The sequence below is a fragment of the Mixophyes fleayi genome, chromosome 12 (assembly GCF_038048845.1).
Source record: "Mixophyes fleayi isolate aMixFle1 chromosome 12, aMixFle1.hap1, whole genome shotgun sequence".
Classification (NCBI taxonomy): domain Eukaryota; kingdom Metazoa; phylum Chordata; class Amphibia; order Anura; family Limnodynastidae; genus Mixophyes; species Mixophyes fleayi.
Genome location: NC_134413.1, coordinates 8,765,635 through 8,826,300, shown reverse-complemented (window position 1 = coordinate 8,826,300; position 60,666 = coordinate 8,765,635). Strand labels below are relative to the sequence as shown.

The 60,666-nt window shown below is 41.6% G+C and overlaps 2 protein-coding genes across 4 annotated transcripts in view; one reads left to right on the top strand and one right to left on the bottom strand.

Moving 5' to 3' along the window:
* Positions 1 to 9,350: 9,350 nt before the first annotated feature.
* Positions 9,351 to 36,782, top strand: SLC25A29 (solute carrier family 25 member 29). Of its 3 annotated transcripts, none has more exons than XM_075192751.1 (5): positions 9,661 to 9,704; positions 24,506 to 24,549; positions 26,538 to 26,574; positions 31,644 to 31,727; positions 34,190 to 36,782. In XM_075192751.1, exon 5 carries the CDS (start codon positions 34,223 to 34,225, stop codon positions 34,931 to 34,933), a length of 711 nt encoding a protein of 236 aa, XP_075048852.1. In that variant the 5' UTR covers positions 9,661 to 9,704; positions 24,506 to 24,549; positions 26,538 to 26,574; positions 31,644 to 31,727; positions 34,190 to 34,222; the 3' UTR covers positions 34,934 to 36,782. The 3 variants fall into 3 exon arrangements, with proteins under 3 accessions (XP_075048851.1, XP_075048852.1, XP_075048853.1); XM_075192752.1 differs by having other exon boundaries at positions 26,538 to 26,589; XM_075192750.1 differs by lacking the exon at positions 26,538 to 26,574 and having other exon boundaries at positions 9,351 to 9,704.
* Positions 36,783 to 47,788: 11,006 nt separating this feature from the next.
* Positions 47,789 to 60,666, bottom strand: part of YY1 (YY1 transcription factor) — a 17,096-nt gene continuing 4,218 nt past the window's right edge. The window contains exons 2-5 of the mRNA XM_075193547.1: positions 52,961 to 53,123; positions 51,627 to 51,687; positions 50,635 to 50,793; positions 47,789 to 49,589 (exon numbers count right to left, since the gene is read on the bottom strand). Coding sequence (XP_075049648.1) covers positions 49,407 to 49,589; positions 50,635 to 50,793; positions 51,627 to 51,687; positions 52,961 to 53,123 — 566 coding nt within the window. The 3' untranslated portion in view covers positions 47,789 to 49,406. The remainder of the gene's footprint in view (positions 49,590 to 50,634; positions 50,794 to 51,626; positions 51,688 to 52,960; positions 53,124 to 60,666) is intronic.

Genomic DNA, 60,666 nt, shown 5'->3' with positions numbered 1-60,666 from the left:
TGGGATTTTCAGAAATGAATCGTTGATACATTGATCAATGGGTGTATGTGTCTGATCTTTTAGTGAAGCTCCTCCCTCTTAATATGGCAATGTGCTGCAGAGGAGTGTCAGAGAGCATGATGCGACATATTTAAATGAGTATATACCGTCCAAGTATTTCATGTATATTATGACTCAGTTCAGTAATAAATAACCTTTGAAATATAGTTATGTCAAATAGTGATTTTACTTGCTCTTTAAGCGTAACAAGGATGTTAACGTTGGTCTGATGACTAACGCATAAAGTATCTGTGATTAGAAAGTGCTTAACGATCCAAGGAGTAGAGGACTATAGAAGAATATATGTCAAGCATGCATATGAGCATTAATACACAATGGGGTTGTTATTTATTTTTGTTTTAACCATTGTGCCTAACATTCTAAGTAAAGTTATACTATGCTGTAAACTCTGGTTGTACGCTTAAGTAGTAAATAACGCTGAACTTGTTTTCTCACTGACAAAAGAGAAAATCTTTTGAAAACATTCGTATTATTATTATCATTTATTTATATAGCGCCTCTAATTCCGCAGCTCTGTACAGAGAACTCATTGGAGCTTACAGTCTAAATTCCCTAACACACACACACACACACACACACACACACACACACACACACACACACACACACACACACACACACAGACTAGGGTCAATTTGTTAGCAGCCAATTAACCTACAGTATGTTTTTGGAGTATATAGGGGGGTAAATTTATCAAGCTGTGGGTTTGAAAAAGTGGAGATGTTGCCTATAGCAACCAGTCAAATTCTAGCTGCCATTTTTGTAGAATGCACTAAATAAATGATAACTAGAATCTGTTTGGTTGCTATAGGCAACATCTCCACTTTTTCAAAAACGCAGCTTGAAAAATTTTCACCCCTGGGGTGTCCTTTTTCTTCCTGGTCAGCAAATAACTCCACAAACCCCCTGATAGGGGTCAACTCTTGACTTGAATTTTCATTCTGCTCTATCAAATTCCATACACTTAATTCAGGGTTTGACGGTACAGAACTGGGTCAATCACGTTAAAGTGTTGGCCAAATCAGGTCGAAAACTACCAAATTGACCAATAAGATGTGACCACGCAGAGTACAAGATGAATATTTGCCTTGGTGAAAGATTTCTTACATAATTCATTGATGGACAAACAGTATACTCTCCCGGAATGTCCTGGAGACTCCTGAAATTCAGGGAGACCTCCTGACACAAATCGCTACATTGAGAAGTGAAGGCCGGACCGTGATGACGAAAATCACGTTGTCACTTCCCCCACACTTATCCCTTTGGCCGACCCTCCAACATCTCCCGGGGGTAAGGTCCAAATATGGTTAACTGCAGAAATAATATGTGCAAACTAGACTGTAATAAGATTCTGGCCTACACTAGAAACATTATGTAACATGAGAAACACAGACTTTAATGTTTCCCAATACAATCTGAATATTATGGTTGATTTTACACATCAACAAAGTCAGGGGCCAAGTGTCTTATCTCCTGGCACCAACTCTGCCGCTGTGTTTGCAATTGTCACCACCTTCCTTTGCAATAGGTTTGGTGCATCAGTCAGCTTTACATAGTCTACTCTGATCGCCCCCTGGTGGAAAATTACTGTTAAAGCAACTTAATGTATTTACTAATAACGAACTAGATGTAGCAGTAAATAGTGATATGAAAGTAATGTAACAAAAATATATTAAGGTAAATATCTGTTACAACCCATGTTTAATGCAATAACTCTGCATCTGCAACAGTAAACAATTATTTACAAGTATTACTAGAAAACAGACATTTTTGTACCACATTAAAAACAAATGTAACATATATCTTGTAACGTTCCCATCTTCCCAATGGTGCATTAGGGGAAGATACAGTCTTCTATTTACCCTAAGGACATCTATGAAAGCAGATGTATAAGTTTTGCAGAATTACTGGCTTTAGCAGAAAACTTGATGCTAGAAAGGATTTCAATGGCTGCAAGCTGGAATAGCAGCAGAGGGATCTTGAGTTTGGAAGTCAATAGTGTGGTCAGGTCGGCCATTTGAGACATAGACAGCAGCAATTAGGCAAGGGCAATAAATCCCAGTGTTAGGACTCTATGGGGGGTATTCAATTGTCAGCGTTAACGCTGCAAAACGAACGCTCGAAAAATATTACCGTTTATACGGTAATTACTCGCTCAATTTCAGCTCGCAGCTCCCTGAGCAGCTGACAATTGAATACGCCCCTATAACTATTTGGTATCAGGCCCACAGTACCCCTATGTCACCAGAGGTGATGCTGTTATGACTTTGCATATATTCACCTTACCTGCAGGAATTAATCTCCTTCTCCTGTTGGTTCACCTGCACCCTGACTATTTATTCCTGCCTCTCCCCATGCACCTGGCTGGTCATTGTTGTTTTCCATATCCTGTGCCTTGAACATTTTATTACCAGTGTTTGTTTCTCTGTATTTTTGGCTCCACCTACTACCACCATTCTGGACTCACAGTTTACCTGCATTCTTCCAGCATCTTGATTGAAGCATTTGCCTGTTTCTAGTAATCATCTGCATTGTAATTATCCTTCTATTCCTCCATTTACCTGCTGCTTAGTAGACATTTGTACCTCCCCAACCACACCCGTATTCTGTTTTGTTTAAATTCTGCAATACCTGGACTGTGTTTTGATTACACCATGCTATTCCTGGATTGTATTTTGTTTATTCATGCTCCGTCTTCAACCTCAAGGCTCCATTATTTTTTGCAACTGAGCTTTTGTGCTTCCATAAAATAGATATATCCTTCACCTACTCCTGACTCCTTTACTATCATTGCCAGCACCCATTTAATCCTAACACCCAGAGGCCAGCTCCCATGAACATTTATTCCACTTAGTCAGGTATTGCTAGGTGCCTTTGTGGATCCTGGCATGAAGAATCATTTTCATGACATATTCCAGGTGCCCTCTAACTTTTATAGGTGGGCATTAGGGCCATGGTGGCCCACTGGGTACTATGGTGGGTGCTATTGCCTGAGGGTCCCGCCTTCTACCCTAGCTCTGTTTCGGTCATTTAATAGACAGAGTTGCGGCGTCAGTACTTACTCTACACTTGTAAGGTGCCATAGCCGCAGTACCATGATGCAGAGGCAAGTTTGGGACGCCATATATCATCAACCAATATAGTTCATTGAGACTTGGTCCACATGGGGCTTTCTTACATTCTGACCAATCAGAGCGAAGCCTCTCTGTATTGGTTATTGATTGGCCTCTTGGCCTGTCAATCGTGATGGGTCTCCGGGCTATGAGGCGGTCTAAATGGTGAAATTATCATCATCAGCGCAAATCTTTGTTCCAGGGGTAGAGCGCTCGCAACATATACACTTCCTGCCAGGCTTATCTGTAGCTTGCCGCCCCCTTACTGTCCCTGTTCTGTCTTTACAATCACAAAGAGGTGCAAGTACGGGCTACACCAAAAGCACAATATGATGCAGCAGCAGTAATATGCATTTCTTGTGCGCATGCGCAGTACAAAACATTGTATTTTCTGCTAAAAAACAGAGCTTGTGCTCTCACTGACCCCAAATTATGTTCTTGTTTCCTTTAGCATTGTCAGTGTTGAACAGTTTCTGAAAACGCGTAGGACTTTGTATTAAAACAGAGACGAAATATGATTGTGTCTAGAGTACGATTGAAACAAAATTAAAATTGCCTTCACAATGCAGTGTTGCTGCCCTCTAGCTTTGTGTTATTGTACTCTTAAGTTGTGTCATTTATTGAGGGGAGTGATTGAGTATAAAAACTGATCTCAACAGGAATACTTGAAAATCTCTGGGCTCTTAGTTAAGGTTCTTAATGAAAAGTGGATTTGTTTGGGTTCTTGCCCCGGTTGTTGACTTCCTGTTTGACAACATATAACACTAAGTAAAAACTCTTAGGGGTATACTTATTAAACTGCGGGTTTGAAAAAGTGGAGATGTTGCCTGTAGCAACCAATCAGATTCTAGTTATCATTTATTTAGTACATTCTACAAAATGACAAGCTAGAATCTGATTGGCTGCTATAGGCACCATCTCCACTTTTTCAAACCCGCAGTTTAGTAAATATACCCCTTACTCTTACAACATTTTTCTTTTTATACTACATATGCGTAGCTTTTTCTGTTTTCCGATTGTATGATTCCATGTTTTCTTAACACCAGATGACGTGTATTCTCCAGGGTCACAGGTAGAGCTTAAATGATTTATTTCTAAATTGTAAATAAAAAGATTATGTGTTTGTTGTCAAATGCGATTGTGACTGTAAAATGTCACGCATGGATATGGTTAATGGCTGAGAAAGCACAAATTTCGGGGGTGCTCAAAGTTGTAAGGTTTATTAGCTCACAAGTTCTAGTTATCATCAGAAACTTTTGCACAAATAGAGTTGTAGATTTTACAAGCAAAGAAATACAACTAACTGCACCGCGAGGAAAATAGTGTCACAAGGCTGCACACAGTTTGGTAAAGGTTACTATAAGTCAAGGTGTGTTAAGAAGGGAGGTGTGAGGGAGGGTGTGAGGGAGGTGTGCCCGGATCCCGCTGACATTTGCAGGTTGGCATTCTGTTGTGATGACGTCACCAATGCAGGACAGGACAATCTTTAAGCTGGCACCGGCTTTCAAGAGTGCAATATAGTTATGTTGACATTTAATAAATAATATGAATGATTTCATGTGTGTTTATTTGCTTAATATCTGTATACTGTCGAGTATTCATATATGGAAGAGTACTTACATTTTTCACTACACTCAGTCAAAGATTTGGTCAGTATACCTTGTGCCCCGTCACTACTCAAACCGTTACCGACATCTTTGGTTCTCTACTGGCTGGATATTTTTCATGTGAACAGGATACCTTAGACACCGAGGGCCCGATGCCTCAAGGTGCGTATCTGCAGATTTTGTGCGCATTGCAGGTAAAATCACTCTGTGCGTGCGCGGAAACGGGACACAACGAGCGCTGCATCTACATCACAAGAGACACTTACTGCAGCCTGCGAAATCTAGGAGTGAATGGGGCCGGTCACAGTAGTCAGTTTAATCAGGACCAGACTGTCACCTGCTCCCAACAGTGATTACTGCAGTACAACCCATGTTATTACCCACTATTTGTTAAATCTGTGGATAACAAGGTAAATACCCAGTAAATTGGCACAATAATTGTCTCCACCAATCTGCCAGCTTTGCCCCATATCCAGTCATGCTTCAATTTACCAAGGCAATGTCCACAAATTGGCAAGTCCAGCCTCTCGTGGTAAAACCATGATCGTCGTGTGAAAATGGGGACTTTTGCATAAATCCCTACATTAGACACACACTTAAAAGTGATCCAGTGAAAGCCCCAAATGATTAAACGGCTCCTCTTCCTGGACTATCTGGAACTGTGCTGCATAGAAAGGACTGCTGAGCGTATGACGTATGTATCAAGGTACATCTATAAATGATTAACAAGGCTTCATAAGAAAATAGAGGATGACGATAAGATCGAGAGATCAACGATAATGTACGCGAGGAAAGAGGAGCCTGTAATATGGAACCATCTACAGGGCCAATCCCTGAATCCCAGGAAATATATCATGAAAAGCGAGACCTACTTATAGGATACAATGTATACGATTAATGGGTCCTCGATACCCTTCACAATAACATTCGCTTCTGTCCTCTCTCTCTCTCTGGAATTATCTCCTAATCCTGTCTGTCACTGGTGACTGCACTCAGCAATTCCCTTCCTCGTCCCCTTCCCCAAAATGTGGCATCTTGTGATGCTCTCTTCCCCAGCTCTCCCCCCACTGTTACTCCTTTATCCGTATAGGTGTTTGTGTTACACACCCAGACCCTCCCCTGTGCTGAGTATGACTATGTGGGACATACAGACCCCCCCCCCACACACACACAGCATGTACACAGTAACCACTTGTCTAAGCCATTCACAGCTATGATCTATTTCCACTGCACTGACGCACTGTCCTGTCACGTCATATCTCTCCTCAGTGTAATCTCGTGCTCAGCCCTCGTCCATGTCACAATCTCCACTAGTCCTAGTTGTTATTGACTTAAATCCATTAAACTAAATTTGACTCTAGTAATGAAAGTATGTATGTATGTATGTATGTATGAATACCTTTATACATAACGGCATGTTCGGAAAATTTTCATGGGACCAAGATATAATCAAACACTGACAGGTGATACAACATGACTTCAGTAATGGAGACAGACATGTAAAAGGACACTTCAGTCTCCTAGAGATTCATTAGCTGCTTTTTCTTTAAGGCATAGTTGCCGACTCTCCCAGAATGTCCGGGAGACTCCCGCATTTCTCGGAGACCTCCGGTTCTCGCCCCTGCAATAGATAAGTGGGGGGGGGGGGGCTTAATGACGCAAATATTGTGTCATCCTTAGCCCAGCTTCTTGCTGTAATTGGCCAAAATTGTGACAATTGTTTGAGGGGTGGGGCCAAAATGATGCGATTCATCAAGCCCCGCCCCCACACACCCACCTCCCTGCATCTCCCTAAAGTATGCGTTACCTAAATTTACCATAATCCTGCGAATACGGCATGGGCACCAACTGACATGGTTGCTGCACAAGTCATTTCTTCCTCTTTTGTGAAATCATGCTCTGATTTTGTTCTGTTGTTTGTGTTTTTTTTTAATATATGCATATATTACTAGGGGGGCAGAAATATAGAAAAGAAATACAGACTACCACCGGGAAGCTGGCATTGAGTGTAAAGATTTTTTGCTATTTTTTGGTCCTACGGTACACAGTCTGATTTCTCTGCACATACACTTGTACTTATTAACTACCAATGAATACAATTTAGGCCTATTTTTTATGATTATTTTATAGTATTATAATAATTCGTTAACAGTGTATTTTTCCAATTGATCTACGCTTCATGTCCTCCAGCTGCTCCCATTAACCCTTGTAGAGTTCTACATAGCTAATACTAGCTCAATAACTTTATCCTTACTAAGCAGTCATCTTATAGTCACATTAAAGACTACTTGGTTTTATATTTTAGAGCGGGAGACAGTTGGAGAGAGAGAGAGAGAGAGAGAGGGGAAAGAGAGAAAGAGAGAGTTAGAAGGAGAGGGAGAGAGAGAGAGAAGATAGATGGAGAGCAGAGGGGGAGAGAGAGAGAGAGAGAGAGAGGGAGGGTGAAAGCGGAAAAGAGAGGGAGAGCCATAGGTAGAGAGAGGAGAGAGGGGGGGAGAGAGAGAGAGGGGACACGGAGAGAGAGGGGAAAGAGAGAGAGGGGGTCTATGCATCAAGTAATGTGGCACTTAAAAGATGTGAAACGCTATTTCCACATCTTTTAGTTTAGTTGCTGAGCATTACATGTCTAACGGAGGAGATATGGCAGAAATCTCCTCCGTTTAGGCAAATACCGTGCAGCATCGCAGGCCCCATAGATTAATATGCGATGTTCTGCAATGCATGAAGGCTTTGCATTGCACAGACAGGTATCACCATCTCAGGATGGCGATACCTGTCGTTTCCTATGGGATTCCGCTGAAGCCTTTCTGGCTTTACGGAATCTGTTACAGTGTTTGTACTGTGCACATGCGCACAGTACTCCCTCCTTTCACCGGGGGCACTAGGCTGCCGGTAAAAAGCACAAAATAATTGCGCCCGACATGGTGCATCGCAGCGATACTTAATTATGCATTGTTGCAATTTGCAGCGATGTATATTTGCTGGTACCGCACATTATTAATGCATAGACCCCAGAGAGAGGAGGAGAGGCAGAGAGAGAAAGAGAGGGAGGGCTAGAGAGAGAGAGAGAGAGAGGAGAAGAGAGAGGAAAGAGAGGTAGGGCGAGAGAGCGTAAGAGAGATGGAGAGCCATAGAGGGAGAGAGAGAGAGAGGGAGGGAGAGAGCGGAAGAGAGAGGGGGAGGACGAGAGTGGAAGAAAGATGGAGAGCCATAGGGGGGAAGAGAGAGAGAGGGAGGGAGAGAGAGCGAGAGGGTGAGTGCGGAAGAGAGGGAGAGCCATAGGGGGAGAGAGAGAGAGAGATGGAGGGGGAGAGAGAGAGGGGGCGAGAGCGGAAGAGAGAGGGGGAGGGCGAGAGTGGAAGAAAGATGGAGAGCCATAGGGGGGGGAGAAAGAGAGAGATGGAGGGGGGGAGAGAGAGAGAGAGAGGGAGGGCAAGAGCGGAGAGAGAGGGGGAGGGCGAGAGTGGAAGAAAGATGGAGAGCCATAGGGGGAGAGAGAGAGAGAGAGAGAGATGGAGGGGGAGAGAGAGAGAGAGAGGGCGAGAGCGGAAGAGAGAGGGGGAGGCGAGAGTGGAAGAAAGATGGAGAGCCATAGGGGGGGAGAAAGAGAGAGAGAGAAGGAGGGAGAGAGAGAGGGTGAGTGCAGAAGAGAGGGAGAGCCATAGGAGGAGAGAGAGAGAGATGGAGGAGAGAGAGATGGAGGGGGAGAGAGAGAGATGGAGGGGGAGAGAGAGGGTGGAAGAGAGGTGGAGAGAGAAGGGGGAGGCGGAGAGAGATAACAGCGGAGAGAATTGGACAGAGAGAGAGAGGGGGGGGGCAGAGAAAGAGGGAGGACGAGGGCGGAAGAAAGAGGGAGAGCCATTGGGGGAGAGAGAGGGAGGGGGAAAGAGAGAGGGACAGAGCGAGAGCGGAAGAGCCATAGGGAAGAGAGAGTGAGGGAGAGAGAGAAAGAGAGAGAGAGAAGAGGAGGGGCGAGAACGGAGAAGAGAGAGGGATAGCCATAGGGGGGCAGGAGAGAGAGAGAGAGAGACAGGGAGGGGCAGGAGAGAGAGAGATGAGAGAGAGAGAGAGAAAGGAGGAGAGAGATGGACACAGAGAGTAAGAGGGAGGCAGTAGGAGGGAGAGAGAGATGGAGGAAAAGGGGGGGGGGGGGGGGGGTAGAGATAAAGAGAGAGAAGAAGGTCAACCTGGGCAAGTACTTCTCCCCCTAATTTAAAAGATTGAGGCACCATGCTCAGAACTTCTTATTAGTGAATGTCTTCCTTTCCACTGATACAGTAACTATCTGTATGAGGTAGAAGGAGGAGGTGACAGAGGGGTCAGGTTGATGTCACATACAGATCATATGAGGTCGTCTGAGAGACACTGTAGCAGGTTTCAAGGAATAGGGGGGAGGAGGGAGACCTGGGGCAGACAATGACCAGACCTAGGAGGAGACAAGACACAGCCACTAACAAGGGCTACTCGGTTACATTGTCCACACTGCCACATAGACCTGTGTGTTCGGCAGAATCGCATTATAGACGCAGAGCACGCGTCGCCTCTCCCACAATCGCAGATCCGGCCCCTTTCTCTCTCTTTCATGTCGCAGAGGATGCTGTGAGCCGCCCCCGTGTACAGGAGGCCGGTCCTGGGGGTGTTGTCCCGTCCTCCAGCGCTCATTGGACGCGGCGCACCTCCTAAATAAGGACATAGGCACCTTCTTGGGTGGCGTCAGGAATAGAAAAGCTTAGTCTGAGCCGGGTACAGCATCGTGTGCACAGACCTGACCTCCCGAGCGGCCGAGCCCCGTCCTCACTACCTCCGGGGGGAGACTGTGCAGCGCAGGGGAGACGCAGTGAGAGGCGCAGGGGAGACGCAGTGAGAGGCGCAGCGCTGGTATCTCCTGGAATGGCGTTGGATTTCCTGGCTGGATGCGCAGGAGGTGAGATCTGCGCCTGAGTGATGCGCTGTGCAGGCTGCTGTTGTACAATATACAGGATATTGCCTTTATTATCATACTGCCCATCTGTCTATGATTTCTAGATGTGGCCCTGGGGGCTGGCTGGCAAATTGTAGCCTCGTCTCTGCAGCTTATTAGGAACATTTTAAAGGAACAAAAATGCAGGTGGCCCAGTGACTCAGTCCAAGGCAGCCCACTATGGGATGCGACCCCCCCCCCCCCCCCTCCTCCACTCCTCCACTCCCTCCCTAGCCAGCCCCTAGCCTTAGGCTGCAGTACTCCTGTACCTAAATATATATATATATATATATATATATATATATATATATATATATATATCTCTATATATATATCATTTTTAATAATAAACTTTGTTGAAGATTTAGAGTGCAGCAGAATTTATTATGAGGATGCTCCGTTTATATAGAGTGCAGAGTGTGATGTTATAAACCCATCTGCAGCACAGGAGATCCTGCAGGTTTGTGGCTGTCAGAGATGCATTATACAGAGGATGCACCTTCATTATATTAAACCCTGCCTGTGCTCTTAATATTTAGGGAGGACAGCACAAGGCCTCAATATACCTCAATATACAGAGAAGATTCAGCATGGCATCGATATATATACAATAGAAAGTGTGCACCTAATACAGGAGATTGCCTATGCACTCAGTGTACAGGAAATCCTATGTGTACCAGAGTAAAAAGTGTATGACCAATATACATGGATACACTTATGCCCATATACAGGGGACCAGCATCAGTGCCCACAATGTACAGGCTTTGAATCCTCCATACACTGCTTTACTCTGCAGTGGTAGATCTGTGTGTCTACTCTACAGGGGCTGTGCATTGATTTATTCCTCATTGTGTAGGGAAGCCGGTTATTTCTCACTGTGGCTCAGCTTATAGACTCACAATATATGGCGGAGATTCATTGGGTCTGGGGAAAAAATGAATGTGGCTCCTCTGGGTCACAAGATAAGGTGGTCTGCCAGTAATAAATACGTGGGTGGCAGAGCATTATGAATAGATATTGGCACTGTCAATGTGAGTTACCCACAATTCCTCTGGCGGTTAGATTAACTTGTCTTCCTTTTACAAGCTACTACTGTTATAAGTAAATTAAGGGCAGCATTCTAACCATGGTTATGTCAAATGCATAGGTTCAGTGCTTGTACTGTAGGCAATGGAAGCAGAGGACTTTGTACCACCAACAAGTAACTGATAGCAGAGCATTGCTTACACCTTCAGATTCTAGGCTTTGATTTAAGTATTTTGACTGTGTAAGAGGATGGCAGTGTGTCCTCATATCGCCTAAGCAAGGCTACACTGCTGAGAGGCTGCATATTAATGTACGCTGCTAATGGTATGAAACACTGTACTGCTTTCTATGTGAAAATCACCAGGATTTTACTGTATTCTTTGAATTTCATTCACATGTCAGTGTGAAATTTGCATGAAAAAAAATGCCTGAATTGCACCCTGCTTGGAGCACACAGGGTGGGTACACGGTGTTCTCTATGCAGCGACGTTCATTATGTCTACAGATCTGAGTCATACCGAGAGGCTGCGTGTTTTGTGGTATTCAGTGAGAAGAGGGGATCAGCTGTGAACTGTAAATGGGGGTTGTCAGTAAATGAAATAATTTCCAACATCATTTTAAATTGTGAAATAGATATTTTTATTGCATAAGTTCAATATAACCAGGTTATAGCCTCCCCCGGTCAATATAGTTTAACAGAGTTCAGCTTAGCACAGATGGAAGATAGATTTACAGCCAGTGGTGGGATTCAAATAAATTAACAACCGGTTCTCTGCCCTAATGACGGTTTTAAGTATACAAAAAGATATCAATATCAAGAGGCAGTTATCTAGTCAAACCCAGGTGTGCGTGTGTATATAAAATACTTCTTATTTTATGCTGATAATATCAAGATAATAATAGTAATGAGGCATGTTATGCCACACAGTAGTGCCCCCGTTTCAAACTAAGCCACAGTAAGGCCCCCAGTTAATATTATGCCACAGTAATGCCTCTCTTCCTCTCTTCTTCACACTCTGCCATGCTGCCTCTGCTCCCCCTTCACACTCTGCCATGCTGCCTCTGCTCCCCCTTCACACTCTGCCATGCTGCCTCTGCTCCCCCTTCACACTGTGCCATGCTGCCTCTGCTCCCCTTCACACTCTGCCATGCTGCCTCTGCTCCCCCTTCACACTCTGCCATGCTGCCTCTGCTCCCCCTTCACACTGTGCCATGCTGCCTCTGCTCCCCCTTCACACTCTGCCATGCTGCCTCTGCTCCCCCTTCACACTCTGCCATGCTGCCTCTGCTCCCCCTTCACACTGTGCCATGCTGCCTGTGCTCCCCCTTCACACTCTGCCATGCTGCCTCTGCTCCCCCTTCACACTCTGCCATGCTGCCTCTGCTCCCCATCACACTCTGCCATGCTGCCTCTGCTCCCCCTTCACACTCTGCCATGCTGCCTCTGCTCCCCCTTCACACTCTGCCATGCTGCCTCTGCTCCCCCTTCACACTGTGCCATGCTGCCTGTGCTCCCCCTTCACACTGTGCCATGCTGCCTCTGCTCCCCCTTCACACTGTGCCATGCTGCCTGTGCTCCCCCTTCACACTCTGCCATGCTGCCTCTGCTCCCCCTTCACACTCTGCCATGCTGCCTCTGCTCCCCCTTCACACTCTGCCATGCTGCCTCTGCTCCCCCTTCACACTGTGCCATGCTGCCTCTGCTCCCCCTTCACACTGTGCCATGCTGCCTCTGCTCCCCCTTCACACTCTGCCATGCTGCCTCTGCTCCCCCTTCACACTGTGCCATGCTGCCTCTGCTCCCCCTTCACACTCTGCCATGCTGCCTCTGCTCTCCCTTCACACTGTGCCATGCTGCCTCTGCTCCCCCTTCACACTGTGCCATGCTGCCTCTGCTCCCCCCTTCACACTCTGCCATGCTGCCTCTGCTCTCCCTTCACACTGTGCCATGCTGCCTCTGCTCCCCCTTCACACTCTGCCATGCTGCCTCTGCTCCCCCTTCACACTCTGCCATGCTGCCTCTGCTCCCCCTTCACACTGTGCCATGCTGCCTGTGCTCCCCGTTGCTTCCGTTCCTTCGCTTACCTTTTCTATCGGCTTATTTCTTCTCTTGTCTTCTGTCTTGCTTGCCGCCGACTCCTCTCTGCGCCACTCTTCACTGAACGTTGGGGGCGTGATGACGTCACGCCCGACATTCAGTGCGGACGGACTAGGGAGGAGGCGTGCCGACGCCGCGAACAGCTGAGTATTTATTTTATTTATTTTTTAAAGGGCCTGCTCCCCCCACCAAGGAAGAGGGTGGACTCAGCCTGTAGTCACCGCTTCGCCGTACCGAGCCTAAAATTAGGTATCGGTTCTGACGAATCAGTGAAAACCGGCTGAATCCCACCACTGGTTACAGTCCAGGCCAACAATACCTGGAGGGCAAGAACTAAGAAAGTTAATTACAGTGAACCTGTTGCTCACACGCAGGGTCACTGAACAATATTCAGTGTATTATTTCATGATGCCTCATGCCTCAAGGATGCCACTAGTTCCTAGTGAAGTTATAGTCTGTATTCTCATGAATATTGGTTCATTCCTCTGTGTGCATGTTAGGACTAATGATGACCGTCTTTTTAGAACCGGTTAGAAATTCAACCAAATTTGGCTGGTTTGTGGGCCCAAACTTGTTTGCGGTACAATTGGGGGGGCCAAAGTCCAGTATCCTATATCCAGAACTCCTCTTCAATTTCCGGCTTCCCATAATCGGATCTGTTCTGCTTCTCTTTGATATCTCCTTTTGCCAGTGAACTCCCATCCTAGCCGTCAGTCTCGCCTGGTACCCATCCGGAGAACTGCCACCTGCGTGGTGTTAGCAGCAAAGGCCAAATCTCCTTGCCGGGGTTCCTTGAGAAAGCCTTCACCATGTTATACTCCGCGCCTTCGCTGTGGGTGGAGCTAAATCAGGCAGATTGTGAGAATCCGACCTATTCTCTGTGTTCCGTGACACTATGCGGCCAAAAGGAATCCTCTACTATGTATGTAGGACCCGCAACCTGATTTCACCATTTTGGCACCCCACTCAAAAAAGTTGGTCTCTCTCACATCCTGGGTGCAGACAAAGTGCTTAAAGGGAAAATAAATACATTTATTAATAAAACGTTATCTTAAAATTGAATTACGTAGCGCAGCCAAAGTTTAGCTTGAGAGATTTCAGTCTCTATCCATAGTCAGTCAGACTGAAGTTTTTATAGATGAACTTTGCTGCTAAATATCCTGTTTGACTCGTATATTTTCTGTGTTATAGAAAACGGCACTGGGCGTTGTGTAATACACAAGAGCTGATAATACAGTGGTTGCATTCTAAGCTAGGTGATCACACGATTCATGACCGCTCAGATATCGCATTAGTGTGTACGCTAACACGATCGTGGTAATCGTTCCGAGACACATCGCATCTGCTGATTTGGTTTTCTGAACTTCATAAAAATCACGATCAACGATGTCGGGCAAATGTGGCAGTGTGTACGCACTCACGACCAGCAGCGTAGGCAGATATCTGTAGTGTGTACAGAGTAACCATCTTTTCAGCAGATGGTTATGAGAAATGGAGATCACAGATGTGACTGTAAATGGTGTAGGTGTGTGCACATGAATCCGCATGATCATCGGGACTTTCAGTTGTTTCAGAGATTGCATCTGAAGTTAGATTGGGTGTGTACTCAACAAATCCTATTTTTGGGCGTCTTAAGATCTTGCATAAGTAATGCTTGGGGCAATTTCTATGCACTCTTTATGTACCGTCGTCTCCTACCACACACATAAGATAGAGGCAAAACTGGAAGCTACACTATTTATTTGAATGGGAAGAATTTTCAGCAAATATACCAGTGCAATAGGTCTGGACATCCAGTTTGAGTGATTTTATAACTCTGTGCTGGCCGTCAACATTCTATGAGGTCAGTTCGACTAATGACCATGGATTTTTCTGCTGTGTCGATCAATAATTGGTCCATGATCTTCTGATGATGATAAAGATTGCTGTTCAGTTTTGCAGCCAGTTTTGTATAAAATGACCAACCAACTGTATGGAAGGCTTACAGTGAGTCCGTCTTTTTTTTCCCTCTATTATTTCTTTGCCAACTGTCCTTATTTTCAGTGCCTAGAAATGTTGATGTCTGGAATTGTCCCGATTTTTAAAATTTTCCTCAACTGTACAGCAAAATGATTTTTGTTATATACATTGGAAATAATTCTGTAGACCATATATGGTAATATATTTTGAAGCAGAATATTATAAAATGCCAAAAAAGTTACATTATAATTAATTTCTAGAAACCACTTGGGTACGGATTGTACCAGCGTGCCAAGGTCCGGCGAGAACTAACTGGTACAGCGACAATCTGTCGCTGGAATTTTTAAAAACAAATATATATCTGTCAATATTACTAGACAGAGTTGAGATAATTGACGTTGTTTGTGCATTCTGTACGGTTACATGTCAGCTATTGTCCTCCGCTATCTGCCAAGTTTGTCTCCAAGATTCCGCGCTGTGTCCTTCAATAATCTTACAGATAGGAACTGCGCCCCCCCCCCCCCCCCCCATCACTCATTCAGGCCCTTCTGTTAAACATATTTGGTTCTGATACGTTTCCAAAACCTTTAGCTACATCAGTGTGATTGACAGTATCAGCTCTTAAAGCTCTTGTTCCACACAAACATTTGGGACAGCCTTTTTTTTTGACCTGTGTTTTTAAATGGGGGGTGGGTAAGTTTAACCCCTTATCTGCACACTTGTTTTGAATGCTTTTCTGCAAGTCAAACGTCGCTAAATAAAGGAGAATCGCCCCAGCACTGACCTTAACACTTGTCCCCCAAGCCTGGGACACTTAGGATGACAATATTCTGGTTATTCTCATTGATAGTAAATGCTGTTTATCCAAGAGGTCGTAAATGCTGAATTAAACCAGTTTCTGGCAAAATCGAAGATCTAAATCTTCTTTTTTTTTAATTTATCTTGGTCTTCAAAATACTTAATTCTCCAGCCCCCGCACACTGATAAAGTGTTTATATAGCAAGACAAAAGCCATTTAGGCAGCAGTGTATATAGCACTGAAGAAAGGAAATCATGGAATCCAGTCACGTTTAATTGAGCGCCAAAATGTGCCATGTAGGGCCTGGCTCAATAAATTAATCCCTGGCTGAATGCAGTACAACCCCTCCACAATCTGGATGTCTGTGAATGAAGCCAACACAAACTGTATCAAACGATTATCTTGTAAATAAGATTGTCGGAACTGAAAATGTTCTAAATTGAGCAAAAAATGTAAATTTGTAGAAAATTGACAGGATGATTTTTTTTTTTCAATTCGCTCTGTTTGCACGTGGATGGTAAAGGCTTTACACAGCAGAAATAATGCGAATAGATCATGGTGGTCATTACCGTACCATAGCCCAGTCTCCTGCCATGTAACGCTGAAATTCACTGCGTTGCACAGCGGGCCGGGGGCAGAGTCTGATGAAGCGAACTCCGTCATTAAAGGGCCTATTTATCAAAGCTATCCCCCCTGTGAAGTAACAGTTTTCGGGGATTTACCGCTAAATTACTATGTATTACTCTAGCATCGCAGCAGATATCTCAGCTATCTGCTGCTTTTCATCTCTCCCCATAACAGTGTATGGTAAGTGCTCAGTAACGCATTGTACTAATGACCGAAACGAAGTTTTCCATCATGTTAATGTACGCCAGCTCAAGCTGACGTATATCAACATAACAGCGCATGTGTGGAGGGATCATGTGATCCCTGCCTGTCACATGACCCACCTTCTTGCAGTTCAGGATCTCTGTGCGCATACCCGAGGTTTTCGGCCGCCGCATGCGCACAGAGATTACGAGGAGGAAACATCATTGCGGTCGGCATCACATGGGAGGAGAAGAGAAGAGGCAAGTGAAAGGTGAGTGTTGCACTTCACAGGAACAGCAGTTTTTTGGAACTGCTGTTTGTGTGAAGGCTTTTTAATAAATATGAAAGTTAGTTCAATCCTTAGCAATGCGAAGAGGTTTGAAAACTATCATATTTGCCGATGCGTCTTAAATAGGCCCCCTAAGCCCTGTCTGCACCGGGTTCCAGGAGGATGTCTGCTAGCTTGGGAGGACTGAATGAAATTCGGGAGCCTCCCAGACATGCCGTAAGAGTAAACAAGCATGACATTAAGTAATGCCTGTATTTGTCACTATTGTTTTGGGTCTATTAGGGCTGAAGATATGGGAAACCTGGTGTGCCTCCCAACTTTTAGGTGTCCCTCAACAGAACACTAACATTTTATTTAATACAATGTACTACCAAATCAAAGCCCTGATTCCTCTGAAACTACACAATATAAAAGATTAGCAAAATGTAACATTTCTGAAGCGGGATATGGTCACGCCTCCTCCAATTGGTGGGGGGGGGGGGGTCGTGGATGCATCACGTTATCAATGTGTCCACACCACAGCGGTTGTGTCTAGCTGTTTTGGGGGCATATTTAAGAAGTAGTGCTATCAAACGTTCACACACTTACCGTAACTCCATCGCAAGTTGGAGTGTGCCGCATATTTTGGAACGGTGCATCGCAGCAGATATCGTGGATATCTGCTGCTTTGCATTCTGTTTTGTTTTTGGGAGCAGTCACCATTCGAAGAGCAGAGCCGGACAGCGCATGTGTGGAGGGATCACGTGATCCCTCCCTGTCACTCACCGCTCTCTCTCTGCAACTATAGCAGAGATGTTTGTGCACATGCCCAGGTCTTACAACTGCACATGCGCAATTGCAGTATGAAGAGGAACGAAGAAGACAAGGAGGAGATCCGGAGACAGCGCATTACGAAGAGGACGTGGTAAGTATTTTTTTTTAGCACAGAAACAGCAGTTTATCGGTACTGCTCTTTCTGTGTTGCGTTCTTTATAAATTTGAGAAATAGTTCAATCCTTATCAATGCGATAAGGATTGAAAACTATTTTTCACTTTTTAAGAACACTGATAATTGTGCCCCTATAGGCGCTAGGCCTTCCACAACCCCTGGCAAAACACCCTTCAATTGCCAAGTGATTCAGAGGCAGACACCTCGCGGTAACCACTCGCCAAATCTGCCGGCCACAGAACGGTTCTCTTAAATTGTTGCTGTCTTGCCGAAATCGGGACTTTTGGGAAGTATATAAAAGAGAGTTGATGAAGCCATTGCTGCACGAGAATGCAATAAGTGTTTTGGTCATCCCCGTGCAAATCTCATGTCGTATAGAGGTCATAAATATATAATCTATTTTTTTTCTCCTATTCACTGTCTTGATAAAGAGTAGTTATCAGCCACTAGTCATTATTCTATGCACTGAAGAACAGAGGTTTTATTGCCGAGAGCAATCGGTTCACACGTTGTCAAATCAACATTCTAAACTTCCAGAGAATTGCATTTCAACTATGTAAACTTTAAAGGAATCTGCAGATTTCAGGATTCCACTTGCTATTCAGCATTGCCATGGGGCCTTTGAATAGCAACATATATCTACATAAACACTTATAGATTAATATCATACTGCAGAAAGGATCATTTGCATTCTACATAGGTTCCAATGACTTACTGACTCTCGCAGAACCTGTTTGTTTACGCTCTGCTAGGTTTAAGGATTAATGTGGAAGCGTTTCCTGAGGTCTACGTTTCACTCACACCCCCAAAGGGGCCAATCACGACTGCCTTGGTATACGTCATATGATATACGAATAACATGCTCTACATATTTCTGTACATACATAGTTAAGAGTTTTTCTAAGGACAGTGTATACTGCTAGCTCTCTGCCTTTTTTCTTCCTGTCAACGCTCATAACAATGTATATAATTCTCAGGCAGAATTTGATGTCAAATCATACTGAAAACTATAATAGTTTACACTCCGCTAATTGACAAGATTACTTATACTTATAACTCATTTTTACATTTTGTCAAGGTATGAAAACCTTTTACATATGCATTTGTGCACTCTACAAGAGACTTAATTATAGTCTATGAAATGAGGTGTTTTTGGCACATGTTAGGCCGTGAGGAGTATTTGGTGAAATCAGATTAGAACTTTGTATAATCAGCAGAATGTAGAGGATTCCACAACCTCTTGTCTTGCCAGAAAGGAGTTGTCCAACTTTTAATTCAGCACCTGAATTGAAGGCCCCATCTCCTGCCCAATCAGATGTCACATTGGCTCCCTCATTCCCATTGCAGCCAACTTAATTGCATGGTCTTTTAATGCTCTTTGAACCCCCAGGATGCAACCTTATATTTTGGAATGGAAAGTGGCAGCGAGCACCGAGTGGTTCAATCTACAGCTAGATTCCGTTTCCTGTTACCCCATTGGTCAAGTTTCCCAATCAATTTAAAAGTATGGATTCATTTTAATTTGGAGTATTTAACGTTGCTTTTGGAGTGCTTTATATCAAATTGCAATAATTTACTTGTTATTATTAAATTGCTATATAGGAACAATTAATATCAAGTATAAAGCACTTTATTGCCAAGATGTCCTTGTTTTGTAAAAGGGATGTTGGGCGTTATGCCAGCGTGATACAATGTTAGAGACGGAATAGTTTCCATTGTTAGACAGGATTACTTTTAATGATTCTTTTCCTTCTGTTATTGAGATTATTCCTCTTTTGAGAAATATGTTATTGTTTTTTTATTGTTTATTATTTGTATAGAATTCCTTTTGATTGGTTCTGCCTGGATTCTGATATATAGTTTTGTACAATAATTATTTACACTAAGTAACATATTAAAAAGGGAAATATTCTGTAGGCTTTAAATCATAATTGATGTGATGACAAAAGAAAATAGGATATATCCCACCTACTAAAAATCTTAATCTATTATGTAGCAATTTACTTGCTTGTTGGGACTGTCATTTGAAAATTGTGAATTAAAATATCCTATATCTTTATAGAATTGTATTATGATCATGTCCAGTGGTCAGGTCATGTTGGGGGTGTAGTGTCCTATGTCTGTATACAGTGTAATAGAATTGTATTATGATCATGTCCAGTGGTCAGGTCATGTTGGGGGTGTAGTGTCCTATGTCTGTATAGAGTGTAATAGAATTGTATTATGATCATGTCCAGTGATCAGGTCATGTTGGGGGTGTAGTGTCCTATGTCTGTATAGAGTGTAATAGAATTGTATTATGATCATGTCCAGTGGTCAGGTCATGTTGGGGGTGTAGTGTCCCATGTCTGTATATAGTGTAATAGAATTGTATTATGATCATGTCCAGTGGTCAGGTCATGTTGGGGGTGTAGTGTCCTATGTCTGTATAGAGTGTAATAGAATTGTATTATGATCATGTCCAGTGGTCAGGTCATGTTGAAGGTGTAGTGTCCCATGTCTGTATAGAGTGTAATAGAATTGTATTATGATCATGTCCAGTGATCAGGTCATGTTGGAGGTGTAGTGTCCTATGTCTGTATAGAGTGTAATAGAATTGTATTATGATCATGTCCAGTGGTCAGGTCATGTTGGGGGTGTAGTGTCCCATGTCTGTATAGAGTGTAATAGAATTGTATTATGATCATGTCCAGTGGTCAGGTCATGTTGGGGGTGTAGTGTCCTATGTCTGTATAGAGTGTAATAGAATTGTATTATGATCATGTCCAGTGGTCAGGTCATGTTGGAGGTGGAGTGTCCTATGTCTGTATACAGTGTAATAGAATTGTATTATGATCATGTCCAGTGGTCAGGTCATGTTGAAGGTGTAGTGTCCCATGTCTGTATATAGTGTAATAGAATTGTATTATGATCATATCGTGACTATGTAAACTCTATGGAGAGCTGACTACACAGCCGGTCCTGAGCACGTACACACTGCAGGACTGGAACAACATTGTTCCATCGTTTACAGAGATTTGTAGTCCGTTTATAAAATCAAATTAAACGATACAATGTGCTTTGGATTGTACATGCTAATGCGCTATCTGACCTAATGGTCCTTTATGGTGTGGTTGTAGTGTGTACCTAACCTTGGGGCTCTCTGAGGACCTGGTTGGGGAACCGCTGCTATATGGGATTTACAAACAAATAAACAATATAAGTGGTCAACACAGGCTTCACTAGTGTCTACGTGCTGCCTGCAGGAAGGAGGGATAAAGTGTCTTGTGTTGGAATACCTTGTATCCTTACACAAGTCCAGCACTTGTTAACGAAAGGCCTAGGCTGGTTTGCCTGTAGTATTTATTTACAGACGTGTCACCGTCCAGGACACACAGAGTTAAGGTCACGGGCTCAGTATGTGATCTGGCCGTCACGTCTTTTTTCCATCTACAAGGTATCATGGTGTAAAAATAGCGGCTCCAAATCTGCCAGATCGATTTCCACTCTCATCCTGTCACAGAGAATCTTTAATACCATGTCAATATCAACGCATCCATTTAAAGGGACACTGAAGTGATACAAATAAGCATTATTATTATTATTATGTGAGATAATATATTTTGTAGGTTTTCTTCTTACTATAAGAAAAACTTTAACGGCTTCAAGACTGTAACGTTTACCCCACTCCACAATCAGGACAATTTCCAGGTTTTCTTAATGTGACGTTTAACTTTCCCAAAATGTTTTTAGGGAGGGCTTGATGGGGATTTTTTAGTTGCATATATTAATAAATAGGTTTAATTTCATATGAGTAATTAAGGCTGAAAATTAAAAGTGAGTGCCTATCTTGACAATTTGTTGTACTCATCGGTTCCGGTGTCTCTTGAGCTGTCCCATGGACCTCCTCGGTCCTCCGTATGGATGATTGCAAACCTGAAAACGCCCCCTTTAGCCTTATAATTTAAAGCCAGCAGTTCTCTCCTTGTTCTGCAGGCCGCAGGGTCAGGGCACAATATGGCTGAATGGGGTGTGTAGGTCAGTAAGACCACAATTCTGATTTTGTATAATGCCCATGTTGAAGGTATCCCCCCCCCCCCCCCCTTCCTTTGAGCGCTGGTACATTTGTCTTATGTAGCTGGATGAGGGATTGCCATCATCATCAGCTATTTATATAGCGCCACTAATTCCGCAGAGCTGTACAGAGAACTCGCTCACATCAGTCCCTGCCCCATTGGAGCTTACAGTATAAATTCCCTAAATATACAAACAGACAGACACAGACTAATGTCAATTTAATAGCAGCCAATTAACCTAATAGTATGTTTTTGGGAGTGTGGGAGGAAACCGGAGCACCCGGAGAAAACCCACGCAAACACGGGGAGAACATACAAACTCCACACAGATAAGGCCATGGATGGAAATCTAACTCATGACCCAGGTGCTGTGAGGCAAAAGTGCTAACCACTGAGCCACCGTGCTGCCCATTATATAAGATATATTTGCTCTATAATGTAAATGATCATCTGAAATAAAGAACTGCATTAGAGCTATAAGCATGGAGTGGTCTGTCTGCATATTACTGCCTGAATGCGCTGTGTATGGAGTAATGTGGTAGCTGGCATTGGGTGACCACAAAGGGTAACTATTGTCCCCGGCACCTTACTGTGTGGTCCCTGGGGCTGTTTGCCTTGTACCCACGCACTGTGCGGATGTCCATATTTCTCCCCTCTGCCGAGAACTCCCCCTCCTCCCACACCCAGCTGTACTATCACAATCACTATCTCATTTTTATATTTATAAACCATTAAATATTCGTACACGCTGGGTTCACACTCCGTTTTAATGGTTGATGTTCCACGAGAATTCTAAATATTCATCTGCAAGTTGATTTTTCAAACACATCCAAACAGGAACCCCATGTAAAATAAATAATAAGTTAGTTCATATGCTGACATAGGTTCAAATGGATATAAAATATGTCTGACTCATTAAAAAAAATGTATTAAAACATAGAAATCCCCTAGAGGTGCTGAAAGTTTTGAAAGTTTTCCTACCAGATGCGTTCTCACATACAGATCAAAGCATCGGTTGTTATTAAGTCTCAGAATCTCTATCCTCTGCTTGTCCCCAGAAACAGCCAAATGCAACTTCCCCATATGTCACAACTGTAATAGCTAACGCGTTTCATTCCCTAATAGGATCTTTTTCAAGGTGGGAGACCCTACAGTCGCCAACATCTAGTCATTTCAGACCCGCCCCCGGTGACGTAATGACGCAAACGCGGCATTTTAACACCGGGGGGGGGCAAAATGCCGCGATTCCTGGAGAATAACGGCATTTTGGACCAAATTCTGCCCACTTCAATAGGAAGTAGGCAGATTCGGGAGATTGCCATACTCTCCCGGACATTCCAGGAGAGTTGGCAAGTATGCATTAGGGCCAGTTAGCGAGGCCAAATATGGCCAATAAAGATGCGGTCCATTTCAGATGATTATTAGAGGCCATTGCCCTCATTTTGGGTCCACAAACACCGAAATATTTTCCAGGTTATTTGAGTTTTGTGCCACCACAAAAATATGATGAATATGATGATATTCTACCAGCTTGATGTACTTTAAACTTCCCTGACAGTGGCTTAACTCAGTACAAGCCTTAACAACAGCCCTGAGCGAGCGTCACAATAGAATAAACTTTGCTCTCTTATCTCGAATGTATCGTCTACATAGGTTACAGAGTCAGCTAAAGTGAAGTTTGCTCATGTAAAACCTGTAATGATTGTTATATTTATCTCCGGTCCACTGATGCAACCTCTTGCAAACTGGAGACCGTCTCACCCACAAGAGAGCAGACAACAGGGAAAGTGCTGACGCTGATCCACAGATCCATGTTTTGGACAGTGAGCTGGGACAAAAGTGCTATCACTATCTATGGGTAAAATCCCCGTTTTGTATAGTAGAGAGAACTGTTGCACTTAAAGAGTTAACAAATAAATAATGTGCACTTTAATTTAAGTTCCCTTTTCCCAAAAATATCCCAGCCCAAGTTTTGGTTGGTCCAAACCAGGACAGAAAGCACATTATATTGGGGTGTGATCACACACATAAATGGGGTCACTCCTCAAATTGGGACTTTCGGGCCTAGATCAGGACAGTTTGGAGGTCTGTTTTGGGCCTGGATCTGTGGTTTGTTTGAACCAAGAGACTTACTTTAGGAGGCTAAAGAAGAGTGAACGAAAGTGATGGAAAAGAAAACAATTCGTAACACAAAGGAGTGTAGCTGAATACTTCCCAGGAAATGGCCATCTTTAGTGAAGGTAGGGCACACACTGCAATGCAAATATACATGTATTTATTCTTTTTACACATAATTACATTGCACGTTTTAGAGATTTGCGTTTCATGTTCAGTTTATTTTTAATCTATTTGTACTGCTTTGTAACGCCTGAGGAATAAGCTGTGCAGCGTTCTAAAAATTTAAGTGCACCGCTAATACTGTAGAACGCAGTGGTGTTAACGGCACCATGGAATCTAATTTGACCTATGTTTATGCATTTATTAATGTGTGAAAAGGGTGAGCGAGGCCCAAGATGGGGAAAGAAAGAGAAACTGGTGTTACTGAACCTTTAAAATAAAATAAAAAACAAACAAACCTTGGACAAAAGATAAGGCTATGATCTGTACACAAGTAAGCTTTGTGCACGGGAGGACTGTAAAGAGCATGTATGACTACTGATTACAGTGTAAGAGTTAGTATGTCAGTGGATACATCTAGGGAAGCCCACGATAATTACACTAACTGTCACGTGACACTTATCTGACGTTTATAGAGCAATTCAGCGATCCTGTTTCTGACACTTTTTTTGTTTTGTACTTAGGTGCTGCCGGCGTGCTGGTGGGACATCCCTTCGACACAGTAAAGGTGGGCTTTCTCTTCATTAATATATATACTTAGTATGAACTATATGTGAATACTCAATTATATTCTGTGTAAAGGTTATTGCTAAACACTGATTATGCAATTTAAGGCAGCAATCCTAAATCAATTTTTTTTTCCTTTAATAGCAAATTAGGTACCCTTTTAGGCATGCATCTGATAGTCGTCAATCTTAGCTATCCTACAGATCATTATCTCTCTGGAGGGCAAATAATAATGCCTTCCACAGGGTCACAGCTCTCAGCATGTCATGTGATGGTAGAGGGGGGAGATGGAGGATGTTAAGAGTGAAAATAGAGCTCACGGGCCTCTAATGTCTCTCTGCACAATTCACCATGTGACTGTGGTTGCCATGGTAGACATAACACTGTGGAAAATCTGAAGCTGTATCAACCATTAATGAAGTCTGAAGAAACAAACCAAAGGAAAAGAGTCATTATCATGCTGCGTCTTATTGCTTGCCACAGTGATTTATATGGGAAAAAAACTTATTTTTTCATAGGATTGGCACTTTAAGGGGCATATTCAATTGTCCGCGGGATTGCCGAAAATCCCTCGGTCCGCGCAGGATTACCGTTATTAGGGTAATCCTATGCAGAAAAAACGTTAATACGGTAATTTACTCGCTGGATTTCAGCTCGCAGCTCTAACGGTAATAGTTTTTCCACGCTAGAACCCGCGGACAATTGAATACCCCCTATAGTGTAATATCGGGACAATTGCGTGATACAGGCTGGGAAATTGCAACGTCTGTGATCAGCATCACAGTTAAATTGTTGTTAATAATTATCTTAAAGTTGCTTAATATAATTATTTGGCCACTGGGCAGCTTGAGGAATAGATCTCATTATACTCATGTGATTGCTATATTCTCGCCTTAAGAAATCGAGCAGATATCTGAACAGTGGAGCTCTTATATTACAATTGAAGGGAGGTTAAAAAACATCCGGGGACACATTGGACTAAGGAATAATGACGGGAAAAAAAAACAAAACGCTACATGGTTCTGCAGTAGTCCCATTGTCCTTTAAGGGGATTTATTTTAAGTCTTGTTTATGATGGCTGCAAGGTCGGAGCCGGACCTGAAAACTTCAGCGTTGCCTGTTAATGTAAGATACCCACTCTCTGCCTGTATGCGGGGGTGCCAAGAGAAAGAGGGGGAGAAGGTACAAAGTACCCGGTCCTGCCTGTGTAGTGTGAGGAGTCACCAACCTGGTGTGGCCACACCCCCCTCAATGACTATATAAGGGGCCCCAAGAAGTTGCTGTACCGGGGCCCAAAATTCCTCTTGGCGTACCTACCTGTGTGCTGAGACGGGCCAGTGATGCTGAAAGCGATCTGACCACATGTTCCCAGGAGCTAGTGTTCTGGTTTTCCTTGGGTTTGGCCTCCTAATTAAAATGGTCACCGATTCTCAGGACGAGCCAATGTGACCATTCTGTTCTGAAGTGACATCAAACCCGCATTGGCTTTTTACTGTCCGATTAATGCCCCAAAAACATAATCCACCGGGAGATGCGGTCAATATTTAGAGCATTTCGATCCATACTCTGGTGGTTAAACCACACGTACAATAACTCAAGGTTATATTGCTTTCCTCACCTCCAGATGACTTTTAATATATTAGTTTTTCCATGCCCTCCCTGCCGTTAATTTCATTACCCTTGGACACCACACATATCTGCTCTGCGCTCTCCATTGGATACAAGTCTAACCAGAGAGCAACTTGTTTCCCAGGACGATGAAAGTTAATGTTGTGTGTAAGATGTAAAGACGCCACCGTACGGACGTTTTCTAAACTATGTATTTCTTTTCAGGACACGTACAAGCTTAAGTCATCTGAAAATGTTTTCCCAAATGCCGACTGCCCCCTCTCCCACATTTATATGTACTGTGTTTCTGTTACATTGTTGCTTTTAATTTCCTCTGCTCTCCAAGCTAGGGGATGTCTTAAAAGTGTTACTTTGTTGTAGATGAGAGATAAGCCTCTTCCCAGAGAGCTACCCACCAGTAAGTATAGACCAGGTGAATTCTCCTTTCTTTCAAACTGATTCATTCTGAAATGATATATATATTTTCTGAAGCAAATGAATCAGTGTTTTTATCTTCTCATCGGAGTTGTCTATGATTGTTCCTCTATTTCATACAGAGTGTGTTTCACAATCATCTCCGTTCATGTGTTGTATTGTAGCTTTTACTTGTAATACCTGGTGTATGTGGCCACGAATCATCTGCTTCCTTGCATGCTCACCCTGCTTAATTACACAGACAAGCCTTTGTGTTTCATTTGCAGGAATAACCCTAGGGAGTAGATTTACTAAACTGCGGGTTTGAAAAAGTGGAGATGTTGCCTATAGCAACCAATCAGATTCTAGCTTTCATTTATTTATTGCATTCTACAAAATGACAGCTAGAATCTGATTGGTTGCCATAGGCAAAAAAAAAAACCTGCAGTTTAGTAAATATACCCCTAAGGGTCCTTTTTATTCATTAAAAATTAATAATAGGGATGGGTTACTATCTCCACTTGCAGCCATAGAAAATCTGCCTTCACCATAATTTGCTGATAAAATATTAGGCAGGATCCAGGGACATGCGCAATGGAACTGAAGGTTCTGAGTTCAATTTGTAAAATTCAAAAAAATGAAAAACAAAATTAAAGTAATTTTTTTTTAAATATCTAAAAAAATAAAATAGTTTAATATTATTCCTAGTTGAAAAAAAATGTTTTACTTAAATAAAAAAAAAAAGCTATTTTTTTACATTGAAATCAATACTCGTGCAATAGGTTTCCCCTTCCTATACATTGGGGAGGCTATGGCTGTTGAAAGCCAGCAACTTTTACCGCTGGCGGGAGGGTTATCGATGGCGACAGTAGCGCTATCGCAGGGGTTAACCCTCTGATATATAGGGAGAATCCCCATTTTCACTAGTCTGGTCATCCGTAAGCATATCCCCGGCACAGCGGTAAGTCTTCTCTTACCACTATCGCGGCAATATCTTATTAGTAAATACCGACGATAGTTTTTTCTACTGCTGTGATAAGCTTCAATATAAAACTACCCTAATAGCCACTTTTTTAGAAATCGCCACCTAAAAGAGGAACTCCGGGCAGAAGCTAATGTTGAGCCCAAACCCCCCCCTCTCTCTGCTACTTAGAATAAGCTTGAGAGGAGGACCCATGCTTTGGATCCCCCCTGACAGTGAGATTATCCCTCCTGCCATGTGTTATAGTTGTCTCTCCAGGCATGAGAGCTCAGAGGAATGGGAATACCAGCAAAGCTCTCTGCGGTTGTCAGATAGCAGCTGATAAGACAGAGCCGTGTCTTGTATTCAATCGTCTTCACATTGTCGCGAGTAGAAGTTTATTTATTTATCCATTCTTCTAAATCGATGGAGAGAGGTTTAGGATGAAAAATTGACTGCCCAAGGTTCCATAATAATATTATTATTATTATTATTATTATTATTATTATTATTATTAAAAATAAACAGTTGATTGTTTACGTGATTATCAAGTACTGAGTCTATGTAGGTTTCAGGACATAGTTTTTTTTTTTCCTTTTACTATTTTTGTTCCTTCTTTCCCCCCTTCCCTAGTAAATTTGTTGAATGATCCTCTGGCTGTATCAGAGCTGCCAGCTGTATTAAGGTTGCCAGATTGGCTAGTTCAAACCTGCCATATATGTACAGCAGTATAGTAATCTATTCAGATGCAAGTTTGCATTCTAAAAACTGCAGACACGTCGCATACCCTCAACCGTCCTCGTTTTTTGGGGGACAATCCTGATTTTCAGAGGTCATAGGGTGTGTAGCCCACTGAATCGGGGCATGACTGGGTAGATCAGGCTTGACTTGGGTACATTGGGGTGGGCAAAACTTGACTTGATTATTATTTTATTGCTTTGAAAACATGCAGGTGGATCTGGGACCAAAAGGTGCATATAGAGTACTATTGGGGCGTACACATATGCAATGCAAAATACACATAAGGCCTCGATTTTGCTGGCGTAGGTTTACGCCCACGTCCGTTGTGCAGAATTGCTGCTAACTCTTAAGTCTGAGCAGCTAGACCTTCAATAGCCCAAACAGGCCAATAAGATTGCACCAAACGATAAGGACTTACTAAAGGTTACAGAGATCAGGCTTTGGAATCAGTCCAGATCTCGGTGTACCAGGACACAGGAATTTCTTATGTCTGGTTGAGAAGGGGGAGGATATGTTTGTGTCCTTGGCTGTCTGTCCTTGTGTTCTTCTGCTTCTTAATGTATTGTCTACGCTGATATCTAGGTGTCAAGATCCGCATAAGGCAAAAAAACTAACAGTAACCAGTTCTATTTTCCTACAGATGTACAGTAGAACAGACGTCAGGTTGCACAGAGATCTTTAAATCTCTTTATATCTATATTTATTAATATATGCAGGAACTGGCAAAGCTGTTAAATAACAAAAACCGTTACACAATCGGCGCTAAAAATAGTATAAGTGTAGATATAATTATTAGTAATTATATAGCAGTATCTATCGCCGCTGCTTAGGGTAACAGATAACGCAGATGTAGTGATTGAAAAAAAGAACAAGCAGCGCTGGTAAAGACATCTAATAATCTAAACAGTGAGCCAAGATGTCACTTTAGTATAAAAAAATATATTAGTTATAGAATTTAATAATAAAATAATATCTTTAAAATGGGGTACATTAGTATCCAGTGTATGTAAATTCACCCGGCATAGATTGACACGTTGACCAATATCACTGGAAAACTCTGCATATAATGCTGGCAATTATACAAGTAATAAATTGTTCGATTATATAGTAGGGTTTACAGAAGACGCCCTGCCCCCCAGCCAGCCAGACCCTGATTATTCGTCATGTACTCTGACAAAATGATCCTGCTAGAAGCTAAAATAATTTTGTTTTGTAAGGTTTCATTCAGTCTCTTAGGAACAAAGATAGGCTTTTTTTTTTTTTTACTTAGAAAGGGTGTGTTACTTTTTTTGTATTGCATTTATTATTTATTGTTACATCACTGTTAAATTATTGAACGTTTTGTAATACTTGTTTATACTAATTGCACACATTTACATTACATAATAAAAAGTAGGGGTGGTACCTGTCCCCATAGCAACACCTCCAAGCTCCAATCAGCTTCTAGCTATCACCTGTACGGCGCCACGGACATCTTGTGGCGCCCTATAAATAAAAATTAATAAAAAAAAATAAAAAATTTACCTAATACATAGGAAGAAATAGTGAGTATTGCATCCAGTATGGAGAATTGTTCTGTAGTGGGTTGGTTAACAGTAAAAAGTAGGGACATTTTTAGGGACACAGGTCTATAGATACTAGAGATGTTCACTGACCCCCATGTTCTGGTTTTGGATCTGGATTAACTTTGTGTTTTGGTTTTGGCAAAACCGCCCTCGTGTGTTTTTGGTTTTGGATCCCAATTTTTTTTCCTCTAAAATCCCTATTTTTTTATTTTTGCTAAAAGCACATATTTTTGCTCTTCCCCCCCCACCCCCTACATTATTAATAACCTCAATAACACTAATTTCAAATCATTTGCAGACAATTTTGACCACCTCACAGGTCACAATATTATTTTCATACACTTTCAAACAAAGACTGCAGATTTAGAAGACCAAGCCTGCCAGACCTATTATTTCTATTTCAGCAATGACAATTAGCAATGGCGCAATGGAGCTCTCCTGAATGTCACTGTAGACTTTGAAGAACACTGCTACCCCTCCTCTTTCTATTCTACCTATGACGCTGCCCAACTGCACTAGAGACTGCCAAGAACTGTGCTACCCCTTCTGTGTCCCTCTGTGAATTGGCGCTGGATCGCCGTGGAGGGCGGTACTTATAGAATCCAAAGGTCGCGAGATCCGACGACGTAACAATGACGTTTTGCCTCGTTTTCAATTCCGAGGGCGTGCGAAAGTAACGAGCCAGCTCGGTTCGGTCCTCGGATCTGCTAAGTTCGGGTGTGTTTCGGTTCTTGGGGAACCGAGCCTGAGCATCTCTAATAGATACATGATTGCAGGCAGTAACCTGCTGAATATATTGGTGGCTATTTATGAAATCTAGACCACAGGAAACAGAAGCCACAGCAACCTTTACTTTCATTTTCTAAATGGCTCTCTTTTTAGTATTTCGCTTGTTGAATATTTAAGGGAATTACCCGCTAAAGCGATTTATATGGGACAAAGCCGTACATTTATTTCTGTACGTCATGGTCTCTCATACCAGAGGAAGTTATACCATTGTACATTCTCTGGAAACAATGCATTGCTGTACGGAACACTCAGCTGTTTGACAGAGATGAAACAGGATGGACACGTTGCACAACTATTTGTTAATGTTCCTTTGAGGAAATCCCGTTGGTTAGAGGCCCATCGCTAATCTGGCCTCCGATTGGCTGAGAAAGTTTAGCTATTAGTGCAGCGTGCATGCTTTGTATTGAGGCGTCTGCATGTGCAGTCAATCAGAGCCAAACCATAATGTTGTGTCCTGTGTTGCTTTGTAAGCCGTGTACTTATTGTGTAACCTCACACTATAATAAATGTGTGTTTGTCAGGTTTAGGCCACCCTTTGGTTACCATTTTGGCTGACAGAGCAAGCTGAGCTTTGTTGTTTAACGACTGCCTAAGAGCAACAGTTCGCCTGACCTTGTAGAATCCATAGTGCTAATTCTCCAATATAATTGCAACAGGTTAAAAGAGGCGTGTCCTGCTGAGAGATGGGCGTGGCATGATTAGGGATAATGGGTGTGTTCTTATTTGTCGAGATTGTTTTCAAGTAGGATTACTACTTGGTTATAATAAGTATTCATCACCTTCACCATTTTTTGTATAACAGAATGGGGTCAAAATTGACTTATTGGGGAAATCTTACCACAAAGGAGGGTTCGCTTCCACTCACCCCATACAAAGGTACATCAGCAACAAAAAATGTTTTATTAACGTTCTACTTTATGTGGCGACAACTGAATTATTGTGACACGTTGTATTACCCATGATGCATCATGCTTGAACGAGCCATTTAATGAATATCATTATTTTTTTTTGTCGTAGGTGCGGCTGCAGGTTCAGAGCATTTCGAAGCCCCTTTACCGCGGGACCATTCATTGCTTTCAGTCGATCATCAAGCAGGAATCTGTAAGTAATCTGTGTTAGGGCTAGGTGCAGTCAAAGCTGATCCACAGATTACAGGTTGTCTTTCTTCCTGGCTGAAGGAATATTCATGAGAATGCAATCTATAAATTTACTGGGAACCAATATAAATAATGCTAATGAATAATAATTCAGACACAATGTGACTCTCTGCAATGTGTGGGCTATAGATGTACTTTAAAGCATACTTGCCTACTTTTGAAAAATTATTTGAGGGAGATTGTGCAATTAACACTGCGCATAACCTGGCACGTCCGCGAAGGGGGCGTGTCCTGTTCTGCACAAGGGGCGTGTCTAGCTCTACATGTGGGAATATCTTGTGCTTCCCAGGAGCGTGTCCAGCGTGTGGGTGTCATCACACTTCCCCTCCTCCCAACCCTTCTCACCACCTATCCCCAAATGTCTCTCATTTCTCTGTTCCCAGAACTCTTTACCCTTTTCTTTCTTACCCCCTTTCTCTCCCCCACCCCTTCCTCCCTTCTGCCCCCATTATTTCTCTCTCCCCTCCTTTCTGTGCTCCATCTCCCCTTTCTCTCTGCCCCTGTCCCCCCTTTGTATCCCCCTCCTTCACACTGGTTAGACAAATAACTAATGACTACATCAGTGTGCTGGAGAGTGATGGCCATTTTCTTGTAGCACGCTACCTCCTGGGGAATAATCTTTGTTTACCAAGGAGAGGTGTGCTACAAGAAAATGGCAGGTACTCTCCAGCACACTGGTGTAGTCATTATTAATTGTTCTCCCCCATGTTTCTTCCACCCACGCTTCTCCACTCCAGCTTCAAGGAGATTGCCAGGGAGTCTGGGGAGGAGGGGGGGGGGGGGGTCAGCCACTGTTTTGGGAGTCTCCCGGATATTCCGGAAGAGTTGGCAAGTATACTTTAAAGTGATAGAACTTGTATCATTGGTGTCCCACATCTAGGATTGCTGTCAAGAAGTCTGGTGGGGCAGTTTTTACATCATATATTATCCCCAGTCAATTTGCGAGTAGACCCAAGAAAATAAAAAAATTCAGATGACTGCATAAACGTATAAAGTATCTAGCAAATCATCTGCTAATATACTAAGAACCCCTAGTTTCTTTGCACCTCTGGTACATCCAGTGCTTGGTGAATTCAGCTCAACTTGCTGACAAATAAGGTTCATTAAAACTGAAGAGAAAATCACCAACAGCAGACACGTGCTGGGTGGCACATGTACACAAGATAGGACTCATTGCCTCAGTCCAGAAATCACTCTGCAAGCTGTTGTCACTTTCTTCATAAGGTTCACTGGGTTTTGTTCCAAAGGTCACAGCACCAGTCTTCACATACAGAAAATACAGCTGGTTATAAGTGATACAGAACTGATAAAACCTGATGTGTCTTGTAGTCCTCGACTGTCACTGATTTCCTAGTGGAGATTCAGGTTTTGAAATTTAGTTTCTCTGAATTTTTCTCCCAGATCAAAGGGCTATTTACTTATACAAAGCTGCTGAACTGTCATGATCTACACTGCAGCATCTTCTCTGTAGATCCTGCCTGCAAGGGGTTAACTCCTCATCGTTGAACATGGACCCTAATCATCTGTGGCTGGTCTTTAAGAGACTGCCTTTCCCTGCAATCTGCAATTCCCTGCAATTGCCATTGTTGCTGCTCGTTTCTCTGTGCATTCTTGTGAACAGATCCTGACCTGCTTCCTGGTATTTACTCCTGCTAGCCCCTCCGCTTTACACCTCCTCTTGTGACCTAGACCCCAGGTGACCTTGCTCCTGCTCATTCCCTGGATTTCCCTGCTCCTGACTCTTGGCCAGTCTGACCCTTCATTTGCCTGACACCCCTGGATCATCCACATGTCTCCTGGCTAACCTGGAATCCTGGCACCTGTGGATCATCTATTGCCTCCTGCTTCCCCTCCATTTCCAGCCTCAGAGTCTGACCTTGTAAACCTGCTTTTCTGTGCTGTAGTTCTCCCTCTGTGTCTAGGATCTGCATTTATCGTTATACCTGCTGTCTTGAACCTACTGCCTCTATGAACTGAGCTGCCACTAACCATTCATTGCATCTGTTGGTTCCTGTGTAATTGTGTTATCAATAAAGACATGCTAGGAATCCTGACAAGAACAACCAATCAGAATTTTGCTTTCATTGTCTACCTTGCAGTAGACAAGTAAAAGCTAAGCCCTTATTGGTTACTTGTGTAATGCAGATTTGTAACTTTTGACCAATGGAAATAAATCATCTTTACATGATGTGCTTCTCAAAGTCTGTTCTCTAAGTGGGGCAGTCACCTTGGCTGCAAGATTACATTGATGAAATGCAGCACAGTAGGAACATAACACAGATGCCCGAGAAGCTCCGACGTTTATACACATTTAGAATAAATTCCGAACAAAGATTTATTTATGTTTAGGTCATATTTTATGTCTATATATTTTATTATCGTTAATCGTATATCCTTTTATTTCAGGCATGGGGACTGTACAAAGGCATTGGATCACCAATGATGGGGCTGACCTTTATTAACGCTCTAGTGTTTGGGGTTCAAGGGAACACACTGCGATATCTCGGTAGGGATACTCCACTAAACCAGTTTATGGCCGGATCAGCGGCTGGCGCCATCCAGTGTGTGATCTGCTGCCCGATGGAGCTGGCGAAAACACGGATGCAGCTGCAAGGAACCGGAGAATACAAATCCAGGTCTAAAAACTATAAGAATTCTCTGGACTGCTTGGTAAAAATCCACCGCAAGGAGGGGATGAAGGGGATCAACAGAGGCATGGTCACCACATTCCTCAGGGAGACTCCGAGTTTTGGCTTCTACTTCTTGACGTACGATTGCCTGACCAGGTATCTTAGCTGCGAAATCAATGACAGTCTCATAATCCCCAAGCTGCTGTTTGCCGGGGGCATGTCCGGCATCGTGTCTTGGTTATCGACCTACCCCATCGATGTGATCAAGTCACGACTCCAAGCCGACGGCATCGGAGGGGTCAACCATTACAACGGCATTCTGGACTGCTGCAGAAAGAGCTATCAAGTGGAAGGCTGGCGAGTGTTCACTAGAGGCCTGACATCCACGTTGCTCCGAGCCTTTCCCGTCAACGCTGCTACCTTCGCCACTGTCACCATGTTCCTTATGTACATGAGATCGGAAAACACGATCAACGAATGTGATGCCGGCCCGGCCATACAGCAGCCAACCAGCATGTAGATGTCGTTACGGCATGCCTGAACAGATACCGGTGTAGAGTTATTTTTATATATAAGCGAGTTGTATAAATTTAATGTACATAACTGATATGTATAATTGGTTTATATGCATTTGAGACAGGCTTTCATCTCAGCTGTACGATAGAATGTGGCCTTACTTGGATACATTGCCTCACAGCAGCCAATTAATGAGATCCTGTGGGATCTACTGTATTCATTTTAGTAAAATAAATCTCTTTTTGAGATTAGGATTCTGACCAACCCGTCAGCTCTCCCAAGGATTCATAGACCATTGCTGGGGGTAGCATGCAATTTTACAATTATCTGATTGTAAGGGAATTATGGTTCTAGCGTGTTCTGCCAACTTACAGTGTCTGCTCAATCCACACGCTAGTCTGTACATGACACAGTCTCCACCTAGCCACATGCATCCCATGCTTTTTAAAATATCAACAAACTTCATTACAGCAAAAAAAAATATACTGCATATGAGCACCTCACCAATAAAAGCTGTATACCCCTTTTTTTTAATAAACATTATTACTTCGATATTATTTATTAAACAAAGAACACTTGAATTGAGGTGCAGTATCTACTTATATCCTGCAGGTGGCAATGTTGCAGAGAATGTAACTACTATTAGTAATAAGTCATAGTTTTTATACATTAGTTCTTACTGTAAATGATGGTATTGTTACAATGCAATTTGTGCAAACTTGTTTCCTCTAGTAAAATTTCCATTCCTCTTAAATATGGTATATATTTAAAATCCGGCTGCTTCCATTGCATACAAGTTAGAACCGACTATTTGAAAGGTCACTGTTGTGTGGACATATGTGAATATGGCTTTAAGATGCAGCTAAAAGAATTTTAATGTCAAATATTTATTTTTACATATAGTATTATTTTCATTTGGTTAGTTACGAATTATTTACTGTAGTCATTTTAAATGATGTAACCTGGTCTTCTCTTGTTTGAATGTATATTTCTTAAACTCTGGAGATATCCTAATTATCTGATGCAGCGAAGCATAGCGATTCTCATTGAGGTGCATTTAATATCCATGGGTGGTTGCAGAAATAGGGGAGGTGAGGACGACTTGAGACGAGATATACAATTATGTCCAGCTTTATAGTGGTATGTGTTATTTTAAAAGTAAAGCATCACTTACTTTATAACCATCTCTACCGGTTATTACTAAACATTGAGGATACGATCTACAAGGCTTTGTTTTTTAAAAAAAGGGAACTTAAACTCTTCACTGTGTGCAGTCCATGTACAATTATTAAGAGCATTTATCAGACTGCAAATTGAATAGAGTAGCAGCCTACGGCTTAGCATAAGATGCTGCAAACTGTCCGAGTTCTAGATTGTTACCACTAGACCTGAGTATCCGTAGATTCATATAATAAATTTATATATATATATATATATATATATATATAATGTCAGTATTTTTGTGGCACGTAGTGACGTAGAATGACTTCATTCTCATGTAGTGCAGGTCACTGACATTGTGGCACTGTAGAGGATGCGCTGTATATATTTCAATTTTACAGATTTTCCGTTGTATAATCTGGCATCAGTTTTTTTCTAACTGATATTGAATAAAATATACAATTTGCTTTGCAGGGATAGGTGCAATAGATACTTTGTCTCCCCATAACAGGGATCGGTTCCATGTATGATTCTTTTTCTGTTCAGAACAGTCTTGAATATCGCTCCAACGTAGTAACTGCTGCTGCTCAATAATATGTTGGTGAATCTTCAGTGTCTAAGAACATTTGCCACCCATGGAATAAGATTATTGTATGTTGAAGTAGATATGAGAAATAAAGTTCTTTTTTTTTTGCAGAAACTCTGGCTTTTGTTTTGTCATTAAGGTACGGACACTAATTTTATAGTTTAATCCAAACATCCATGTATAAAGTGACTTTGAAATGGGCCTGGTTAGAACCACCCTGTAGCCAATCAGAGCATTAGAACCAGACCAGTTTGTAGCCACTCAGAGCATTAGAATATGTACAGGGCTAAACCAACTAATCAGAGAATAGGGAGATTCACCCCTCCTCTCATCCATCAATCAGCACCCCACTTCAAGTCAGGCAGTGAGCAAAGGGGACAATGCTCAGATTATACAATTTAGTGGGACAGGAATGGTTACAGTGTAACCCATTAATAGGACATACTGCTAACATCCCATTGGTTATTTTAGACTGAGCGTACCAAGTCCCAAACTTGGCACATTGTGGATTTATGCTTAATCAATATTTACCCACATGATATATTAAGAATCCTAGAGCTCATATCTCTGGCTACTGATGAGAGGGGTCCCCGGTGGCCTTAAACTTTATGATGAACAGCATCCATCCGCCGTCTGCGTTTAGAAGCAAAGGTAAATTGCATTTAAAAAAAACACTGGTCGGTATAATCAGTTTATAAGGCGTCGTACAACCGAATCTGAATGAAACAAAATACAAATAAGGGGCTCGAAAAATAATAGAATCAATAAAAATCAATACATGATGAGACAATAGAAAATGCAATGAGGTTAGAACAAAGGAAAACCTATGAAAAAGAACAAGGAGACGGAGAGGGCCAAGCTCGTGAGTACTAACGTTCAAGAGGGAACCACTCAGGAAATGTCCTGAAGGCAACAGTGTGAGAAGGTGATAGAAGAGGTCATTGATAGAATGGCTGGGGCGAGTAGGGGAGATTATATTGACGCTGGAGATGTAGGAGGTAAGGCGTTAAAGGCGGCTTTATAGGTGACGGTAAGCAGCTTGAATTGTATTCTTGAAGGAATGGGGAGCCAACGGAGGGCTATAGAAATCACAACTATATATATATATATGTGTGAATTAGGTCCCTGTATTATACCGCCCAGCAGTTCTGATTTCTAATCATCAGTTATTTATATAGCGCCACTAATTCCGCAGTGCTGTACAGAGAACTCACTAACATCAGTCCCTGCCCCATTGAAGCTTACAGTCTAAATTCCCTAACACACACACACACACACACACGTCAATTTTGATATCATGGGTAGAGCTGCTCTGTATCCAAAGCACACATCTAAGGGCAAAACCATTTAATGTAAGTTTTCAACTGCGTTAAAGCTTTTAAATTGCACAGAAAATGTCCAAGAAGTGTAAATATAAACAAAACACCCTGCAGCACAATATTAAATGCACATAAAACAATGTAAATATTACGTTTTCTGCTGGTACAGTGTAGAATGAAAGAACAAGTTCAGGCAAAAATTAAAGGCAGTGGTATACTTGGGTGCATCGGGGAAACTACAGTGTTAGATTGTGACGGTCAACACACAGCTTAGCCCTTTAAATCCATTGCAAATTTAAATCCATCTAACTGAGCTCTCCACATGGATGATACAGATCTGCTTACACACATGACTAAACGTAATACTGGAAATTCAGCTTAACATGACCTCAGACATCACACATTTTGGAGGTGTGTGAACTATGCAAACCATACAAATAGGGTAAGTGATAAAAAATACTGAATAATAAAGAGGACGATATAAGGAAGTGATTAAAAAACAAACTATAACTGTAGCAAGAGTACAAGTGACCAATGGCTACTTTACCTGCTATCACTTCGTTACTGTGATAAATCACTATTATTATCCTCTCTTCTCAAATGTTTGGGTTCCTGCTACGGGGCTGGCCAACCTGTGGGCCTCCAGATGTAATGAAACTACACGTCCCAGTATGCTTTTTAAAGTATGTAGTCAGCAGTTAGCTGGCAAGGTATGCTGGGACTTGTAGTTTCACAACACCTGGAGAGTCACAGGTTGGCCAGATCTGTCTGCTGATCAATCAGATTAGATTTAGCTGGAAGATGTTGTCAGCCGTCTTGGGGGGGGGGTCGGCTCTAGTTGTTGACTAACAATCAGATTTGTGCAGATTAGCCCTGGATGTGTCCACAATAACCACGGTACAGACGACTGAACAGATGCAATAGACTCACCCTGCCGAGCAGAGACCGTCTACTGGACTCCAATCATGTGTAGCCGGGTTACACTGCCCTGATTCCTGCCAGTAGCTGCTTAGGTGGCTGAGACTATTGTTCTAGATATTTGTAGTACATGAAAAAATTTGAATGAATGAATTTATTTTTTTCTTAAAAAAAAAAGTTAAACCATTTTCAATAAATATATATATATATATATATATATATATATATATATATACACACATACACATACATACGTTAATACTGCCGGATTACAAATTAAATCCACTTCAGCAGAAATACACACAATGATACATGTCCCTGTAACAAATTAGTAAGTCACTTCCTGAATCTAAACTTTTACCCCAGTTTGGCAAATCTGTGTTTGATTTTGCCACCAAATCAGGCATCACAATACTGGGGTCATTACCCGTACCAATCGGCAGCAGTGCACCTAGACTACGGCGTGATGCCAGCACCACCAGCAATATCCTTACTGCCATCATCAGCACAAATTTACATAATTAGGAAACATCTTGTAGCACAAAATAAAGTTGTTTATATTTGTAGATTCATCCAAATGGCTATATTACCTTTAGAAAGGGTTAATGGTTACACTGTACAATAGATGAGGGTGAACCTAAGAGAACAGTCCAGACTCCTATGCTTCCTGCTTCTACAGCCAACAATCCAACTCAGGTGTCATCCTGCTTTTGGTAGGCTCACACCAGTGCAAGATCAGAGTTCACTAGATCAGGATAAAGTGTCTTAGTTTGCTGATCATTCTGGATATCTTTGCTCCTCAGCCAGCACTGTCTGACAAGTCTTTTGTTTCCCTGGGCACTGCTCTTTATACCTGCTCCAGTTTCCACGGAAGTGGATACTTGGTATTGGGGGAAATGGTCTAAATACAGTTACTAACACATTTGGCTATATTTAATAAAATATAGGGGAATTGCCATCAGCATTCTTCCTGGCAAGATGAGGCCCCAGATGGGCATAATATTTATTATTTGTATCTGGTAATATCGCTCTTGACACATCAGACCAGTAGAAAATATTTAATAAATACATTTTAAAAACATAAATAAACAAAAAGGAAATTTATTTTTTTACATGTTTTTTTTTTAAATTATCCCAACCTTAGATCTGCAAAACTGTTAACTGGATTAATAGTATTAATAGATGAATGGTGTTTTTTCTGTTTTATTTCAGTGTGTCAAAGAGCTTGAGATACACTCCTGAAATGTCCTAAATTCACTTAAAAATATTTTTATAAAGATGTTCCTGGACAAACGTACTCTTGGAGAGAGGGAGAGAGAGTAAACCATCCTCTAATAGTGTAATAGTGAGCCTAAGGCACGCTGCACTTTTAAATGCACTAGTTATTAATTCATCAAAAGCAGATGTAACACCAGAACCAATTGATTTTAATATATATGTTTACAACGTAACCTTCTATCATAAAACCGCATTTACGACTTTGGAATGTTGTCCTTTTCATGCAACACATGGGTAGGAAATTCATAAAACTAGATTCTAATTAGTAAAAAAAAAAAAAAAACCAGTAATGTACAAGAAACACATGTAGAAACCACAAGTTCTATCATTGAACCTTACCATGTCCTGCACACAAGAGACCAGACATCACCCCACTGCCGTTCTGATGATTGGGGTTGGAGGGTTTAATAATGAAGCATTCATTTGGGAGGGCACCTCGATTAAGTAACTTCACCTACTATTGGGCATCGTGCTCCTAAATCAAACTAAAATACGCCACGGTCTTTTACAATATAAACGATCTACTAAAAATGTCATTTAAATATTTCTTTATATATTTGCTGCATTCTTGTATCAGGAAAACCATTCCAGTATCTCATTTCTACACGTCATTCTTTTTTTCAGTACATTCAAAATGTTAAAGATGTCATTGTACTCCCCACCCCTCCAAAACATGTTGCTACAATTCTCAGACTTAGGCCCCCTACTCTTTCCACCGAAATTAGAAAACCGCAACAAAAATGAATTTTTAAATTAAAAGTATGTGATGACAAACCTACCACATTCTCTTGATATCCACAGATGCCACCAATATATAGGTAAGTGCTATGTAAGCAATATATTTTATATCCCTTCGTATATTATAGATGCATCCTGTGCAGCATCAGAGCAGGAATGTATAGTGTGTATTCAAATACGCTTCCCCTATGAACACAGTTCAGTTATATTCCTGAAATGTTATTTCTTCTATTATTAAACTTTATTTATAGGGCGCCACATGAGGTCCACAGTGCCGTAGAGGGCAAACAACAAGACAGTACAGGGTATAATAGTACAATACTGTAAACAAATAACACTACAACTACTGGGGTACAAGGGGTATTATTCAGCGCAGGCTGAAAGCTGTGCCCATTAGCGTGGGCGCAACGAACAGGGTTAGAGCCACTGAAAGAGGTGAGAAGACAATGGAGGAGAGGAGACAATGGGCAGAGAGCCCAATGAGGAGGTGCGCAGTGTAGCTGGTGAGCAAAAGTTATAGGTAATGAGAACAGGAGGGAAGAGGGCCCTGATCACCAGAGCTTACAATCTAAAGTGGAAGAGAGACACAAAAGGTTGACACATGGGGGTGAGCCAATGTAAGGGGATCTGAGGGCAAGAAGCAAGAGTGGGAGAGATGGAGGATGAAAGACGGTGAGGGATACTACATGGTGACATGGTTAAGTGGAGGGGTGGTAGGCTGTTATAAACAGGTGGGTTTTCAATGACCGTTTGAAGCTATAAAGGCTAGGGGATAATCTGATAGAATGAGGGAGAGATTTTGGCTAAGGGAGTGAGATGTGGTAACCAGAGGGGAAGAAAGTCGACGGTCATTGACCGACCGTGGAGGGCAGGGAGGAGCTGTAGGAGCTGTGGAGTGGGAGAGGGCCTGGTATGTGAGAGTGAGGAGTTTGAAGAGGATTCTATAAAGGGAAGGGGAGCCAGGGTAGTGCTTGGCAGAGAAAGGAGGCAGATGTGAATCGTTGAGAGGTAGATATGTTTAGCTACAGCATTATGTACAGAAGGTAGAGCAGCGAGATGGGAGCAGGGGGGACGCCAGTAAGAAGAAGGTTGCAGTATTCGAGACAAGACACAATCAATGTAATTAGGTCCATTGCTCACTCAATTTTAGGTTTATACAGGATACCAAATTATATCTTTTAGTTATTCTTTATTAGGATATTGTCTCATCAACCAGATTGGTATATAAGCATTGTGCAGGTTATCGAATGTATAGAGATATATTATATAATTGATAAGATAGTTTTAATATGATTTCCCTATAGTGGAATTTGCCTCTTAGTATACTATGATTCATGTGGTCACGAATAATCAAGGGTCATACAAGAATAGTCATGAATAACCAAGAGTGTGTGTTATCACCCTTGATTGGTTAATTGAAAGTGAAACACATGTAAGGCTTTCAAGAGCTCCCAAAGAGATCCTAATATTTCCCTCTGATGAAGTTACAATCTGTAACGACCCGCCGTAGAGGTACTATGACAAGTATTTAATTGTTTTTATCGCCAACTCTTTTGCTAATTGGCTACATGGATACTTTTTATTTTGCCAATTGTGGATTCCCTGGAAGGATATAGAAGCCGCTACTATCACTCAGATATACTCTGAATGGGGAGAGCTTTGGAAGCGATACAAAATATCTGTTCAACAGATTGCTTAACACGATACAGATTCAGCAGTCTAGCAAGAGCTGCACACTCACAGCTGAGAGTCGCGGATCACGTTGGCTCCACGATTCTAACTATTTCGGTTCTATCAAGAGCTGCACACAAGGACGGCCTCATCCACAGCTGAGAGCCCCGGAATACGCCGGCTCCACGATTCCAACTATTTCGCCTGTGTACAGATAAGTCTGCTTTTGCTTATTATGGGATAATACGGACACATAGATATTCCTAGAGGTGTATATTTTAACATCGAGGTCCATATTTTCTATCATTGGCTAAACAGCAGGTGCATGATTATAGCCATGGGGAATAGTTCCGGTTTTCCCTCTATTATACAGCTAACAACAGCGAATATATGTTATATCAATGCCGACGTAGGCGCTGCATAATATAAGAATATCAGTGTCTAGATGTGAATTTACATGATGCTTGCTCATTATATATATATATATATATATATATATATATATATATATATATATATATATATATATATCGATGAATAATTCTGAACGTTGATCTACACTATCTATCTGTGAATTACAGAATTGAAATATTCTTATCTAGCCACCTAGATATTACTGACTAATTATCTGTGGCTCTCTATCCACCACGAACATCCGTGGCACCGTACTTTTTTATTTTTACGGAACTACTCCAGATGCTCATGTCATTTGTATATTTAGCTTCAATGAAGACAGCTGTCTTATATATTTGGTGACCTAGTAGCGCTATCTTATGAGCTTTGTACATTTTCATACATCACAGTGCACTGTGATTTATTAACTGTGGGGTAGTTATATTTACATACAGTACCGTGTAGCTATATAGGTATTTTTATGTTTTATTGAATAAATATATTGTCAGATTATTCGTGACTCAGACCACATTTTTCCATTGTGTCAGTTAGGTTTATAGCGCTGCATTTCCTGTTTTTCTACAAGACACAATCAATGAGTGGATAAAAGTTTTGGTTACAGCCCGGGAGAGATAGAGTCTGCCACTGGCGATGTTGCGGAGCTGGAAGCGGTAGGACTGGGCATTCAATGCAGCTTCTATACACAATACTCTGACTGCACCTGAGTTGAATATTTTCTTTCAGTTAGTAACAATAACCGATGTCTAAGGAAGCATTTAGATACAGCTATTCAACCCAACATTATTTTAAGTTTGTATTCATCGATTCCATTTAAAAATCTAACACAAAGTCCTATGATGTATTGCTAACAACACAGTATAAAGGTGGAGTTATAGTGTCACTGAGTGCAGGCAGCCATATTGTGGGCTGAACCAACATTCATGGGAACAATTACCTCATGAATATAAATCAGGTCTCATGTATATAAATCAGGTAATACACTAGTGCCAGGGAAATGGACGGGCTGGATACTTTCTCAGCCAACAAATTTGGGTTTCTCCATTGTATATAAGAGACTGTCCCCTGTAATGGTACATTCCACGTCACACACAGCGTGCGAGTGCTTCAAGCTAGTCATTCGTTTCTCTGAGTAAAATAGAGGAAGTCACACTGGTGCTTTATGTAATTGAGTGGTTTTCAAAACACCAACAGCAGCGTAGCCCACAGCACCCAACACTTACACTCTCCAATTGAAATGCGTTACATCGGAGACGCCCATGTCTGCAGATAAACCACACACCTAGATATCCAGCTGCATGGAGCAGCCCTTGTGGCGTAGAACCATATTAGTGATAAGCGGCATTTTGGATTTAAGCACTCGTTATAAGCTGCAGGCTGTAGAAGTGCTACTCTTTAATAGCTTCAACAAAAACACTATCACAATTAGGAAGGAGCGCTTGAAAATTGGTAGCATTCAAAGGGCCAGTGTAATACCACCTGAATAGCGTCAGTGGGACACACATAATAAAAAAGAAAAAAAAAAAAAGAAAAGAAAATGGTTTAAGTATCACCCAGCAAGACTGGTGTGTTTTCGGATACTAATCTCAAACTTAGTAACCAAAAAAAGAAAAAAAAAAAAGACACCAGTCCATCAAGTTTAACCTATGTGGATCTCCTGCACTTATATATGAAATTGATCTAGATAAAAGCAGCCACCAATCTGTTTCAATCTAGAAAAATCCCTCCTGACCAAACACTACAATCCTATTTCACCCTGTAGCCACTATTACCCTTCATTATATTTATCCATCGTTGCCCTGGATACCGTTAACTAAGCATTTGTCCAACCCTTTCTTAAACATATCAAATGAATCTGCCATCACAACATTCCCTGGCAGTGAATTCCATATCTTAACTGCTCTTACTGTAAAGAACCACTTGCTTTGCTGGTTGTGAAACTTCCTCTACTCTAACCGTAGGGGGTGACCAAGTGTCATGTGTATAGTCCTTGGGGTATAAAGTTCCCATAAAAGTTCTCTGTATTGACCCTTAATGTATTTGTATAGTAATCATATCTCCTCTTAGATGCCTATTTTCTAATGTAAAAATGCCAAAACTGGCTAACCTTTCCTCATAACTTAATGACTCCATATACCCTTTATCAATTTTGTCAACCTTCTCTACACCCTTTCTAGCTCCAAATGACTTGTGGTGCCCAGAACTGTACTCTGCATTCAACATGAGGTCTTACCAATGATTTATATTGTGGCAAAATTACACTGTCTTCCCTTGCATCTATGCCCCTTTTAATGCATGCCAATACTTTATTGGCCCTTTCAGCTGCTGCTTGACATTGAGCACTATTGTCAAGTCTACTGTCTACGAGCACTCCTAAATTCTTTTCCATATTACATTCTCCTAAACTGCCTATAACTTGACTGCACTTTATCTATTGCAGTGACTGGTACAGACAGTAGAGTAATACTAGGTGGTTCATCCATCTCCTATTAGTGGTATTGTAAGCATCCTCCAGCAAAACCAGCCACGAGTTGCGTAAACCTCAAATGGTTAAGGAATGATATTCTTCTGTGCTTAAAACCGTACTTACCTTGGGACCAGCTGTTAGGCCACCTAGAGACATTTGCACTCTTGTCGAGAAGATCAGCAAAAGCGAGGAAGTCCACCTACGTCGGATGATATCAGTCGCTACGCGCTGTACAGCATGCAGGAGAGCAGAGGCCGGCACCAGATGTCTAGGATCCGCTGGGAAGCCTCAACACCAGACGCTAGGTAAGTAACATTGGGACAATGTTTTATTTAGGATATTCCACTTAACAGAAAATCCAGTATTCTTTAGGCTGATTTCAGATCGCTTCTCTCCTACGTGATGGTTTTATACGCACCCTTCATGCGCTAAGCTGGTCATTCGGATCAGCCATGGCTCCACTTTCCCAGTGGATGATGTCTCCACACATCAGATGCTCATCTGAATTTACTGTCCACCGTGACAGATGCTCAATAGATACCAATCAAGCTCTGGGCTACAATTTACCACCAATTAGGTCCAAAACAATCAACTTAGCAGTCAAAATCAGTTTATATGGAAGAGTAGGTTGAGGCTGGTTCTTAGGAGCACAGCGATTATATGAGGTCCACAGTAACGGGACACTAGCCTTTTTGCTCACATTCCATACATAGGTCCACTTTTAGAAGGCTTATAAGTGAGGGAAACTAATCAAAATACTGTACAAATATTAGGTACATTTTTTTTTTAACTTTGTTGAGTCCATGTTTGCACACGTTCCCTGGCAAACCCTCTGCTATTGTATTAGTGTAGACGCAGGTCTGCAGTATAAAACCAGTTTCTTTGTTTTAATACTGTGCTTGGAACCAGGGAATTTATATAGGAAATAAATATCTTCAATGTGGGAAAATCTCAATCTTAGGCCTTCTACCAAATTGCATAAATTTCATGCATTAAACAAATACTAGAACAATGCTCATCTACATAGGGTGAAAGTAGAGATGATAGTTTGCAGTGAGGTTACTTGGGGTTGGGAGTATTGTAGGTTTTCAAACAAGCCTGCTCCAATCATTGTAAGTAACATAACACACACACACACACACACACACACAGGTCAGCATAGTGACCTCCCAAACGCAAGTAACACAACTGCATGGCAGACGGGTCAACATTTGTCACTGTTTCACTGGCGTTTGAACTTGAGTTTACGTCAGTGTTTACCCAGCCTCAATCCATCTGTGCAGAGACCACCCACTCCCAGTACAGAGATTCCTTGGGATACGGGAGAAATCATACTGCTTTATATTGAAGGGAATCGGTCACCAAGTACTACACAAACTTTAATTTGCTTATTACATAAAGGCACATAACAGGAGAGCTGTGAGGTATACAGGAATAACGCAATACTGTACAGAGCAGGTCAGGCATTGAGCTCTATATAGGGCGCACGCTCTCCGGCTGACCGATGCACAAGTCACATCTCTGGATAATTACATACTAATGTACAACAGGCTCTCTGGGCTTTACCATCTTCAGTTACCTTAATGTTTTGTATTGTACATACACTCGCAACATCTTGTCTGTCTATATCTCTAGAGCTCTATACACACACACTTTTTTCTTTTTAGTTTTCTTTACTATGTGTTTATCACATGAGCCAAAGCCGTTTATTGCTGCTATCCTGGAGTACAATACAAAGTTGCCCTCTGTATACAATTATATAATGCTAAAAGAACAGCGCACATGTCATAGCGCAGGATAATAAAAAAACATAACACTGCCCAGACAACGCAAACAAGCCTGAAAAATCAGATAAAAGGGTACAAGCTGGGGAACTAAAAGTTGTCTGAAGGTACCAAACCCATTTAAAAGTGGAATAAGTTTTCTGAGGCTCTAGTGATATGTAGCTAAAAACCAGGTATCTGCTAACAACTGAAAATGTACAACAGATACTCGCAGGAACCTGTCTTAGTAACACAATAAATAGCTTTCTTTTTAGGCTGAAACCAAGAAAAATCAACCCTACACTAATTTATTTAAAACGTGAATTCAAGGATAAATAAAATCAATGGTGAAAGTTTATGCAGCTGTTGGTGATTGGTCAGCAGTCAATGTTACCCAGGCTCGATAAAATTCACAGCTCTGCAAAATCCAATAGTCCGTGGAGTGTCAGCAAATCATTGCACACACCCCCCACCCATAGCAGGAAAACACAAACTTGTTCGTAACCCCACTTCCAGCAAACGCTTAAGTAAAAAATAGAAACCGGAATTATTTTTGGGAAATAAATGTATTTACAGTATTAAAATACAAAAAGTATGCCCTGGGTCTTTGAGTAAACACAGGTAGGAAACTTTCACGACCAACATTGCAGATCAAACCAAGTACCCAGTCGTCAGGCTGCTTGCTGGATAAAACGCTCTCCGAAATGTAGAAATATTCTCAGTAAAACGTAAAAAGACTTGAGGAGGGAGGAGGTACAACGTCATGCAGAACTCTCCATGCAGTTGCTCCCTGAAAAAACAAACAAAAAAACAAAAAAAAAAACAAAAACACAACTTTGGCCTGGGTGGGTATAACCCACGTCAGACCTAGTTAGCAGCCATTCATACCACCGTATCCATTAGGTCTGTACATCAAATTAACAGTGGATAGACAGAAATGTCTGTTGTAAATGTACATGTCATTAACAGCTACTACATTGGGAAATACAAGCAGTGCCGGGATTCCTGGACACATGCTCAGTAAGATTATTGTGGGGGGGAAAAAAAAATTGAATGACAAGAGATTTAAAAGACTGGTTATCACGAAGGGTTAAATTGTCGGTATCTTAGCACAAATTCAATGAAAAGGAAGCCGTCACTTTGGGAGATTCTAGGGTGGGGCGGGGGGGATGTTACTTGCTTGTCCAGGATTATTCGGTTACCATTTAGTCTCGTATCAGATGTCAATTTATTGGCCTAAACCCCCGGACGCAGAGGCGAGCAATTAAAAAAACAAAAACCTCAGGGTCTATAAATTACATTCTACAACGGAGCACCAATTTCAGTAAATGACCGAGCAAATAAAAACAATGAACATTTGCATCTGGCAGTTTAAATCCCCCCCACCCCCCAAAAAGTGACTAAAATGGATTTAATAAACACTACCCTTAAATCACATCTAATATTCGGTGCTACATGATTTCATAACAGCTATATACGGTACAATTATACAAAATGTGATAACATCTAAAAAAATACAACCAAAATAAAGATAGCAAACAAAACCTATTATAAAGATTTTTTTTCTTTTTCAATTTTTTTTTTTTTAGGGTTTTTTTTTGTGTTTTTTTTTTGTTTTTTTTACAGGAAAAATACTTTTGAAGTATGCATTTAGTACAGTAACTGTCCATTCTTTTAAAGAAAATCTACTGCAAGCAAAGTTATCAACCTCCAGAATTAATCACATAGCATTAACTAAGCATATCCCCAAAAAAAAGTGTACAATATGCACACTTAGAAAATACAAAATAAAATTAAAATAAAAAATAATTCAAGAACTGGTGAGGGTCTATGTATAAGTGTGAAGCTTCAAATTTTGTGCCGGAAAGTCTCTATGTAAAACATGGGACCGTACTTCTCCTGCGGGGTGGTGCTGGGGGGGAGGGGGGTGGACACTTAACGAAAACACTTGAAAACTGGATAGCAGGGTAACAGAGCATCATAAGCACTGGATTGTAAAGTTGTTTCCTTTCCATAGTTTAGTACTTTATCAAAACGGTCTCTCAGATGGTGTAGGCTTCTTTTAAAACGTATTCCTGGTGTTCATGTACAAAGGGAGGGCGTATTTTTGTCATACACCTGAAAAGATGCCGCTTAGGGTAAGACGTCTTTCCGTTTGTGAATTGTTACTGGTTATTTTTGGCTTTAGCATGTGTTAAAATATGAGATTTCAGATTGGTCGACTGAGCAAATTTCTTATTACAGCCATCGAAAGGACACACGTAGGGCCGGTCTCCTGTGTGAATCCGCACGTGAGTGCGCAAATTGAAGTCCAATGAGAATCGTTTTCCACAGCCTTCAAATGTGCACTGGAACACAAACAGCACAGGCGCCAATTACAAAGCTTTATGTCTTAACTTGAAACATGCCACATATAGCCAAACACTTCATATCAAACAAAGGAACAATAGATTTTATTGCATACTCTGAACAGATAGGATTGGAGCACACACACATTGTACATCTCTGTACCCCCATATATTCCACAGTGACACCCTAGTGTCAATAAAAGTGAAGAGGAATCAGGAAGAGAGTGACAGTGCCGAGGACAAGATTCTCCAAGATGACTGAATAGTGCTACGATAAGGATTTGTCATCCTCATTGATCTGTAGGCAAATGCATCCAGTGAGGGATTATAATAGGGGCAGAGAGAGAGGTAGGAGGCCCCATCTGCCCTAGGGACGGGCAAATAGACCAGTAAAATAGCTATACCATTATATAAAATTAGCAGTAACTATTGCTGTAATACTGTACTATGCAGAATGCTCTTTGATCTGATGAAGCAATATTCATTATGTTTACATAATAAAAACACATATTTATTTTATTGCCAAAGACTAAAGGGGAACTAAAAAGTAAATTACTCTCCGTAGGAACAATGGTCTGCCTCCCTAAAGAGGGCGAGCTTCCCCACTACATTACAGGAGGGTGAGGCAGTGTACTGTGGGGTAGACCAGCTACTCTTAATCCTCCACTGAACAAACCTCATCCATACAATCACAAAGTGCACATTAAAGACCACTGCGGTGTAGTATGAACAGGGCAGACGCTGTGACCAAGGCATCACTAGTATAGGAGAGAGTGTACGGCCTAAGTAAAAGGTGTCTCTATAACAAAGACTTATTAAACTACGTTCCAATATATCTTTATATGTTTTTATTTGCAGTCACAAATAATACTGGAAAAGTGGAGTAAACGCTGAAAACTGAAATCAAAAGATCTTTAAACAGCGGTAATGACATTTGTAGGCACAGAGATCCGCTGATATGTAATCAGCAGATTGGAGAGTGTGTACTACAACCATGAAAGTAAAAGGCTGAGATACGCGGTGTATATCGGCCACCGATAATTACCTGAAATGGCTTCTCGCCGGTGTGAACCAGCTGATGTCTCTTAAGTTTTGAACTTTCAACAAAGGCTTTTCCACATTCTGCACAGACATGTACCCGTGGCCCATGTGTGTGTAAGTGTTTCCTCATTGCAGAGTTATCCCTGAACATCTTGGTGCATCCCTGAAAATGAAAACAAAAACAAAGTAAGTTTATCACAGTAAGTTTATGGGTTTATTCAAACTGATAACTTTCAACAAATGGAGAGGACGGATCATTCCCAGTTATAGTAAAGTGCTAACCAAGCACTGGCTGCTTAGTGCAGATATCATATCTAGCAGCATGACTGACAGGCTTTCCCAATCTGTGGAACTAAAACGCTACTAGATACAGTTTGGGTTACTGGGTCCCATCCACCAAGTGCTGAATAATGATCCCCCCCGACATCTTCCCGAGGACTCGGGGAAGGGAACAAATACAAGACACATCCAACTGACTGCACTACTCGCTCACTGGCTCCCACAGATCTCCAGCCTCCTCACCAGAGTCAAACAATTTACATATCGGGCTCTCTATGATACGGACTCTCCCGGGTGTGTTGGGAAGGCACACAAGAGGGCACTTGTATTTTTTTTGCTAAATACTTTGTGCACAAGGCACTAAATAACACAATTCTGCTCCCACTGATGACTGGTCTATCGCAACGTTGTTGTTTTTTGACACACCAGCTTGATGCACAAATAAATGACATATGCCCACCTCAGAGTGGCATCACCTATGTGCAGGGGAGGAAACTGGCAATACATGGGCTATTCATTATCCGTTCAGATCATAAGACCCCTGTATGGCTGCCCAATTGTTCTATACCAGGAAGCAGACAATATCATGGAGGCCGTGTGAATGGATTTATCCATGACATATACACTATTATTGGAGAATGGGATCCAATGCTAAGCACTTGGTACAAACACCAAGCTTGTTCTAACAAGACTGTCTGCGCCATACTGCAACGTCACCTTGTGAGGGCAGGCGATCGTTCTCGGAGCGTCATCTTCTTTAATTTTTCGAGGCTTCATTCTTCAAGAAAAAAAAAAAAAAAGTACATTGTATGCGATCAATGTAGAGGAGAGAATTGTAACATTGCTTTACAAATACATTCCAATGATTATTAATATAAAGCTATCTGCCTACTATGCATATTAGTAACCAAAACAGTTGCTGAAAAAAAAAAAAAAAGAAATAAAAAAAAAGAAGCATTAATTTATAGTCAAACCATGTTTATGAATCACTGCAAATGAATCTAGGGAGCCAAGGTGAAAATTGCCAACGGCTAGTTGTCCGACATGAAGTAGGGTCACTTACAAGCTATTTTGTCACTTAGCCTTTATATATCCACATATTTGACACTCATTCTGATCATAGATTGCTGTTTTTGGCTGTAACATAGCTTACTATATCTTGTCCATTTATCCCAAGTGTCAATGAGCGCCTAATCATTTAAAATCACTTACAAGGCTTACCATATCCCACTCCACCAAGCAGCAAAAAAAATAATTATATCACAGCTAACTGCATTTTAGGTTGTGGCCTTTGGGTACGAGCGACTTATGGAAAATATTTGTATTTATTTTTTTGCCAAATACTCTTCGGATTTCAAATGGTTTTAGCTTCCTAAGAGCTCGTACACGAAACCTTGTACTTTAACAGAATCTTCAAAGTGTGTTCTAAAAACCAGTCTGTACTATCTCTCCTCCTGTTTCCACCACTTCTAACTCTGCTCTCCAGCTACTTAGCCCTCCTCCTCGAGGGTCCTCCACCCCACGTCCACTCTCACTCCCTCCTCCCCCCTGGGGGTCTCCCTGCCTTCCGCGCCCTCCTTCTTGGGCCCCGTCGTTTGCGGATCCTCCCTCCCCCTTCCCCGCCCTCTCTAGCTGTGCATTGAGCTCACTGAGTTGCTGTGCTTACTGTTTACTGTACTGTGCTATCTCCCATTGTATTGTAATTTGTTTGTCTCTGTACGGCGCTGCGGACGGCTTGTGGCGCCTTATAAATAAAAATAAATAATAATAGTACGGCAGATTACGCACTTATTGAGCGTTTTCAGAAGTCAACGTTGAACACGACACTAAGTGCAGCCTTGTCAGAAGGTGTGCGCACAAGTTTTTTATTTTTTGTACCATCAGCATTAAAAATAATTTTACTAGGCTTAAAAAAAAATAATATATGCATTTAACATTAATACTCATGAATATAAGCCGCTAGTGCGATTTTAAAAATAGGCAAACAACTGAAGGTCTTGATGCATTTAATTTCCCTTTAAGCAATTAGGAATATATAAAGTGGTTATTACCTTGCAAATTCAGCCAACTGCTTGGGATCAGACAGGTCGATGCCCGGGATACCGCCAGGGGGGAGCTTCTTTCCGGTCATGTATTCAGAGTAGTCAGGAGGAGAGTTTTCACCAATTATCTGCTCCTCTACCACCGTTTCGTGGTCAATATCTTTCTTGTCATCTGAAAGGAAATAGAAAAATGAGCAACATTATTTCAAAGTCACAAATTATTTTCATCTGGAAGAGTCAACTGGTGAAAATCATTTCTAGGGGCCATTTAACACACCACAGTGTTGTTGGAGGATCATACTCCCCTAATATAATGGAGCCCAAGCTTTACAGATAGCACTTGTGTGGGGCAGGGAATATATACTGTAAGCTCCAATGGGGGCAGGGACTGATGTGACATTCTTTCTACAGCGCAGCAGAATTGGTGGCGCTATATAAATAATAATGATCTACCCACCAACTACTCCTTGAGCTTCAGCCCACGCTATGCTGTCCTATAGCACAATCTTAAGGATGGGGCAGATTTCCACTCAGAGAAGAACACACACCCGGCGTTATTATTTTAAATAAATACAATGCTGTTATATTTACATAGTACACAATGCAATCTCATACACTGACAGGTTTGCTTGAAGCACAAATATCACCTCCCGGACATATCTACGTTTGCTAGACTGAAAATAGGGTTCTTCTTCTAGCTAAAAACAACTTTCATATAAAACTCTGCTCATCTCCCACACGGACATCTGCCAACCAAGCAACGTATTGAAGACCAGACAGGTGGGATCTCAGAAATGAAATGTAACGTGTTTATTGAACATAAAACAAAGAACAAGCTATCAAATCTAAAGTTTATGTAGAAGTGTTAAATGCACATACATGACAGGACCAGTATACACAAACCTTAAAAAATAAAAAAGTGTCGATTTCAGATAGGTCTATCAGAATCACACTGTTGTCCGAAATGTGGGTCTCCAAGAGCGGATTTGACACACTGTTTTTGGGAGTGTCCCCCAATTAAACGATTCTGGACCCAGATTTGGAGATTCTCTAACACACACCTGGTAAATTATGCACCTCTGTCTCCGGAATGGGCGATATTTGGAATACTTCCAAATACTTGTAAAGTTAGTAAAGGATGCAAAAAACTACTATTAGCAGTTTCTGCTGCGGCCAGGAAGAGCATACTCCAGGTCTGGGCCCAGGATTCGCCTCCCATGTTTTCCCTTTTTAAAGAAAAGCTCTATCACATATTCCGAATGGACTGGATAGAAACGTCTTTGCAGAAGGAAGTTAGAGTAAAGCAATTCTTTGGCACATGGGAGAGCTTTATAACTCTCTTACCTCATACTATACGAACACAACTTTGGAATAGTTTCCACAATACTGAGTGGTACGGGTTAAGAATGGTTTCAGCAGACCCTCCGATTATTTTATCTCCACCTTCTAATAGTTAGGTCCTGGATAGGATGGGTTATTGGGGAAGAGGAAACAAGGGATGTTGGTGACTTATTTAATTGTATGAGAATTGTGAAAATATGTATTTATTCATAATGCATTTAATTGTATATGTGATATTTTATACCTCAATAAAAAAATTGAACAAAAAAAAAAAAAAAAAAAAATAAAAAAGTAGAAAGTGAATGTATACAGAAAAATTATAATAGGATGACCCCTGATACAAAGGCCAACAGGATAGGAGTGCAGCTGGAAAAATCATCAACATAATTATTACTATTAACACATTATAAAAGGGAATCTAACTGTATAGTTTTATTATCTTCCATTTGTAATCTGACTAATGTAAACAATGGAGGGGAATTCAATAGACAGTGTTACTCATAAGAATAACGCGGTCCGCGCACTATTACCATTAGTACGGTCATCTCAACGCTGACTTTTGCTTGCAGCTCCGAGAACCGCAAGCAGAGCTCCACGTTAAAATTACCGGACTAACTATCCTCATGAGCAATGCTCTCAATTCAATTCCCACAATGAAGGTTATAGGACTAGCTTCGGGAGTGTCATTAACCATTCACCTTAATCAATCTATCCTCCCATAATTGATCAACAGGAGCAAAGACACAACGTAGTGTTCTCTGCTCACCAGACAAGTGTCATGCAGTGATCTTATAATGGTCCTCTGAGGATTCATCTGCTCTTCTCACTGAATAAACTATGTATGAAGATTGTAAACAACTTAAAAAGGGGTCAGTGACATTTTATTTATTTTTTGGCAAGAGGGAGACACGTCTCACTCTTTAAAAACAGAAACAAAAAAAACACACCCTTTTAACTGGGATGAAATTACCAAACTGGTAAACAGATAGGTTTTAGTAATATAAACCCAAGCCTGCCGCTTGCACACTGCTCACGTAGTCACATACAAGTGTCAGTTTTTAGAATGGCCTCTTCAAGCAGACCTGGCACTAGGTTTTATGATGTAATATTTATTTTGCTTTACTACATGGTGCCTTGTGCGGGTCCCCTGGCAGGTTCCAGGCTGGAGCAGAGTGCACAAGACAATGGGGTATATTTACTAAACTGCGGGTTTGAAAAAGTCGAGATGTTGCCTATAGCAACCAATCAGATTCTAGCTGTCATTTTGTAGAATGTACTAAATAAACGATAACTAGAATCTGATTGGTTGCTATAGGCAACATCTCTACTTTTTCAAACCCGCAGTTTAGTAAATATACCCCTATGGGCGTGAGGGGAAACAAGAATTAGCTTAAGGGGGAGCACAGCACACTCCCTCCTCCTCCAGGTCACCTCCCTGCACTGTGCAGAGGGGTCACGTAACGCACACATCAGCTGCCCCCGTCCTAATGAGAGGGGGAGCTGCCGACTGATGGATCGCAAGAGACAGCTTGGGGGGCCGCAGGGTGACTGTCTATGGCGTAAAGCATAAAAAACATTATTTTGTTTCAAAACAACATCATTGGGAGCTGTCATACATTTATCACAACAAAATTAGAAACTGGGACAATCATGTGACTGGAAATTTGCGAGTTAAAGATTTTGCGGGGGAGAAAGACAACAGGACACACATGGGATCTCTACATTGTGAATGTACAAGCTGGATGAATAATTTCTACTGCAAAACAGAAGAGTCAGATATCTAACCTGGCCTGCGTAACAGCTCTTACATGACCAGCTTACTGGGGGATCACTAGAACTAGGGTGTTATGCACAGAGCAGTTTTGTATGGTCATAGGTGGCATGACTTCCTCATATATATTGCCGTCTACCACTCCTATGTAAATGCACTCCACACTTCCAACAAATATACTTCCAATTTCACCCTACACTCGAGCTTCTAAACTCAAAACACCTACTGAATACATTTACATCTTAACCCTCCAACACCAACCTCTCGGACAACCATTACCACCCAAGATCTCGCTTTCTACTTCAAGGACAAAATCGAACGTGAGCTGGTATCCTATTCCCAAAGCAACAGACGGCTTAATCCTTTTTACGTACCCTCTGGAACCTTCTCTTCATTTGATCTCACAAATAAAGAGGATGAATATACTCTTCTCCTCCCACCACAACGATAGCCCCTCAAGCTTCCTTTCTAGGTGTCATACATGACTCAGGACTGTCCTTTGTTCCACACATCCAATCTGTATTCAAATCCTGTTACATATATCCAAAAACACATTCCAGAATATACACATATCTAACATAAGAGACAGCACAAACTAATGCACTCACTGTCCTGCACTGAGACTATTGTAATTCCCTTCTTAATGCTGTTCCTCTATCCAGACTTTAGCACGGAGCAACTAGACTAGTTTTAATCACAAAACTTTCTGCTACTGCACACGGTCAGTCCTCAACATCTGAGTGCCTGTATTTACAGAGCCCAATATAAAATACTTTTAGGAACATACAAAGCTATTAACAAAACTGCACCAATATACAACTCTTCCCTCGTCTCCAAATATCCCCCAACTTGAACCCAACCGCTCTGCCCAAGATCTGTGCCTCTCATCAGTCATTGTCTGTTCCAATTCCCAATGACATGAGTTCTCAGTCTGTACCCTTGTACAAGACGACTTCCCCTACACTCCAAACCTTCAAGTGTTCTCAGGAAACTCATCTCTATAGGCAAAGTTACCAAATGTATTAAACACCTTGTTAACCTACCTAAGCTATTCTACAATTACAACTTAGTTCAAGCAAAACAAATTTACTCTCCTTCCATACTTAAACCATCTGACCTCAAAACCAACATTGGCAGAACAGTGGCTCAGTGGTTAGCACTTCTGCCTCACAGCACTGGGGTCACGAGTTCAATTCCCGACCTTGGCCTTATCTGTGAGGAGTTTGTATGTTTTCCCAGTGTTTGCGTGGGTTTCCTCCGGGTGCTCCGGTTTCCTCCCACACTCCAAAAACATACTGGTAGGTTAATTGGCTGCTAACAAAATTGACCCTAGTCTGTGCGTCTGTGTATGTTAGGGAATTTAGACTGTAAGCTCCAATGGGGCAGGGACTGATGTGAGCGAGTTCTCTGTACAGCGCTGCGGAATTAGTGGCGCTATATAAATAAATGGTGGTGATGATGATATGTGACTGGGTTATATAGCAATGCTATCTGGCTAGACAAGTATGCATTATGTGGCACTTAATCGCATCTATAAATCTCCTATTTTCCTATAGATGGTGAGCAGGGCCATCTTACTTTTTCTGTTATTACCCAGACTTGTTTTATTAGCGTTTCGTTCCCAATTGTAGTATTCTGTGAAATATGCTTGCACTATATAAATAAATAGTAACAACAACTATGACACAGGCATATTACACAGCATAGTAATGATAATCTAGCATGATGGTATTACACGTTAAATTATCTACTCCAAAATCCACACACATTCAGAGGGTTTAGAGTACATTTGGGCATAATATATTATGGTAGGATGATGTTTTATGCATAGATAGGTTGTTCCAATATTGGGTCCTATTTATCAAAGTAGGCCTTGCCTCGATGTGCGGCTGGGCACACTGATGACTAACATGGTACAGCAATCTTTGCTCATTTTCCTTAACATCTCTATGGGACGCAAGGGAAAATGACCAGATTTTAGCAAAAACTCGGACACGATGAGTCTCCTTCGGCCTGTCCTGGAGACATAGTGCGTCACCTCACGCCAAACTGAATCTGACCCATAGAATCCATGGGGCATATTCAATTAGAATTCCGGTCCGCGGGATCGCGCCGGAACGGCCGTGACACTTAATCCATGTTTCCGCAATAACGTGGATTTTCGTTCGCAGCCCATAGGGTTGCGAACGAAAATCTGCGTTATTGCGGTACCGTAATACTGGCAATAACGCGCACTTTCTGCGGTAGCGCGGAACCCTAATTGAATATGCCCCACATGTGTGCAAAGTACATACAGCTTTCATAATAATAAAGGTAATTTGTGCCAAGGGGCTACTAATCTGATGATCCGTCGCTATTTATAAAAGAAGAACCCAAGACAGTTCGGACCAGAACATTCTGGTTTGTTTTCTAAGTAGAAAAAAAAATCGCAATAGGAAAAAAAATATATATAGTTGCTGCTCATCAGTCTTGAAAGGGTTAAAGTGTAATTTCAAAATAAGTCCATCATCCTAAAGTGAGAAAGCTTCTTCACAAAGGGAGAACACTGAAGACAGCTGCCAATCTTCCCAGCAAATTCACCCAGAGATCAGACTGTACTATGCTCTGAGAAATCACAGAAGGATCGTCAGGAATCTGTCGCAGTAAATGTTAGATTTCATGAAACTACCATCAGAAAGAGACTAAACAAGTGGCAGAGGAGCGATTTCCAGCCACAGGACCTGAACGCCTGACAATCATTAAGTGCATCATGAACTCCTTCGTATACAAGAATATTCTAGAAGGAAACGTGCAGCCATCTGTCAGATAACTGAAACTCGGCTGAAATTGGATCTTGCAACAGGACAATGAGCCTAAACACACCAGCAAAACCACAAGTGACTGGCTGAAAGAGAAAATAATCCAGGCATTGGAATAGTCAAGATCCAGACTTCAACCCCATTGAGATGCTACCACAGGACTTTAAGATGTGCATAAACAAATGTCCTCAAACGTCAATGAGCATCTCTGTGTTCTAAGGAGTGGAACAAAATTCATCAAATACGATGCAAGACTAATTAATCATTTTATGTTTGAGTTTCTTTATAAACTAATGCTACTAAAGGTGGTTCTACAAGTAGCTGAACCATGGAGTATACTTAATTATTCACACCGGTCTTATTCAGGTTGCTTATTTTTATTTAAAATACTGACAGTAAAATCTTACAGCCAAGTGTGTAACTCATACTGGGTTTATCACATGTTAGGACCAGATGATTGTGACTGATGCACGGATATGTAAAAAAAAATAACACCACATTTTAGAGGCAGATATACTTTCTTTGTCACATGACTGTAAACATGAGATAATGCCATGTTAGGAAGTAGGAGCTTCTGGAAATAAGCAGGCAGAGTTTGAGTGACAGCTTTGCAGAAATGCAGTGTGCATACGTAGGTCCAGTGATATCACGGTAACGAAAAGGACTGCATTCTCTGCTTTTTGGCCAGTATTATATTCCATCAGGATACTGTCCTAAAGATGTAAGAGAGGCTTCCACAGCTTGTAATAAAATAGGCCGATGCAGAATCTCAGTGTAACCCTAAATAATGTATTTCACATCCATGGTTCATAACAGAAATTTTTCAATTTTGGGGGGATTGATTGCCCTTTAAGGTAGTCACAAGCATATGCTGGCTTGTCACAATCCAGTCGTTCCACCCAAGTATTGTGCAGCTGGATTTATACCCAATGTGGCTACGGAACAGATAAACAGGACCACCGACGTCCAAACACACAGGCTGATTGTTGGCAAGTAGGATTTTCCAACCTGACTGATAAATTGGCATCATATTTTAATCTTTAAATGATCATTTTGGGCATACAGACATCCCATTTGTCTATCATACTGGCAGGAAGCTACAAAGGGTAGCTTTAACCTAACACAGCCACTTACTCAGAAACTGATGTAAAATAAATATATGTCACATTTTGAGACTAGCCAGAATATACCTTTGTATTTGTCTAGGAGTTATGTTACTGGTGTCACATGACTCATGTTTTCTGATGGTAGGTGTGTCCTTGAAGGCTATGAGGATTGCCCCAAAGATACAATGTCAAACATCTCAACACCTGTCACTGACATTTTACACATGTACGAGTATCACAAAAAGCCTTTTAATAATGTAACAACATACAGTGGCTGAAGGGATCAAAGGACAAGGTTACACAAAAACAAAAGTTGTTATAAACAGGAGTAGAGGGCTGTGTAGTCTCTTGATGACACAAAAGGTGGGGGAAAAAAAAGTTTGAGAAATCCCAAAGAACTAGACATATGGCCTAGTCCCATGCAAGGCTGGACAAACCCTGATTGCCAGGGAGAAACAATAGATTTGTCAAATTGAGGTAGTACCTCTGACTAGGAGCTCTAACTATCATCTGCTGTACCACTAATGACCTCTAGATGGCACCCCACTATTGCTACTGCTGCTGGGATAGTCATTTGTAGTGCACATGCTGGTGCTATTGGAATATGCTGGTCATTGTTAGTTATGATACAAGTATAATACAAGTGTAATACTTTGAAATTAATAAAAAACGGGGGTTATTGCCCACACCTGTCACACC

Coding starts and splice junctions, on each gene's coding strand:
- SLC25A29 (XM_075192750.1), top strand. CDS start 9,671: ATGGCGTTGGATTTCCTGGCTGGATGCGCAGGAG. Junction 9,705..24,505: donor CCTGGCTGGATGCGCAGGAG/GTGAGATCTGCG, acceptor TTTTGTACTTAG/GTGCTGCCGGCGTGCTGGTG. Junction 24,550..31,643: donor ATCCCTTCGACACAGTAAAG/GTGGGCTTTCTC, acceptor TTTTTGTCGTAG/GTGCGGCTGCAGGTTCAGAG.